Consider the following 60948-nt stretch of genomic DNA (forward strand, 5'->3'; position numbering starts at 1 on the left):
TTTAATTATTTCTCTCAGCTTCCCTCGACTCGGTCCATTGTGTTTTCTTCAGTTCCCACTCTCTTTCAAACCTTTCATTCTGCTCACTGATCATTTCCTTAAAGTCATCTTTCTCCTTGACAACTTTCTCCATTTTCTCCTCCAACCGTCTCTTGTATTTTTCAACCTCCACTCTCAAGTGTGCATTCTCATCCACCAATCGTTTTTCATTTTCCTCCAGTCTCTTAACTCTTTCCTTCAGCCTTGCGGAATTCTCTATCCTGCTCCTCCTCACTCCTCTGAACTTTCAATTCCTTCACCAACTCCTCAAATCTCTTCTCCAACATTACCAGTCTACCTTGCATTGTTGCTCCTGTTGAAGATGGACTCATGTTTTGACTGGCCACTTTCGGTTTTGCTCCCTGGGCCTCATCGGCATATTTTGAATTTGGTAACTTATTTCTTACCGGTCTATCCATTTTATTTCACTCTTCCTGGGAGTATGTGGGTGTGTGTTGGTGTGCAGTGGGGGCCAGGCCTGGTAGCTACGTGTGTGGTGGGATGTGTTGGCGGCTGTTATCGCTGGCCTTTGTGTAGTTCCCGCTCTGTCGTTTGGAGAGCGGAGGTTCCCACACCTCCGATCACTCTTATGTACACACCACCAGGCTACTTTCACTTTGTACACTCGTTCACTCGCTCTGGTCACCCTTTAGTACCAATGACGGTTCTCACTCCAAGCACATTGCTTAGCGTGTGGAGTGTTAGTTAGATGCCACTCTGAGCAGGAGGCACATCCACTCTCCATGGAGCGCGGAGTGTGTGTGTGTGTGTGTATGTGTGTGTGTGTGTGTGTGTGTGTGTGTGTGTGTGTGTGTGTGTGTGTGTGTGTGTGTGTGTGTGTGTGTGTGTGTGTGTGTGTGTGTGTGTGTGTGTGTGTGTGTGTGTGTGTGTGTGTGTGTGTGTGCGTTGAATAAAACTTAAATAATTAGGGAAGATATACAAGACATTCATGTGAAATCAATAAAATTATATTGGGAAAAAATAAGATACTCCACTCCACAGGAAATAGAGTGTATTTTATATCACTTTTATATAAACACCTTTGTCCTCTATTCTCAAACTGTGTTGTTTGTCCCATTGTTCCATGACACCACAACCACTCTCACATCCCATGAGTAACAGATTGGAAAGAAAGAAAGAAAACTGAATATATTATCTACTCTAAACCTTGGAAGTTTAGAAGTCTAATTGGATAGATCGGGTTTAGTACTTGATAATGTCTTACTGAGATGCCAACCTTAGAAAGAAAATAAATAGAATAAATAAATATTATTATAATTATAATAAAAAACAAGCAAAAAATCTGAAAGAAATAAAATCAATGGATATCTCTCTCTAACAGTTATGAATTGAGGCACAATTTTTCAAGTAGACTGTGTAGGAAAATTAGGCTTTCTGAAACTGACAAGAGAAGCACATATCCATTGATGTTATAACTTACAGGTGGTGAATAGATTCTTTACACAAATAAGTTGATGTTCCAAATCAACCATGAAAGGTTGTCCCTCCCATCTACACTGCATACCTCTGTAGGGATGTCAAGGACAGTATAAAAATATCATTTACACTGTATAAAAAGTCTACAACGACTGTACACTATCTACATAATCCTACTCCTTTGCTGGACACTTTGATGTCTGGGGGCTTCCATAAGTATGTCAGCTGCATCTTTGCTTTGAGCAAGTGACTGACTCTCTCAACAAAGAAATCCTCTACTTGCATATGTCATAATTATTGAAAATTGCAACACTATTTCTTAATATTTGTAAAGAATAATTTCCTTACCACAATGATAGAATAACACATTTATTTGATACATGGAAATTTGTTTACTGAATTTGCTGAAGTGCAATCTTGTGATTTGTTAAAACTGAACTCCACAAAAATTTCAAGATTTTTCATGACAGTTTTGCTAAAATGTGATGACACCACCACAAAAATTGCTTTCATTAAAAACAGAAAATATAGTCATCAAATTAAATCACTTAGTAATTTTATCTTTACAAGAAAACACTTCCAGTCTCTGAACAGCTCTATCGAGAGGGGAAGGAAAAGAAGAGAGGGGAAAAAAAAAAAAAAAAAAAAAAAAAAAAAAAAAAAAAAAATAATAATGAACTGAAACATTAGAAAATCAGGAGCCCCAACAAGAAATTTTATGGAAATATAATCTAGTCTGTTATAAATCCTTGGGAGAAGTCTACCTCTTTCACCCTGAGTGACAATGAAACTAAAAAGACCAACTAACAACTTATGATTCTAGGCCACCAGACTTCTTCATATTCATCAGATAGCAGTGCTGTACTGTTACATACTTCATCACCAGAGGAGGAAAGGTAGTTTTAGCAAAGAAAATTGGAAACAAAAAGCTAAGATCAATCTGTACAAAAGAAACAATGTTGAACTTTCCCAAACTAAAATTATACCTGATCTCACAAATTAAGTAGAATGTAAGATAAATACGAAATTACTTAAAATGACAATTTAAAAATTTCTGCATGTGATTCAGTTATGTAACTAGTCCAACATTTCTGGTTGTTAAGGAACATCACTGAGGAATAAATTTAACAAATTATATATATATATATATATATATATATATATATATATATATATATATATATATATATATATATATATATATATATAATTTTTTTTTTTAATGGCTGACAAGTAGATGCATCACACATCTTTGGCATTCTTCAGATTGTGAGTTTAACTATGGAAACAATTAACAAAATTGACAGGAAGATAATACTGGTTGGCAACAAAATACTACTTGCACAGAATGCTGCATCCACATATTTGAGCAAAAATGTACAATGCATAAAACTTACAAATCTAAACCCTAGAGTTTGAAAGACGAGATCAAAGAGTGGTGTGTGTGTAGGTAATTGTACTCAACTCAAGCTTGCAGATCTTGTGGAGACACAAGTCTGTGGTATGGGCAAGAGACAACTCTCCTCGTAAAAATAGATATGCTCTATTCGGGAGGGGGAAGATTTACAAAAACTACAAATGGAATAGATAAGAGACTATCACATATCATGGTATAACAGTGGTTGTGGCAGCCATGACACCTGACTTTATTGGGAAGCAGTGAACAACACGGGTAGTGGTAGAGCTGGGACGAGGTCTGGTCTGAGAAAGGAAAAATATTCTCCCTAGCAGCCTGCCTTGGTCCTTCCCAAGCCCCCTCCAACATCCCCTCCTTGCACTTACAGTATGAATAATTATCACTCAGAAAAGCACAACTGCCCTCAGTGTGGAAAGTGTGCTAAGGGAAGTGTGAATGAGATCCTTGGTTAACGGCAGAATCTTAGTTCAGATCCCGGTCTTCCAAGAACCGGTATTCAAAAGTGAAATTTTCCTTTTTTCTCTGGCCCCAATTTTCATAGTCAAAGTAGATGTACGTGCCCTGCAATGGAAAAATTAATCAATGGCATGTTACTTTTATAGTGAGTGCAAGTTAATAAAAAAAAAATAATAATAAACATTTAAAGAAATAAAGTAAACAACAAAAATTCAAATGATTGCATTTCATATGTACATGTAGCTAATAAAGAAAAAACTAAAGAGGTTGCCAATGAAACACCTATTACAACATTCTCTTTATAATATAAATATAAATCATGTATATCTTTCAATAATGAGGTTCCTGTCTTGCCTCAGATGAAGAAAGAAAAAAAAAAAGTTGCTGACAAAAAAATAAATAAATAAAAAAAAAATAAATAAATAAAAAAAAAAAATAAATAAATAAATAAAATAAAATAGAATAGAATAAAAAATCTAAAGTTATCTTAAATTCAGTAATATGAGAAATATGATGTCTTTTTGAAAAAGCAAAGCTTCAACAATTCCTGGTGAATACTGAAAGTCAAGGACTATTCAAGAACTACTGTCCTTATACTTAGCAAATAAACCAGAATCACCTTTATCCAGTGGTATGAAGCATTATCATGCATGTAAGCATAGGTCATGTTCAACAAAGCTCAAAGATGCCTCTTTAGTATTTTAGTTCAATTATCAAAGAGCATGTTTGTCTTTAGGAGGTAATTAATATACCACCTGGATCTTCCTTTCCACTCTATCTAAAATTAATAGATGTAAATACTTAATATTGTCCACAATGTAGTGTGTCCTAGGTATTGGATAATACTAAGTATTGCACACTGTTTTAACACATGCATGTAAATTTCTGTACGTGTTTTAAATTTTGATGACAACTTTGGATTATGCAGTTTTTTATATAGATTAAGCAGACAAAAAAATAAAAGAACTATACAAAGTTTGCCATATTTTCTTTCAGAAATGTATCTATTTATTATCTACCTTCTTATTTTATGTACTAAACTTTAATTAAAAGCAGATTCAGTTAATGAAAATGAACACATGAATTAAGTACGAAAATTTGAATATGCTGTGGCACAAAACTTGTACCCTCACATGCATTCAGTAATACAGAGTGCTAAACATTTCCACCTCCAAATTTCACACCTTTTACTAATGCACACAGTACCATTCAACCTTCTGCTATTGTGCCTAACTGGTGCATCTTTCACTGCGTGATAGCCAATATCACAATAGCCAAAGTGAAAAAACCTATGGTAATAATTCAAATTGACACTAAGACTTCAAAGCAGTCATTTTTTTATCACTTTTTGCCCAGTTTTTATACCATATAATAGTATAAAATGAAGAAATAATACAGTATAAAAATCTTAATCAAGAATCATTATAGCAACATACATTTTAAAGCATTTTATTTAGCATATTTAATGCCATAAAGGACACAATGGTATATAAGATGCACACCCATTTCAACAAGTCAAATTCAAGAAATAAAAAGTTTTTAGTAAGTTTAAGCATATACTGTTGAAAGCAATCTAGTAGCACGTTACACAAGCAGAAAACATTGATCTTTCCTTGCGCTCTTCAGTGGTCTTGCTGTTGCCAGACACTTATAATTTCTTTCCATAAAAAGTGGACTAAAAGTCCTTGCTGCTGCTCTATTGCTATGATCCTTGGCATAATCTAGCACTTGTAGTTTGTAGGATACTGTATTGCTCAATCTTTTCCTCCTGCTGCTATAACGATGAGGGTCTTGATGTGTTTTGTTGTAATCATGAACTTGCTGTTACTCCTAACTGCTAGATGACATTGAGTCAGAGCACCGATCAACTAATATTTGTAAACATACCTCACAGGTTAGATTGCTTTAATTTTTACAATAATTCATTTTTAAAGTGATAATACTGTTAATAATAATAATAATAATAATAATAATAATAATAATAATAATACCAGCAATAAAATAATGATGCATGCAATTAGGATAGGTAAAAGTACTGGAAAAAGGTGTGTCCTATATGGCGTCAAATACAGTACCTCATTGTGGACGATTAGGAGCTAAGGTGGATGGGTAGATTGGGGAAACATGTGAAGAACTATTTCTCAATAAAAGTACATAGAGAATCTCAACTATCATGACTTCATAGCCAAGGAATATTTGAATGACAGGCATAAGATAGCAGTAATTTTGTGCACGATATAGACATGTGCAGCTTTCTAAGTATGCACGATATAGACATGTGCAGCTTTCTAAGTATGCATGATAGCAATGAAATGTGATAGCAGAAGGCGCGATAACAGTGTTAAGTGCACATAAAGAACTCTGAACCTGGAGATGCATTCAAAAGGCCCAATATTTATCTATCTTTCCTTTAAAAATACTGGAACAAATGAAAGAACATCTTCAGACTCTACATTAGACATCATTTCAGTTTAAATACCTTAAATTTCAAAGATATTATGCCCCCCAAAAAAATATATCTATCATACCATTTACCTTAAAAAAAAAAAAAAATCATACGTATTTATTTTTTAATGCAAGAGGGGGAAGCCAGCCAAAGGCAACAAAACATTAAAAGAAGGGACACTTGGAATGCCAGATTAAAATAGAATTAGCCAAAAAATCAGGGACAAATGTCTTGATATCAAGAGTATCATAATTGAATACATACTACTTGAAGAAGCAAAGGATATGGGAAATTTTGTAATAACTTTTATTCCCACTGCACAAAAAAAAAAAAAAAAAAAAAAAAAAAAAAAAGTACTATCTCCAAGTTTGTGCCAGTATGATAGAGTTCTTGAAACCAGGAATTAGTGGTGCCATATATAACAGCTTGTAACATACACTTTCCCTTTAAAACTCAATTGAAAAATCACCACAAGTCTCTCTACATGAAGGTGTATTATGTATTTAAAAAGCATTATCTTAAAAAGTCAAACTTTGAATTTCACTCAGATACTGAGACTTGTCTCAGTTGAGATATTTCATCATGAAATGGCTAACTGATACATCATAAAAACATGTCAAAAAAAATCTTGAATATAAGAAACAACAAAAGTATTACTGACCTGTCTCAGTTGAGATATTTCATCATGAAATGGCTAACTTTGATACATCATAAAAACATGTAAAAAAAATCTTGAATATAAGAAAAAACAAAAGTATTACTGACCTGTTCATATTCATCTGTGATAGCCTTTGGTTCTTCATGCCGCTGGAACCACATCATATATTTGGTATGAAATCTCCAAGATTGTTTTTTAAGTGCCTTAGCAGCCAGATACTGGGCTTTGGTACCTTCCATGTAGTAAAAGATAAAGAATAGAGTTTCTGTGGATAGCCTCTGGAAGAAGTCAACTGTATCTGACATTGGTGGTGAGACCTGAAAGAAAAAAAAAAATATTGTGAGCAACTATTACTACATATGAGCTCAAAGCAACACATAAAAAGCCATCATGTTTATTTTCATTGTAATAAATGTAAGATGCAGATTATGTGATGTCATTTATCTACCACTATACTCTATTGAATCTCATATACTGTTAGTATTCTTAACATGATAAGAACTAAAACAAACTTTTCATCAAACAACAATGCCACCGACTTGGCAAACTGCCGCTGTTTTATAAACATACTATTTTCTTTTAGTTCATGTCTAATACAGACTGATTCTTAAGAGATACAGCTTGCAAAATACACTAGAATTTGAATAATTCAATCAGGCTGAGGGATAGCAATTATATCATATGAACTTGAGATTAAGTTCAGTAATGCTGGGATAAGTCTGTTTTTATGATGATGATCTAAAATATATCTTTGAAAAGGCAATATATATTCTTTCAAAGCTTGATGAATACATCATATATCAAAATCAAATGCACTAACAATTACACCAATTCAATTCTAACATAAACTAACCTAATTCAATTCCTTAAGTTTGTAAAATTTATGCCCCATTCAGAAGTAAATGATGCAGAGCCTAATGAGAGACTGTGATAATCTGTGGTAGCATATCCTGGAAGCACATTTTGTGACTGGGTTAGAATGGTTTTCTCCTGCATCTCATAAAAGATCATGAGACTGAGAATTCCATTCTCTGTATTTTTTTCCATACAATGAGACACATGTAACATAAGGCCTTGTCTAAGTAATCTACTAATGATATCAGCCTGCTGCAGTGAGACACTCAGCATGCAGCATGTTTGACCAATATCCTCTCTGACCAGAGGAAAAAAAATGTTCTTTTTGATCTGCTTGCAACAGCCAAATTGTCATATGACAGTCATTTTTTTCTAATAGTATATTTGTTAATGGTACACACTTTACTATGCAACATAGGATAAATTAGATTGTTTGAAACTGCTTCACTATACTATTAAAGGGACTGACTGAGATAAAAATCCTAAAATACTGAAAAATGCAGATTCTTGCCATCCTTAGACCTGATACTTCACAATACATCCATAATATTCCATCACCTATGTTTAAATACTGGTAAGTGCCCTCCCTGTTCACACTTGGCCACTGAATCAAGGTCACTGTAGGTGGAAGATGGCCGTAGAAGAAGAAGAGAGAAAAAAAAAAAAAAAAAAAAGTGGAAGTTTTCTTTAGAGTGAAATATGGTAGTTTTCTCTCACAGACTGGTGAGGAAGATTTCAGTGTGAGTTGTACATAAACTTAGCTTTCACTCACTTCAAGCTTTTTTGTTATCTTTCATTGTGATAGCTAAGAGAAAGGCTTATCTCACACAAAGGAGCAAGGTATTCACAAAAGCACACCAAATATTGGAAGCAGAGAACAAGAGGGCGAGCATATAAAGCCACATGCCACATTAGCCACTCTGTCCTTCTCACCACCTCACCTCCCACTCCAAATGCAAATTTTCCCTGATATACGTTTGGGTTATGTTCCTGAAAATGCAATCATACAGCGAATGATCATCTAGTGAACTTAAGACTAATAAGAAAATAAGGGAGCCAGATCCAAAGAGGCAGATTAGAGAGGAGTGCTAAAGAGGTGACATTGGGCCATGCTCACCCAGCAGCCAATCAGCGGATAGTCTGGTGTGACATTTACCCAGCAACCATTCAGCTGGCTGGCAAAGTAATGACAAGAAGGTCCCCTTTATACTGCTTTTGTAACAGATTGCTCTGTGATGCTATTTTCTGCATATAGCAATGGATCTACATCAATGTATACCACAACACTACTGAAAAATAGTGCAAGAATGTCTGGCAATCATTCTAGTGAGGGAAGTAAAGTTTTATCAGAAAAACTCAAATGTTAACCACTAACTCATACTTGTTATAAGCTGTGTGTGTGTATTCACCTAGTTGTATTCACTAGTTGTAATTTTACAGGGCCTGGGTATCATACTCGTGTGGCCCCGTCTCCATATCTACACACATCCAACTTTCCTTTAAATCTATGCACACTCCTCGCTGACACTACCTCCTCACTCAAACTATTCCACACCTCCACACATCTCTGTGGGAAACTATATTTCTTCACATCCTTCAAGCATATTCCCTCGGCTATCTTTTTTGCTATGCGATCTCCTAGTTCTATTGAAATTTTCCTCTCTCAACATCATTTGCTCGTTATCCACTTCATCCAAACCGTTCAACAGTTTATAAACCTGTATTAAATCTCCTCTTTCTCTTCTTTGTTCCAAGGTAAGCAAATTCAATTCTTTTAATCTCTCCTCATAGGTCATTTCTGCCAATTCCGGAACCATTTTTGTTGCCATTCTCTGCAATCTCTCCAACTTCCTTATATGCTTCTTTTTATAAGGGGACCAAACCACCCCAGCATATTCCAATCTTGGTCTAATTACTGTAGTAATTAATTTCTTCATCATATCTTTATCCATATAATGAAAGGCTAATCCAATATTTCTAATCAAATTATATGTTTCTCCAAACATCTTGTCAATATGAGCCTCAAACTGCCCATGGTCTTGTATTATCACTCCCAAATCCTTTTCCTTTTCCACCTTTTTCAACACTACTCCTTCACTGTCTTCCACTCTTCCCCATCTCCATTACATGACTTTTGCTCAGATTAAATTCCATCTCCCATCTCTTGCTCCACTCCCAAAACCTATCCAGATCTGCCTGTAAAATTTCACAATCTTCTTCACTCTTCACACACCTACACAACTTCGCATCATCTGCAAACAAATTAATATAACTGTTTACTCCCTCTGGCATATCATTAATATAGACAAGGAAAAGTATTGGTGCCAGCACTGAACCTTGTGAGACTCCACTCTCCACCACCAACCAGTCCGACTTTGCATCCCTTATTACCGTTCTCATCTCCTCCATCTCAAGTAGTTTTCCATCCACTTTAACACTTTTCCTTCAGTCCTCCATAAATCTCTAATTTCCATAGCAGTCTCATGTGAGGTACCTTGTCAAAAGCTTTTTTAAATCCAAATATACACAGTCCATCCATCCCTCTCTCTCTTGTATTTTGTCAACCACTCTTGAATAAAAGCTCAGTAGATTTGTTACACATGACCTCCCTTTCCTAAAGCCAAATTGATGATCCGATAATAACTTATGATCCTCCAGGAACCGTATCCAATATTTCTTTATCACCCTCTCACAAATCTTACCGACCACACTTGTTAAAGACACAGGTCTATAGTTAAGAGGCTCTTCCTTACTGCCTCCCTTATAAATGGGCACCACTTCAGCTCTTTTCCACTCTACCGGTACTTCCCGGTTTCTAATGAGCACCTTATAATATCATATAATGGATCTATCAATTCTTCTCTACATTCCTTCAATAATTTGCCTGAAACTTCATCTGGTCCCATCGCTTTATCATCTTTAAGTTCCTCCAACATTTTATATAACTCCTTTTAGGTATCTTAATGTCATCCATGTGCACATTTCCTTCTACATTCTGAGGCTTTACAAACATTGTTTCTTTAGTAAATACTTGTTGAAACCTATTATTTAGCAATTCTGCAATATTCTTAGGGTCATCTACTATCCCTTGCTCTCCTTTTAACCTTTCAATGGACTCTCTCTTTTTAAGTTTACCATTTATGAACCTGTAAAACAATTTTGGATGTTCCTTACTCTTGTCTACAATATCTTTTTCAAATTTTCTTTCTTCCTCCCTCCTTACCCTCACATACTCATTTCTCGCCACTCTATAATTCTCCTTATTTAGTATATTCCTGCTCTTTTTCTATCTTTTCCAAGCCACATCTCTCTTTTCCTTAGCCTTAACACAAGTTGCATTAAACCAATCCTTTCTTCCTTCCTCTCTCGGTTTATACTTTGGTACAAATTTCATAACTCCTTTATAATATTTCATAAATATCTCATATTTTTTTTGCACTTCTCTGATTTGTAACATCTCCCAATCTAATGTTCTAAAATAATTTTTCAAACTTTCTGTGTCCATCTTTCTATAATTCAATCTACCACTCCTGTATGTCTCATCTCTCCTTCGCTGTGTAATTGCTATCTGCATTTCCCTAACCACATGATCACTCTTCCCCAATGGACATATGTATTGTATATCCCCACATAGGTACACTTCTCGTGTTAACACCAAATCCAGTCTAGCTGGTTCATCATCTCCTCTATATCTAGTATTTTCTTTCACCCTCTGTTCCATCATATTTTCCATCATTAGATTAAGAAATCTCTCTCCCCATGCTTCCTCTCCAACACCACTTACTAGATTTTCCCAATCCACCTCCTTACAATTAAAATCTCCTACTAGTATCACCTTTCTTTTTCCAGTTAATACACTTTCCAAACTCTGTAAAGTATCCTTGATCATATTGTCGTATTCCCTTAATGTCCAAGAATTTGTTTTAGGAGGTACATAGGTCACCATGATTATTAATTCTTTTCCATCACTTTTTAACTTTATGCTTATCACTTCTGTGTTGTTCTTCCCATACCAAACCTTATCCACATTTATCTCCTTCTTCGTCATAATCATAACTCCTCCTCCACCTTTACCCTCTCTATCCTTTCTCCATATATTATATTTATTATCCAAATTTACCTTTGTTTTTTCATGTAATTTTGTCTCAGTCAAACACACTATATCAGGCTTCTCCACCATCACATAGTCTTGCAATTCTAATCTACTTGACAGTATCCCATCTATATTAGTATACATTACGGTCCACCCACTGCTCCCTCTAGGGGTTCCTCCGCATTCCTTCTTTCCACATACCATTTTCTGACTCTCTCTCCAAAAAAACTTTTCTTTTTCCTCTTCAGACCGTTCATCATTTTTCCTTCTCGCCTCTTCCAACAATTCCTTATATCTTCTCTCTTCCTCATTTCTATTTTTTCTTACGTACACCTCTTTACAACCTTCTATCTCTCTTAATTTTGATGTTCTATATAAAATGTCCTCCGCAGATTGTTGTGACTTCAGTACTACTTTAATCGGTTTCCTTACTCCCTCCTTACACAGACCCAGTCTATGGATCTCTTCCACTTCTTCTTGTAGGTCTTTTTTTTCATCATCATTTAGATTTTTAAACAGATCTCTTACCGTTTTTAATTCTTCTTTAATTCTCTTAGGCTTATATGTTATATTTTGTTCTTTCATCCAAAATATTAACACACTCTTCTTCTTTTCTGCTATTTCTCTTATCAATGTTTCCTTATTCTTCATAACATTAACCAGTTCCTTAGACCTTTCTTTTTTGTCTTCATTCAACTGATCTTTAATTATTTCTTGTAATCCAACCATCTCAGCTTCCATTGTGTTTTCTTCAGTTCCCACTCCCTTTTAAACCTCTCACTTTGCTCACTGATCATTTCCTTAAAGTCATCTTTCTCCTTGACAACTTTCTCCATTTTCTCCTCCAACCGTCTCTTATATTTTTCAACCTCCACTCTCAAGTGTGCATTCTCATCCACCAATCGTTTTTCATTTTCCTCCAATCTCTTAACTCTTTCCTTCAAAGCCTTGCGGAATTCTCTATCCTGCTCCTCCTCACTCCTCTGAACTTTTAATTCCTTCACCAACTCCTCAAATTTCTTCTCTAACATTACCAATCTATCTTGCATTGTTGCCCCTGTTGAAGATGGACTCATATTTTGAATGGCTACTTTTGGTTTTGCTCCCTGGGCCTCATCGGCATATTCTGAATTTGATAACTTATTTCTTACGGGTCTATCCATTTCATTTCACTCTTCCTGGGAGCATGTAGGTGTGTGGTGGTGTGCACTGGCGGTCAGGCCTGGTAGCTTTGTGTGTGTGGTGGGATGCGTTGGCGGCTTTTTATGGCTGGCCTTTGTGTGGTTTCTCCGCTGTTGCTTGGAGTGCGGAGGTTCCAACACCTCCGATCACTCTTATGTACATGCCACCAGGCTACGTTCACTCTGTACACTCGTTCACTCGCTTTGGTTGCCCTTTTGTACTAGTGACGGTTCTCACTCCAAGCACATTGTTTAGTGTGTGGAGTGTTAGGTAGACGGCACTCTGAGCAAGGAGGCATGTCCGCTCTCCACGGAGCGTGGAGTGTGTGTGTGTGTGTGTGTGTGTGTGTGTGTGTGTGTGTGTGTGTGTGTGTGTGTGTGTGTGTGTATAAAATGCTCAATAGAAAATGGAGCAGTACCAGTAGAATGGAAAAGAGCTGAGGTGGTTCCCATATATAAGAGCGGAAGGAAGGAAGAACCTTTAAATTACAGACCGGTATCACTAACTAGATGTAAGATGTGTGAAAGAGTAATAAACAAACAATGGATCGAGTTCCTTGAAGACAACAAATTATTATCAAATAGCCAATTTGGTTTTAGAAAAGGTCAGTCATGTGTAACAAATTTACTGAGTTTCTACTCTAGAATAATTGACAGAGTACAAGAGAGAGAGGGATGGGTTGATTGTATTTATTTGGATTTAGAAAAGGCATTTGATAAAGTGCCATATGCAAGATTACTGTGGAAGTTAGAGGAGAAGGGTGGCTTAAAAGGAAGCACATTGAGATGGATGGAAAATTATTTGAGGAGGAGAGAAATAAGGATGGTAGTTCAAGATATGAAGTCCAAGTGGAAAGCAGTAGAAAGTGGAATGCCACAGGGTCAGTATTGGCACTAATACTTTTTCTCATATACATAAACAACATGCCAGAGGAAGTGAACATCTACATAAATCTGTTTGTGGACGATGCGAAACTGTGCAGAATTACAATGCAAGAAGAGGATTGTGAAATAATGCAAGAAGACCTAAATAAGATCTGGAAATGGAGTAAAAAGTGGGAGATGGAATTCAATGTGGACAAAAGCCATGTCATAGAAATGGGAAAGAGTGAAAGACGACCAGTGGAAATCTATAAGATGGGAGATGAAGTAGAACTAGAGAAAGTAAAAAAGGAAAAGAACTTAGGAGTGACGATGGAAGAAAACAATCAAACAGTAAGCCATATTGATAGAATTTTCAGAGACATAATTTGCTAAGGAATATTGGATTAGCATTTCACTACATAGACAAAGAAATGATGAAGAAATCAATAAGTACTACAATAAGACCCAGATTGGAATATGCAAGGGTTGTGTGGACCCACATAAAAAGAAACACATAAGGAAGTTGGAGAGACTACAAAAAATGGCTACAAGAATGGTTCCAGAATTTGAAAGGATGACATATGAAGAGAGACTAAAGGCTATGGATCTACCAAGCCTGGAACAGAGAAGGGAGAGAGAGGATCTGATACAAGTTTATAAATTGATTAACAGAATGGGTCAAGTGGATAATGAGAAACTGATCCTGAGAGAAGAATATGACATTCGAAGCACAAGATTGCATAGTAAAAAAACTGAGGAAGGGAAGATGTCTGAGAGATGTTAAAAAATATAGTTTCCCGCAAAGATGTGTTGAGACTTGGAACAGTTTGAGTGAAAAAATGGTGTCAGCAACGAATGTGCATAGTTTTAAAGAAAAATTGGATAAGTGTAGATATGGAGACAGGGCCACACAAGCGTAAAGCCCAGGCCCTGTAAAACTACAACTAGGTAAATACACACAGTATGTATATTTGAATATAATCAAACAAATCCCAGTACTTATTTGTGATATCAACATAACTTCACCTGTGGGTAGTATAGAGGTGTCTGGCAGGGTTGGCGCGGCAAGTGTAATCTCAGTCTTTCCGAATCGGACGGGTGAGGCATATGGAAAAAGGCCGCTTGTAACATCTTAAACTGTAACTCATGTTCCACTGTCAGCTGTGCTGGTCCAAGAGGAGCAACTCCTAATAGGGGAGGAATATGGGCTTCTGAGGTTCCTGTGTTCTTCGTTGAACAGGTGGTGCTGGTAGTATTATTGTTGCTATTTGTATTGTTGGTGGTGGTGGTAGTGCTGCTACTCACAACACAATTATTGGTATCCAACACTGTAAGTGAAAGAATAAAAAATCAAATTGAAATTACATTATAGTATAAAGCTGTAAATTAACACTCGAGCCACATGACTACAAATTTAAAGATGCAGAGAACTTATATAAGCCAGAAAGTCAGTATTATTCCCAATACTACTGTATATTACAATGACTAACCATTGTGGGTAATAAACAAAGAAAATTTAATAAGAAAAAAACACAGCAATTAAATATTTGCAATTATGGCACCATTGCAAAGTGATTGGGGGATGTCTGATTATCTTTGCATGCAGTGGCAGTCAAAGCATACTACATTCTTCCCTATACAACTGCTCTAGCATTCAAGCAACTTGTTCAAATGAATGGGGAAAATTCAAAATACACTTAACCCTCGGCTATCACGCCCAATTGGGGCTGAAATAGCAGCACCATAGCCAAAAACGCGATAGCCGAATTGATCTTGGCAGGAAGGCAGTTTTGGCCAATGAGCGCTCATATATCCCATGATGTCATGGCTGGGCACAAGATAGCAAGCATCTGAGGTCGCAATAATGAAATTCTAACAGCTTTTCATGGGTGCGTGATAGTAATAAAACACGATAACTGGTCGCGATAGCCGAGGGTTGACTGTACAGTGGTGCCTTGCGATAACAGACCTCGTAGTAACGGATTTCATTAAATAATGGACTGGTCAGATACTACTAATTTTTTTTTAACCACCTTAATGGCAGTTCTTCCCCATCCCCCACCTTATGAATCCAAAGTTCTAGCGTGGCAACAGGGATGAATACACATGACACAATAAACAAGCCAAAAAATGTCTGTGTTTATCTACTCCTGCATGTTAGATATCATTGTAACTTATTTTGTTCATCTATGATTTACAAAACTTGTAATAAGGTGGAACATGGCAAATGCTTGCCTGGGGGGATCACTGAAGTGAAACTCATGGTGAATTGGGGTCCCAGGCTGGTTGGACTAGCAGCATGCCAAAGTGAATTGCTAGTTATGCATTTGTTTGAATGTTGTTGGGCAAGCAAGGATAATGACACTGCAGCACAGAGAGAGAGAGAGAGAGAGAGAGAGAGAGAGAGAGAGAGAGAGAGAGAGAGAGAGAGAGAGAGAGAGAGAGAGAGAGAGAGAGAGAGAGAGAGAGAGAGAGAGAGAGAGAGAGAGAGAGAGAGAGAGAGAGAGAGAGAGAGAGAGAGAGAGAGAGAGAGAGAGTGTACATTGATGAAAGTGCAGCAGATGACAAAAACAAACTTCCCACTCACTTGATTTTTTCTTAATTTACTGGTCTTTAATTTCATTCCTTTCTTCTTTTAACTGAGGGTAATTTAGTATGAAATGGGCTCCATGACATATGAACAAAATGTGCACTTAGCACAGTTGGTTGGTGGAAAGTAAACAATGTCAGCAACACAACTGCCTGATCTCTCTCTCTCTCTCTCTCTCAGGTACTTCTTGCAGGAAGTACTTGTTCACATTGGAGATTACTGTCTTAGATTGGCTATGAGGGTGGCCATATGGCAAACTTAGAGCAGGGCAGTACTATATAGCGAGACTGCATAAGATGGAAGCCAGCAAGGTATTGGCAATCAGCAGGGTCGCACTTCCTTGCTAAGATGCTACATTTAGGATTGGGAACACTTCTCTATAGAGAACATGCCTAAATTTTTACCTCAGCGGTGATGTGGAACAAAAGTTAGAATTTCAAAAAATACATCTATTTATATAAAATCAGAGGGAGAGAAAGACAGACAGAAGGTAAGGTGGTGGAGTTTGGTTAGAGAAAGAAGGAAGCTTGTCATCTATGGAGAGGTGGCAATAGTGTGGAAGTAGTGTACTCAGACCCTGACAACCCCTAGTCTTCCTTCCCTCCTGTCACCTCAGCAGGGTATTTCAGGTATTCATTAAATGCTTGTTAAGGATGTCACTGGACCACACTGTTATCAGCCATTACACCAAATGGGAAGCTATTTTTGGGAAGACATTTTTAATACCATACACTTCTTAAATAATAACAAACTATCAAAATATTTTTCTTACATCATTAACCCCTTCCCAGTGGCAGGGCAGACAAGTGTACTACCAAATAAAAATTGTCTATATATACTCTACTGACTTTCATCCATAGGTCTATATATAGTTTTCCAGCACTACAGATTGACATCTATGTATAGACTCTGCTGTAAAACTGAACAAACAATTGAATCTATATATGTGTTATTTGTGTTTGATTGGTGATAATATATGTCAATATATATTTATATGAATGTTTGGAGTTATACCCAGGACTTGTGACCTGGATGTAATTTTCTTATACATTTCTTCATATTTCTCACATACTTGTTTAGTGCCTATTCATTTCTAGGCAGTGCTGTTGTTATGTGGTACAGTTCTTTCTCCTTGACATGAGAGGCTAATAATAAAAAAGTAGAAAAATGCAAAAATTTCCAGTATTAGCTTATGTGCATAGCACATCCACCAACAACAAAGCACAATTGGTGACTGGCCTTGAGAGGCCATGTTTGGGTATTTGAAATGCCAAATGATTCATTGATGATTTATTTTATGGATTTTGTTACTTGCAAGGAATTGTCTATATAAAAACCATGCTACAACTTCGTGCAGTAAAATAAGAACAAGCGTCTATATATAGACGATTCGACAAAAGTTCCATTTTCTAAATGTCTATGTATAGATCCTCTGCTGGGAAGGGGTAAAGAGAATAAATTACTAAAAAAGGGAAAGGCGGTATTTAACAGTCTTGCAGACAAACCACTCTCAGTAATGGACAATTCACAGTAACAGACAACTCCTCACCCCTTTAGTGTCCATTATCGTGAGGCACCCACTGTACTGGCATATTCACCAAACTCCAAACTAGTAACTCTGATGGTTATGTAACTACTCCAAATGATATTTCAAGTACTGCTCCTTGTTTATAAGATTATACACAATGTAGGAACCATGTGTCTTGCTGAGATACTGAATATTCATTTGAGGAATTAGATATACAAAACAACCACAAACCTGATGGTGGTATTGACGTGGAATTGACTTCATTGACTTTCTTCTGCGCTATCACCTTCAACGATACTGCAGTTTCTGCTGAATTCTGAAAGATAACGTTAAAAAAGATTTATAGAATATACATAACAGAAATTAGAAGAAAGATCTTATATGTTATTCTGACAATAAAAAGATTATTCTTAATAACAGATCCAACTGTGTTCATTAAATTCAAACTGTCAGTGACAGCATGAATAATAATAATAATAATAATAATAATAATAATAATAATAATAATAATAATAATAATTATAATAATAATAATAATAACAATAAAAAAAAGGCCACATTTCACTATATTTTGTTAATCTAAGAGTTGTAATAATAAAAATAATAAAAATAGTAATAATAATAATAATAATAAAATTATTATTAACAATAACATTTGTATTATTAATATAATTACCATTAATAATATTCATCATAAACAATCTATTTATCTAAACATCAAACCAACAATTCCACATAGGGTGACAGAGAAAGCATGATATACTTGTACACACATCATGAACATCCTTAGCCCCATCAGCCTCCGGAAACAAAAGGAATAACCTCCTAGTTAAAACCCAAGTGGGCACTAGGAGCTTAAGCATAGCACATAATGAGATTAATCCCAATGTACTTCAATCATTAGGCCACAGCAGATGCAGGATACTTCCTATAGTGTCCTGCATCCTAACTATGATTTGACTATTTTATCCTGAGCATTTGGGTATTATGCTTTCCAGGGGTTTCCCTGTTTCTGGCTCTACCTAACTTGTACCAACACATACCTAATGTCAGGTGTTCTCTACTTCAAAATTAAATGTAATTGCAGTACATTTACACTGTAACCCTCTAAAAAACTAAGTTAATGTAGTATGTTTATTTTTTTAGTAAATCCTCCCCCAAACACTGCAATATTTGGCAGCATTTCCTGCCAGTGTCATCATGTCTCTGAGTGACTCAGTAAGGTCACACTGTTGATGTGACTGTTAGTTCATCGATTATGTCTTCTAACATGGTACACAAGAGAGAGAGAGAGAGAGAGAGAGAGAGAGAGAGAGAGAGAGAGAGAGAGAGAGAGAGAGAGAGAGAGAGAGAGAGAGAGAGAGAGAGAGAGAGAGAGAGAGAGAGAGAGAGAGAGAGAGAGAGAATGGTGTATGGGGAGCAAAGTTATCACCAAAATTTTTAGATTTGTCCAGTGCAAAGTCTGGCAGTGCCATAGGCCAAGAAATCCCTGAAAAAGGACATCATCTTAACACAGAAAAAATGGTCAAGCCAAACATCCATACACCAATGGCCACTACCAGATGTGCCCACATCCCCCTCTCAAGGGTCGACAACACCACATAATTCTCATGCATTTACCATTGTTGCTCTCCATTCAACTCAATTACACACAATCATCCTTGTTTGTTGCATAGTCATTTTTCTTTTATTCAGTGTTTTCTACAAATGGTTCATCCATTCCAAGTAAGGCCTTCCTCTTAAATATTCCACCATGCATATCTGATCTCATTACTCTTTTTACTAGTTTTCTGCTCCCCATCCTCTTCATATACCCTGCTATTTACAAATTAAAAATACTAAATTGTCTACATATACTGTAATTCTAGAGTAACTTTACCATAGTTGGTGTGTGGCCGGGATGTGACGCTGGTGTGGATGGAGTAGGTGCCCCAGAAGGTAGTGCAGGTGTGGTAGTCGCACTTCCTGACAGGCTGCCCTGAGGGGACGTGACACTGACACTACTGCTCACCCCACTGCTGGGCCCATTACTGCTGCTGCTGTTACTGCTGCTACTATTTCCACTACCGGTACTACTGGATACTGAGTTGCCACTGCTGTTGTTGCTGCTATTACTGCAACTGCTGCTGCTGCTGCTGCTGCTGCTACTGCTGCTACTGCTGCTGCTGCTGTTGCTGTTGCTAGTTCCAACAGTATTATTAACAATACCACTGTTCATCACGCCACTTGATTCAGGTGAATGTCTTCCTGCAAAAATAAAGAACATTCACTATTTTGTGCCATAAGACTTATAAAACATGAAATATTAGAAAACTGATGGACAAAGACATTGGTGGCTGGCAATGTTGGAGTTAACCAAACAGTCTAGACTGGTGCCATACACAGTAAAATATATAGGAATTTCTCTTCAGTTCAAACATACATACAGACATGCACAGACATGTACACACACACGACACTGTTAACCCCTTCAGTACTGGGACATATTTTCACCTTGAGATTTGTGTACGATTAGACCATTTTGATGACATTAGGAAGGGTGTCTGGAGGTCAGAGGAGAAATGGCCACAGTCTTCACTATTTTAATCCCAAAATAAATTTGTGAAGGTGTATCAAATCAGCCAATAGTCCCCAGAAGAAATTTGAAAACACGTCCTGGTACTGAAGGGGTTAAGGACGGACGGTATGTTAGTGCTCTGCGCTGCTGCTGCTGACACTGATCCCATCATCCCACTACTTGTTGTTGGGTTTAAAAGGGCTTGGGCGGGTGGAATGGCGCTCGTTTCCAGGAAAAAACTTTGTAGGGCAGGATGAGTAAGGAAAGGAGTGCCACTGAGGATTTTAAACCAAGAAGCAGGTATGAGGCCAGGGGAGAAATGTAAGAGCATGAATATGTTGAGGAGGGAGAGGGGGCATTTGGAAGATTTGGTACAGCAGCCACTGCCCTCCATAAGAGAATGTTAATGCTAGAAAGGAAATTGGATAAGTGGATAAAGGAGAGTAAGGGAATAAAAGAGACCGAAGAAGAGGATAGAGAGTTTCAGAAGAACCTGAAAGAAAGGATAAGAAGAGTGGAAGAAAATGAAGCAAGACTAATAGAAGAAAATGAGGAACTTAAAAAGAAATTGGCCATGTATATGAAACAGTTGGAGGAAGGACTCGGTAAAGTCAAGAAAGAAAAGGAGAATCTGAAAGATCTGGTAAACAAGGAAGAGGAGAGAGTAGAGAATGTGATTAAGAAAGAAGTGCATGCATGGAGAGTCCAAGATCAGAAAGACAAGGATAATTTTCAAGTGATACAGGAACAACTAAAAGAAAGAGACAAGAATATGGCAAAAAAAAATGGTAGGAGTCCTTAAGGAAAAAGAAAATCTAGTAAGGGAAATTGCAGAAAAGAAAAAGTGTAATCATATTTGGACTGAAAGAAAAAAATGTAAAATATAGACCAAAAAGGGAAATAGAGGAAGTGAAATCAGTCAAAGGCCTATTAAAGAATCTAAATGATGACGATAGACAGAACTTAGAGGAGGAGGAGGTAGAAGAAATCCACAGAATGGGACCATATCACGAAGGAACAGTGAGACCAATTAAGTTACAACTAAACTCACAAGCAGCCACAGAAGAAATATTATATAGAACAACAAAACTTAGAGAAAGAGAAGGTTGCAAGAATATATATATATATATATATATATATATATATATATATATATATATATATATATATATATATATATATAAAGAAAAATTGAAATGAGGAAGAAAGGAAGAGACACAACGAATTGGTGGCAGAAGCAAGGGAAAAAAATAATGAAAGGTCAGAGGAGGAGAAGAAGGCATTTTTTTGGAGAATTCTAGGAGACAGGATAAGGAAATGGTATATAAAAGAGAAGGAAGAGAAAAAAGTGGAGCAAGTTTAACTAAAGGTGATAAGAGCAAGAGATTAAAAATGATGTATACGAACATAGATGGGGTTTTATCAAGTAAATTAGAATTACAAGACTATATAAAGAAAGAAGATCCAGATACTGTGTGCCTGGCTGAAACAAAATTAAGTGAGGCAATAAAAATAGACATAGATAATAGGTATAATGTATGGAGGAGAGACAGAGTGGGTAAAGGAGGAGTCATGATAATGATAAGGAAAGAGATGATGGTAAACCAAGTGGAGTGTGGGGAAGGAAAAGCAAAGTACTGTATGTTAAGATGCATATTAATAAAAAAGTTAATAATCATTGGAGCATATGTGCCACCAAAAACAAATTCATGGACCAATCAAGAATATAAAGACGTGATAGATGACACAATAAGGAGCCTGACAAGAGTCATAAAAGAAAAGAGTAAGGTGATACTAGTAGGAGATTTCAACTGTAAGGAGGTGGACTGGGAAAATTATGAAAGTGGTATGGGAGAAGAAGCCTGGGGAGAAAGAATTCTAAAACTAATGATAGATAATATGATGGACCACAGAGTAAAGGAAAACATAAGATTTAGAGGAAACGACGAGCCAGCGAGATTGGATCTAGTTTTAACAAGGGAATACAACTGAGCGATGATATAAGATATAAGTGCCCACTGGGAAAGAGTGACCATGTAATATTAGAAATGGATATAGAGGAAGGAAGATAGAGACGAATCATACAAAGGAGACCGATTAAATTACAGAAAGGCTGATATAGAGAGCCTCAAGAACTATTTTAGAAACGTTAACTGGGAGATGGAGAATTCAGAAAGGGTGCACGAGAAATATAACATATTTTTGGAAATATATAAATCAGGAGTCAGGGAATATGTCCCGAAATATAGACCTAAAGAAGGAAAGAAAGATTGGTTTAATGCACGGTGTGCTAGGGCAAAGGAGAAAAGAGATGGAGCATGGAAAAGGCAGAAGAGAAATAGAAATCCAGGAAATAAGGAAAACTTCAAGATAGCGAAAAATGAATATGTTAGGTGATGAAGGAAGAGGAAAGAAACTATGCAAAAGGACATTGTCGGAAAATGTAAGGAACAAGTGAAATTGTTCTACAGATTCATAAATGGAAAAACAAGGCAAAAAGAGACATTAGAAAGGTTAAAAGGGGAATACGGGATGGTGGAAGACCCAAAAAGTATGGCAGAACTGTTAAATAGTAAATTTCAGGAGGTCTTTACTAAGGAATCCAAATTTGAAAGGCCACAGGGTAATAGAGAGACCATCTATATGAAAGAGATTAAAGTAACCAAGCTTGAAATAAAAGAGATGATGAAGGAACTGGATGAAGAGAAGGCAATGGGACCAGATGAAGTCTCAGGCAGAATACTGAAAGAATGTAGGGAAGAACTAGCAAGTCCTATACACATCATCATAAAATGCTCAATAGAAAATGGAACAGTACCAGTAGAATGGAAAAGAGCTGAGGTGGTTCCCATATATAAGAGCGGTAGGAAGGAAGAACCTTTAAATTACAGACCAGTATCACTAACTAGTGTAATATGAAAGATGTGTGAAAGAGTGATAAAGAAACGATGGATCGAGTTCCTTGAAGACAACAAATTGTTATCAAATAGCCAATTTGGTTTTAGAAAAGGTCGGTTGTGAGCAACAAATTTACTGATTTTCTACTATAGAATAGTTGAAGGAGTACAAGAGATAGAGGGATGGAATGACTGTATTTATTTGGATTTAAAAAAGGCGTATGATAAAGTGCACATGCAAGATTACTGTGGAAGTTAGAGGAGAGAGGTGGCATAAAGGGAAGCACATTGAGATGGATGGAAAATTATTTCAGGGGGAGAGAAATAAGAATGGTAGTTAAAGATATGAAGTCCAACTGGAGAGCAGTAGAAAGCGGAGTGCCAGTAGAAAGCAGAGTGCCACAGGGGTCAGTACTGGCGCCAATACTTTTTCTCATATAAATAAATGACATGCCAGAGGGAGTGAACAGCTACATAAATCTGTTTGCGGACGATGCGACACTGTGCAGACTTATAAAGTAAAAAGAGGATTGTGAAATACTGCAGGAAGACCAAAATAAGATCTGGAAATGGAGTAAGAAGTGGGAGATGGAATTCAATGTGGACAAAAGCCATGTCATGGAAATGGGAAAGAGTGAAAGACAACTAGTGGGAATCTATAAGATGGGAGATGGAGTAGAACTGAAGAAAGTAAAAAAGGAAAAGGACTTGAGAGTGATGGAAGAAAACAATCAACCGGTAAGCCATATTGATAGAATTTTCAGAGAGACACATAATTTGCTAAGGAATATTGGAATAGCATTTCACTACATGGACAAAGAAATGATGAAGAAATTGATAAGTACTATAATAAGACCCAGACTGGAATATCCTGGAGTTGTGTGGACACCCCATAAAAAGAAACAGATAAGGAAATTGGAGAGACTACAAAAAATGGCTACAAGAATGGTTCCAGAACTTGAAGGGATGACATATGAGAAGAGACTAAAGGCTATGGATCTACCAACACTGGAACAGAGAAGGAGGAGGGGATCTCATACAAGTTTATAAATTGATGAATGGAATGGATCAAGTGGATAATGAGAAACTGATGCTGACAGAAGAATAAAACATTTGAAGCACAAGATCGCATAGTAAAAAATTGAGGAAGAGAAGATGTCTGAGAGATGTAAAAATATATAGTTTCCCGCAAAGATGTGTTGAGACTTGGAACAGTTTGAGTGAAGAAGTGGTGTCAGCAACGAGTGTACATAGTTTTAAAGAGAAGTTGGATAAGTGTAGATATGGAGACAGGGCCACACGAGCATAAAGCCTAGGCCCTGTAAAACTACAACTAGGTAAATACACTAACACAAACACATTGTCATGGTAACCCCATGCCAGCGAATAAATTCTCAGAAAAGGGCCAGCAGACGACACCTCGCGCAAGGCTATGTTCACATGTATTTCGCGGAAGAATACAAATCACTTGGAGAAGCTAGTTCTGGAAGCAGGAAGAGTTATTCTTCCAGCTGACAGTACAAAGATATGTAATTACATATTGTCTACAATATGTGACTGCTGAGAAAATGGCTAGAGTCATTATAGAGCTGTAATAATGAGAAACAGCGGATTGGAAATTAGCAACTCTGAGTCTGGTGAGGAAACCAGAGAGCAACACAAGGGTTGCCAATCTCAACCTCAGTGCGATATTCAAATTTCCCCTACGATTATTGCTCCTTTCATGTGCACATCATCAAATTGCGCATATCTGTAGGCGCTTTCTGTGTGTAGACATGTCTATGTAGAGTTAGAAAGGTGAGAAAGAGAAATAAGAAGAATTAGAGGAAAAGCTATTGTTAAATTACCAAATGGGGTCAAGCTAGGGCACGTGACCTCGCTGACAGCCCTAGTCTGCAGTGGGTCTTGCGCAGGTCAGTCTAGTGGGTGACGCGGTGAGAGGTGGGTGTGCTGCCCACCTCCGTATATTGCACGCAGCTACGATTCTATCATCTTATCAGAGGGAAACAGCCTCTTAAGATAGATACAATTGGCCGAGCGACGTGCAGAAGTGGAAGAAATACTGATCTCCCAAATAAAAGAAGGATTATTTTAACTTTGTGCTCGGATGTGCTGGAGGCCGTGCCGAGCCACATGTATCCTCTGTTTCAGGCTTTGTGTGTGTTAAGGAAGTGGCTGGGAGCCACGAGCTATATCATTTGTTTCAGGCTGTGGTGCAAAGACAGAGATTTCAGTGCTCCAGACCACGATCATGGTCCTGTCTACAATAGTGGTCCCATATTTGACGAGTCACAGAATTAAACAGCGCGCCTCCTTGCTGCTGCTAGTTGCCAGATGACATTCTCCCATCCTCTCTCAACTCATGGGATGTGCCATCAGTTGCGTGGTAAGAAAAATATAGTTACAATGGCAGTAGAGTATCAGATGCCCCTTTTTTCACAATTATTATTATTTTACGACATCTCTAGTGGTTATTTGTGCATTTATTTACAGAAATAACAAGAGTAATGATCAAATCTTGTTGTTAGAGAGCAGATAAGCCAGATATTATTCGTTTATTGGTAGTATATTGCGTATTTCGTATATTACCATATATGGGCATGTGTATCTCGCTCATGATAGTATGTACATCAAGAAAACACTCTGAAAACGTACTTTATATTATTTGTGTGGGCATGATGTATGCACAGGTGTGAAAAATAATTACCCTAGCACATTCTGGAGCGGTTTTGAGCAACTGCAGTTCAAATCAGGTGGAAAATTCTGTGTAATTTTGTGAAAACACCTGCACAAGTTGCGGCAGAAAATAACCACCCGCTATGATAGCAATACTCAACAGCGCACAACATACCACCAGAAAGCCAACTTCCTATCATTCCAGGGTGAGTAAAGACCTAAATTTTTTATAGTAGATGCATAACACACTATCATGCATGAGAATATTGATTCTTTTCAATTTTGCAAACCTCGATTTTTCGGCCAAATTTGTGTCTTACAGACATGGCCCAAAAACCTATTTGTGCCCTGAAAGGGTTAAGAGCTGAGATGAGGAACTTTCTAGAAACAGTTGTGTTGTGCATTGTGCCTTTGTCTCCACATGGCGGAGTGATCCTGGAGGCCCTGGGGTCCACGTGGGTGGTCGCTGCCTTTGTACAAGGTAGTGTTTAGTGTTCGTGTTCACGAGCTCACGCATGGCAGAGTATTGTACCACAGAGTGGTGGTAAGTCTTTTCCCTTAGTTACCCTAGGAATAATTAGTGTGCGCCTGTGTGTGTGTATGTGACCACATGGCGTGTAAGGTATTACTGTAATTTAACCTGTAAGAGGTCAACCATGTACATGTACGTGGAGTCTTTGCTTACTATCTGTGGTCAATCACGTACAAATACGTTCGCCCCTTTCTCGGTTTCCATGCGTTTGAAATTCCCTCCAACTTCAATATTTATGTTCTTTGAAGTGTTTAGCATATATCAGCACAGTTTCCCGCCATTTTGACATGGGTTAGTCATCCCCCTCTCCCACCCCTCCCTGCCGCCTTAGCATGACCCCCACCAAAAAAAAGGCGCGACATTTGGTATTACTGTCACGAATGTGACGTAGCTCTATGCATTGAGCCTTGTTTTGAAGAATATCACACCCTGCTGCAATACTAAAAAGCTTAGATACTGAAAGAAAAAATAATAAACAATATTTTGTGGTAAACTAAGCAAATTATTTTTTACATTATATTTACAGTATTTACAAATATTTTATTGTATTTTTCATTTCATAAAACATGGGTTAATTTATGAATATGTAACCATTATACACATGTCTTGTAGGAGAAAAATATCGATAAAACGATTAAAAAAGCCTCATACTGAAGTTGTACGTCTGGCAGCATCACTGAGCGAGGTAAGTTTAAAGCTCCAGCTGGACATAAAAAAATGGTAATTTTGAACTTTAACTCTTATTTTTACTTTTCTATGCCCATTTTGAGTTATATGGAATAAAAAAAGAAAGTGGAATTTTTGGTGACCTGGATGAGTATTCGGAGGTAAATCAGTGCTGACCTCTTACGGGTTAACTAATAAAGGGAAAAGCGTAGAAACTGTGTTTTGCTTCTGTGATCACCTGTCTGTGTTGGGTCCGGAGAGATGTTCCCTCAAAATAAATTTTGACATTGTGAGGACTGCGGGTGCGAGTTGGTTAAGAGGTTCAGATATGTATATTTGCCACAAGAACTCGATTCAAGCGATTTCTCTGAGTATATTCTGATTACACCTCAATATCCAATCTCTCTTCCACCACCCCGCCCTTCCACACACATGAAAAAAAAAGTCTATGAAGCTTACAAGTAAATCACATTAATCAATTCTATTTATAGGAACCAAGTTAATACATGAGTCTTAACTAATTGTCAAAAAAGCATTGATTTTAGCACCTCCAAAGTAAACTATGAACATTAGTTGTTCAACAAATTTTTTATCAGCAGTAATTTTCTATCAGGAGTTAAAATCTCAGCACAATGAAAACAAAGGAAAAATTTCTCCTGCTTAATGACAATAGATCTATTGCCTTTACTTTTTTTTATTATGTAAGAGGGGAAAGCTGAAGAAGAAAAAAAAAAAAAAAAAAAAAAAAAAAGTTACCAGCCCCCTTGCGGGTCAGATACTTAAACAAGACACAGAAAAATGTCTTGAAACCTCCTTCTCAAATGTAGTCAAGTCATAGGAAGTTGGAAATACAATAGCATGCACAGAGTTCCAGAGTTTCACCAATTAGATCATTTGATTAAACCACATGATGGCAAAATTCCCACAAAGGTCTCACACTTCTGCATCCATAACAGCTCTCTACTTGATCCTCTTATATCTTATTCATGATCTTTCCTTTCACTCTATATCTCCTATATTTGATCAAATTATCTTCCACTATTTACATATCTTACTATTTATACTATATATCAAACTTTTATTTTCTATGATATCACTCTTAGAACCTATTTACCTATTTCAAAATTATTTACTAATTCACCAAAAAAATTTGTCAATTTTCTGGCCCACTTCTTTGTACATACTTAGGCATAATCCTTTATATTCAATTCATACTCTTTACATCTTCTATACAAAACTATTCACATGAATAGTTTTGAACATTTTCTATTTAGAAATCAACTTGCCTGTACTATTATGTTGTGAAGTTGAGGTGACAAGATGGTTGGAAATGCCTGAGCTTGTGCTGCTGTTGTTTGGAGTGGATTGAGAAGTGGAACCTGAAAAATGCACATCATGTTCAAAACTATACACAAACAACTTGAAGGCAAACGATGTCAGAGCATTGATTGAAAAAGGATGTTATAACTGAACTGTATATAACGACAGAGCTGAGGATCTTTGGGATTGATGAATGCAAAAGGCAAGTTTCCTAAGATTGTTAGAGTAAAAATGGAGCAACTAATAACTACTAGAACTGAATGTGTCATTGATCATGAAAATACAAGTCAATAAAGGCAAGAAAGTTATTTTTATCTATAGCTCAAATAAGGAGTGGAGAATATCAAAAGGGAAGAAAATTAAGCTAGTTGTGTCTGTCTCCCGGTATCTATATGACACTTTCCTCAAATCAGTGCAATCTGAGGGATAGATATATCCTTCTGTCAATAACTTGCTAAGTGATAAAAGAAAGAATATTATGAAAATAAATAAGGGGCTGCATAGTGCAATAGCTGTACCAACTACCATTTATCTATGTAAAAATAATATCTCTAAAAGACTTCAGTATTTAAGTTAATTAACTGAATGGAAAAACAAAAACTACCTGATACAGGTTTAGTTGGGGTGGATGGAGGTGGTGTTGGCTTGGATGATGAGTTGGAATTAACGGCAACAATGGTGGCAGCAGTAGTAGAACTGCTGCTGTTGGTATTACTGCTGTTACTCATAGTGCTGTTACTGGAGATGTTGTTGGTGGTTGGTCTTACTACCAAAGGTTTAACTGGTTGGCTTGCCTGTCAAAAAGATGGTACAATTAGTCACATATTCTCCCATTCTTTACCTCCACTACATCAGTCCCTGAGACAAATTTGAATAAACAGATGAATGGACATCCATGCTGAAAGGCTACTAACTAAAGTGTCTAAAGCTATAAGTGACTAACATTTTATAGTAATAGGATAGCCACTTTATATTTCAATAATGCATATGCAGAAAAGGATGACTAATTTGATTCTGGAACTGAGAGGATTACTGTTTAATTAAAGATAGGTAAACAGCAAGGTGAATGAGTTGAAGAGGCTTAGTAATCATGTGGTCAATACCAACAAGCTACATCATTATATGAGGTTAGATGATTATATGGACAGGGAAGACAAATTGCAATAGAAGTCTTATATATTTTTGTATGCTGCAACACTTCTTAACTTGAATCTTGAAAAATCTATGAACAAACTTCAACACATGCAAAATGCACCTAGGATAAGACAAATAACCATCACACTGAAACACAGCTGAATGCACCACATAAAATCTTCTTTTATTTAGTAAATAATTAAAAAAAAAAAAAAAAAAAAAAAAAAAATCTGATACTTCATTCCTTTTGTGAACATTTCCCCAAGGAGATAACCAATGTAGGTAAGCCTCCAACTCTCTCCATACAAACATTTCCTTCTTGCTTGCTGAAGCATTTGACCCATGCAAAATTTTTTTCCCTATGTTCTCCTGTACCCTAACCTTCCATCATCCAAATTACCTATTGCCAGTAATAGCATTCATCACATAACAATTTCCATGGTAGAAATATCTACATTACCCTTAGTGATAACAAAATAAAATTAAAAATAATATATAACAAATGAAGAACCATGCATAGAAGGGGGTTCACACGCCACACTTGGCCAAACTAGGTTTATTGCATATAACACTATTTTCATCCTTCTACCCAGTGGTAGTGGATGTGACTATCTTGCACTGTTCAAAGTAAGGTAAAAAGGTAAAACAAATATAATATTCATGCAAATTTTATGCACTACTTTCACTTCTCTACTCTATCAAGACATCTTTGATTGCTCTGTTCTCTGTGTTTTTTGAAGAACTATTGTAGTACAATTTCTAGAACAATATTTTTCCCTTAGCACTCTCCATCTTAGTGTAAATATTTCTTACTAACAAGTTCTCTGACAACCTAGTGATTTAGATAAAAAAAAAAAAAAAAAAAAAAAAAAAAAAAATATATATATATATATATATATATATATATATATATATATATATATATATATATATATATATATATATATATATATATATAAAATAAAATTAGAAACTGTTTGAAACAAAATATATTAATTTGATATTTGAGAAAAAATAGACTAATTTCTTCTTCGCAACAAAACAAAGATTACTCAATATGCTTAAAAACTGACAAAGATATAGCCTTCTGAATGAAGGATAAAAAAAAAAAAAAAAAAAAAAAAAAAACATATGGTGATTGTTTTGGGAAGATTGTCCCATCGCATGCGAAGAGGCGGGTATCATTCAGGAAATCGTGATTTTACTGCGCTAAACATTTGAATCTCTCCCCCTCATTATTGGTCCTGGGGCAAGTGGAGGTATCTGGCATCTTTTCTAGCTCGCCTCCTCGAGCCTTAAGACATGTTCCCACACAATAGGTCATCTTTTCCCATTTGGAGGCGACATCTGGCAACCCCTGTGACCCAGAGGGAGGAAATGGTATTCTGAGTGATGTTATGTCAATGTTACTCGGTAGTGACATCGAGGATAGTGATGAAAATGAAGGCAGTGATTTTTTTATTGAGACAGAAGAAAGTGAAGACTCCAGTAATGATTCTGATAGTGAACTGGGAGATAGAGACCAATCCTCACAGTGACGTTCATAAACCTCACGTACTCCCCTCAAGCAATGCGCTGGTGTGTGTCACCCATGGTTGCCTCTACAGGACTGTGCTTGTCGGCTGAGTCATGTGACTCCCATTGCTAATAAGAGTTGCCAGAGTCCAATTATTATAGAAATCTACAATACAGTACGTCCTCATTATACGGTACATATGCGAACCCATTATAACATGTAATAATAGGGGATGTGTTCCAGCACATCGTCACCCCTACGGACATGAAAATACATGAAAATAGTCATATAAAATAATGTAAAGTACTGCGCAAAAGAAATAAACAGAAAATATTTTAATTTACCTTTCACTCGCCATGTATTCTATCAGATGATGTCCCTTCCGAGGTTAAGGGACAATAGGGATTTCAGCCCTTACTCATCTTCCGCTGAGTGGGCAGACGAGGCTCTGATGTGCAGATCCATTACATTCTTCCCAGCTTTTTTTATAGCTTCACGATTCTTTAACACAGTCCAGACTGTCGGCTGGGCCCAAGTTTCGACTTAAGGCAGACGTACCTTCTCCCTGCTCTTTCCTCTTCAAAATATCTAATTTTACCTCCAATGTCAGACTACTCCTCTTTTGCTTTGCCTTTTCAACTCCAGCAGTGTCTGCAGAATGTTTTGGGGCCATTATGGGTGTCACTGTGCATTGTGATAATAATATCAACAAAAAACACACCATAAGGATTTCACTTGTGTTCAGTGGGAAACACGGGAAGAGACTGATTGTTGTAGTGGCATGGTGGTGCTACGGTACGGTGTAAACAAAACATGGGCGGATACCGTATCTGTGAATTTTTCTTACTATGAATAGAATCAAGGGTAGTAATTATCAAACACTATAACTGTGAATTTACCAGATAACGAAGTACCATATAAGGAGGACTTACTGTACTTGTAATATGTGGCTTCCTTTTCTTTTCCTGTTTTGCATATCATTTCATATTTCTAAGTCTTCATTTTCAAAACGGAAGTGCAAAAGTTCCTACTTCTACATCAAATTAAAATGCCCTAAAGGAAGGAGAGAGAGAGAGAGAGAGAGAGAGAGAGAGAGAGAGAGAGAGAGAGAGAGAGAGAGAGAGAGAGAGAGAGAGAGAGAGAGAGAGAGAGAGAGAGAGAGCACGCACGCTGTGTTATCGGAGCTTGGGAGGGTATTTCTTACCGCCGGGCTCTGACACAGCTTCGGGGAGAATTTTTTATATACAATAACTTTGCTCTCAGAAGTCATAACATGTTGAAAACTACATCATTGTACTAAGAATAACAAAGAGAAATATGCTTTTATAAGGAAAAAATCTTTAAGCATTTTCGACGTGTTATTTTCCCCCGCTATAACAGATGGAAAGTAAGTCAGCTCCCCAGATTTTAAGGGTTAAAGTTTAAATATCCCACAGCTGCCATTAAAAACCACACCAGCCTGGTAATCTTGGTCACAATACTTTCTCCTTCCTCTTCACCAGTACCTCGTGTTTACTGTCATGCTTTTGGAGGTGAGAGGTAGTGATACTATTGGTGTGAATCCAAAAATGTTATATATGTAGCTTGCCTATGTAGTGAAGATTCTCATAAGATTACAGCTTCCCAAAGTAAATTTGCCTGTAAACGTTTTTATACTTGTACCAAGTGCTTTACTATTGAATGGAGAACGATGTGGCAATCTGATACATCATTTTAGGGAAATCCAGAGGCCGTAGGTAGGTATAAAGTGTTCATCACTAATGAGCAATACACACACCCTCTACTCAGTGAGATCCACAGACCACCAACACTACACGACAAACATTCTGGCGATCAAAGCAACTGAGTTAGGGCTATTAAATGCTACCAGAAAATAATAATTCAGTTCCATACGGTGACACATCCTTAAGAACAAACTTACTGAATTTATGGATCTGGATTCTTCATTTTTACTACTCCTTTTCTTGTCATGAGGGGTGGTTGGAGCATCATGGTCATTGGGATGGTTGGTGGCTGGGGACGGCGCTGGAGAAGACCCACATGCAGAAGATGGTGTTGACCCATCTGTACTGTCATGGCTACCTCCCAATACATGCTGTAGAAAAGGGACAATACTCAAGACTGGCTAAAATCTTTAATGTACCACTCCTAGTGTGAAATATGCTAATTATATGTTAAGATTCTTAATTCAGATCCAAACTTCAAATAAATGATGTAGACTACTTATTTACAAATGTTATTCCAATATAAATTTCTTACAACATTGGTAGCAAGAATCTCAATTCAATTTGTTGTTAATTTCACTATCTATGCACAATATACAAAGGATGCTTTAGTATTACATGCAATAACCACTCACAATCTAAGTTAAGGATGAGACATGTAAGGGGTATTACACTGCAATATAGCACACTTAACTATTAACACTACATATTTATGGGATTATAGGTTCATCTGACATAGCCACAAAAAATTTAATTGAAATTAATCATTATGGGGATAAGAGAAGCCTCTACACAGACAAGTTTCTGGATAATGTAAGATCCAGAGCACAATTGTTCAAATTATGATCAATGTGGATGAAATCAAGCTCAGAATTTATCTTCTAGCTTTTATGCATACACAAATCTTGTCATATAATCATACACTCTGAAACTACACAAAATTACACATGCACTTACATTCCCATCTTAGTTTGAGTACCAAGTCAAGACTTTTCAGTGACTCATGACACATAAGCTAATGTAATGCCCATTCACTGACAACTAGATGGGTGAAGAAATACCTAACAAAAACCTGAGAGAGAGAGAGAGAGAGAAAAAAGTATATCTGAGAGATGAAGTCCCTTCCATTCTCAATAACTGAAGACTATAAGAGAATATAAGATATTTGGGAACTAAAAATTCTTGTTATACCTAGCTACAGATTAAAGATAAAAAAAGGAAAACATTTATAATTAATGTGTAACCTCTACTGATTAATGTAATTATTATTAAACTGATATGGTATTGTTTCTAAGATCAACAAAATTTTGAAAAATGTTTTATAATTTATTTTCAGAAAAATGCCAACATTATCCTTACATAATGATGTTTGTATGCATTTCTCTTGGCAGTTTGTTGTAGTTTAATGAAGGAGCTCAACTATAATGCTGCCTTCAATGAACAGGGATGTACCATTCTTAATGTCAATTGCTGACAAAACAAATGCATTGAAATGAAAGACAGCTCCATCTCCTCCTATAGAGGGAGTCAGAAGCTGTCTTGGTATTGCTTGAAGATAATTTGGTTACTAAAATTAAGTTGCTCACCTCTTAATAAGATCACATAATACCTTCATCTTGGGAAAAAACAACAGGGATTTGGATGAGAAAACCTTAAAAAAAATATTAATAATAACTTATGAGGATTTTCATAAAGGAGTGAGATACTGACACTCTTAACACAATGTTACTGAGATCTAGCTTGCTAATATCCCTTACAGAAAAGACACCAATATTTGGTCTCCATTCATATGAAATCCTGTTAATTCTCATATAAAAATTTAACTAGTATTACTGATTGCTCTTTTGTTCAACACTTTGTATATTGCACCATTTTCAGTAAGTCTACCTGATTTCATGTCATCTAAGATCACATTTTAAAGAGAAACATGCCCTCAAAGAAATATGAAGACATAACATCATGCCCTGTCTCAAAGTTGAAATAGAAATATAGTTAGAGGAGATGGTTCCCAGCTTCCTTGTGTTGCGCTTTCTTAAGTCACCTTTTATAAGGAAGAAATAGTGATAGTATTCTTCTAACCAAGCTGTGGTGTGGCCAGGCCAAGTCTTTCCTACTATAGAGGAAAAATATAAATGTGGAAATTCTATACCATAGGTAATAACTGGCCATTTGCATTTTACAGTAATTATGGAAACTATGACAACATAATAGCAACATAACAACATATCAAATCTTCAAGAAGTGCAATCAGGCAGTGCATCAAAAGCTATATATGGCCAGTAGGAACTAAGCTGCTTATCCCTCCAGTTATGCATCTCACCATACACTGTCATCTCCCTGGTCATGCATTTGTCCAAGCAGTAATGTTTGGTTCTTTCACAAGTTTGTATTAATAAGATATGGTTACTTGTTTTGACAAGAAATCTAAAACATGGTTAAAGCAACAAAAACGAAGGTTCAAAAAGACACAAAACCATGAGCATACACAAGGACAAAATAGGGAGGATTTGGCCACACACCAATACTACCGAAACAATAACTTACTCCCAGTGAGATCTAATAGCACTAGTTCAGGAGGTGCTGTGAACCTTCCATTAAAGCTAGTTGTGATCTTGTTGAATGTTTCCCTTTGTGTCTCACAACTCAAGGGGGTAGTCACAGCCTACCCTCTAAAGACAGCTCTCCTTCTTCACACAAAACTACATGCACTTACCACACATACACCCTTCACTCCAAATAAAAAAAAAAAAAAAAAAATGGGACCCAAAATAAAAACGCCTCAGAGTCCCCTCTGGGAGGGACCAAAATGTCCCCAGGTCGGACACCTCTCCTGTTGAAGACCACAAATGCCTTGACACCTCCCTCAACTTTTTCTACATTAACTTCTGCAACATTCGCAGTCTTAGATCTAATTTTCAATCTGTGGAACACCACCTCTCCTCTACTAAACCTCATCTTCTTTTCCTCACCGAAACACAGCTGTCTGAGGCAACTGACAGTAGTCCCTTCTCTGTTCCCTCCTACTTTCTCTATTCTCATTTTCATTCCAAAGCTGGATGTTGCGTCTATGTACGCAACGACTTAACTTGCTCTCGTGCCCACGCTCTTGAGTCTTCGAATTTTCCACCATCTGGCTACGACTTAACAGTCACTCTCAAACTAAATTCATCTGTGCTGTTTATCTCTCCCTAACTCTTCTGACTATAGTAATTTCTTCGACTACTTAACTTCTAAAGTGGAGCACATTCTGTCCCTCTACCCTTTCGCTGAGATTTCCATTCTTGGAGATTTCAATGTTCACCACCAGCTTTGGCTTTCCTCTCCCTTCACTGACCACCCTGGTGAACTAGCCTTCAACTTTGCTATCCTCCATGACCTAGAGCAACTGGTGCAACACCCTACTCGTATTCCTGACCGTCTTGGAGACACGCCCAACATTCTTGATCTCTTCCTCACCTCTAACCCTTCTGCTTATGCTGTCACCCTTTCATCTCCGTTGGGCTCCTCCGATCACAATCTCATTTCTGTATCTTGTCCTATTTTTCCAATCCCTCCACAGGATCCCCCAAAGCGAAGGTGCCTCTGGCGTTTGCCTCTGCCAGTTGGGGGACCTGAGGAGGTATTATGCTGATTTTCCCTGGAATGATTATTGCTTCCGTGTCAGAGACCCATCTCTTTGTGCTGAACACATAACAGAGGTGTTAGTATCTGGCATGGAGGCGTACATTCCTCATTCTTTTTCTCAACCTAAACCTTCTAAACCTTGGTTTAACTCAGCCTGTTCTCGTGCTATACATGATAGAGAGGTTGCCCACAAAAGGTACTTGAGCCTTCCATCTCCTGCACTTTATATCTCTGCCCGGAATAATGCCAAGTCTGTTCTTCAACTTGCCAAACACTCTTTCATAAATAGGAAATGTCAAAATCTTTCAAACTCAAACTCTCCTCGTGACTTCTGGCATCTAGCCAAAAACATCTCAAATAACTTCACTTCTTCATCTTTCCCTCCTTTATTTCATCCTGATGGCACCACTGCCATCTCTTCTGTCTCTAAAGCTGAACTCTTTTCTCAAACCTTTGCTCACAACTCCACCTTGGACGATTCTGGGCTTGTCCCTCCCTCTCCTCCTCCCTCTGACTATTTCATGTCTACAATCAAAATTCTTCGTAATGATGTTTTCCATGCCCTTGCTGGCCTAAACCCTCGGAAGGCTTATGGACCTGATGGGGTCCCTCCTATTGTTCTCAAAAACTGTGCTTCTGTGCTTGCACCTTGCCTGGCCAAACTCTTCCAACTTTGTCTATCGACTTCTACCTTTCCTTCCTGCTGGAAGTTCTCCTACATTCAGCCTGTTCCTAAAAAGGGTGACCGTTCTAATCCCTCAAACTACCGTCCTATAGCTTTAATCTCTTGCTTGTCTAAAGTATTTTAATCTATCCTGAATAGGAAGATTCTCAAACATCTGTCACTTCACAATCTTCTGTCTGATTGCCAGTATGGCTTCTGTCAAGGTCGCTCTACTGGTGATCTTCTGGCTTTCCTTACTAAGTCTGGTCATCCTCTTTTAGAGATTTCGGTGAAACTTTTGCTGCTGCGTTAGACATATCAAAAGCTTTGATTTCAAAACTGTCCTCCTACGGCTTCTATCCTTCTCTCCGCAACTTTATCTCAAGTTTCCTTTCCGACCGCTCTATTGCTGCTGTGGTAGATGGCTACTGTTCTTCTCCTAAACCTATTAATAGTAGTGTTCCTCAGGGTTCTGTCCTGTCACCCAATCTCTTTCTATTATTCATTAATGACCTTCTTAATCAAACTTCTTGCCCTATCCACTCCTACGCTGATGATACCACGTTCTTTCAGAGACGTCCAACCTTTCAGGAAGTCAACAGATCACGCGGGGACGCCACGGAATGCCTGACTTCCGATCTTTCTAAGATTTCCGATTGGGGCAGAGAAAATCTAGTAGTTTTCAATGCCTCAAAAACTCAATTCCTCCATCTATCAACTCGACACAACCTTCCAGACAACTATCCCCTCTTCTTCAATGACACTCAACTGTCTCCCTCTTCCACAATGAATATCCTCGGTCTGTCCTTTGCTCATAATCTTAACTGGAAACTTCACATCTCATCTCTTGCTAAAACAGCTTCTATGAAATTAGGTGTTCTGAGGCGTCTCCGACAGTTTTCTCGCCCTCAACTGCTTACTCTGTATAAGGGCCTTATCCGTCCCTGTATGGAGTACTCTTCGCATGTTTGGGGGTTCCAGTCACACAGCTTTGCTTGATAGGGTGGAATCGAAAGCTCTTCGTCTCATCAACTCCCCTCCTCTGACTAACTGTCTTCAGTCTCTTTCTCACCGCCAAAATGTTGCATCCCTTTCTATATTTTATCGCTATTTTCATGGTAACTGTTCTACTGATCTTGCTAACTGCATGCCTCCCCTCCTCCTGCGGCCACGCTGCACAAGGCTTTCTTCTTCCTCTCATCCCTATTCTGTCCAACTCTCTAATGCAAGAGTTAACCAGTACACTCAATCATTCATCCTTTTCACTGGTAAACTCTGAAACTCCCTCCCTGCATCTGTATTTCCGAATTCCTACAACTTGTCTTCTTTTAAGAGGGAGGTATCGAGGCATTTGCTCCCCTAATTCTGGCTGACGGTTTTGGCACTTTTTGAACTCTTTGGAGAGCCAGCGCTCAAGTGGGCCTTTTTCTAACTTTCTTTTTTTTGCCCTTGGCTGGCCCTCTTCCCTACTAAAAAAAAATAAATAGATAAATAAAAAAAAAAAATAAAATAAAATAAAATAAAAAAATAAATAAATAAAATAAAAATGTATAACCCATTATTCCAGAGTATACATAAGATTAGAAACTTATTTTTCTGAACAAGGCAAATTCTATTTCAATGACAAAGAAGATCAGCAACTTATAATGAACATTGTGCTAGTTATCTAAAATTAAAAAATTATACTTTCATAATTGATAAATAGTTCACTGAAATCTTTTAGTGCTTCAAAAATTTTTTGTATTCTTTTTTTTTTCACTCACTATCTTTGTATTTATCTATTACTACTATTGTCATTCCTTGTAAGGTTTGGTGCCAATACATATAATAAAATTAGACTTTCTTTACAGACACAAACCGATCTCTAATTTCATGACGCTTATTTTCATTAAATTTATGACGAAGTGATTGACCACTATTGCATTTTCCACAAACATACAATTTCATCATCCATGCAGTGTATCGATGAAAGTTATCCTAAGCCTACATGCTTTAGGGTCTAAGTGATACTTTGCATTTTCTTTTTTTTGTCTGCATTCATATGAAATATACCAACAAAATTTAGGATAATGTCAGTGTTACCAGTCTTAGAAAAAAAAAAGGATATGAAGGAAGCAGATCAAGGAAGGAAGCAATTGAACTTTTCAAACTCTCACTACACACTACAGTGCTTTAATATATAACCAGTGATAATTCACAGAAACTGGCACATCATGATTTCAAGCCGCAAACTAAGTACAGTAAGGTCTCAGTTTACGTCAGAGTTACGTTCCTGAAACATGACGTAAGTTGATTTGTATGTAACTCGAGTTTCCGTACATTTCAAAGCATATTATCGAGTTTTCAACCAATCATTGTTTATGGTCATTCAAGTAAGTTAAAGGTTATATTGTTACATCATTTACAACTATGTATGAATATGAAACACAAGCTTGTTTTTGTTGTTGATTAGGGCCGCGAACGCGAAGGACTGTAGGTTGCCGAGAGGGGTGGACGCCTGAGGCCGCCAGGAGAGTGGGCAGGTCGAATGTTGTGACGTCCAGGGTGGACAGCTGGGAGCGTAGTGCAGTGTGGTGGGAGTAGAAGTGTGGGCAGCAGAGCAGGAAATGCAATAGTAAAGGGCAATAGGGGTCAGCAGACAGGCGCAGACAGTGCAAGTGAGCTGCGAGTGTCGTGTGGCCCAGGCAAAGGCTCCAGAGTTGTTATTGTTGTGATGGGTGCGTGAGCCCTCAAGGTCGTCGACCTCCCCGTTGTCATGGTAACGGGCTTCCCATTTTCTTCTTCACTCCCTCACACACAGCTGCTGCCTCCCTTCTCATGTCTTTTAATTAAGTCCTCTTTTTCTTGTAGCGTAATGGTTTTCCTTTTCTTAGCATCACTGCTGTCACTAAGGAGTTCCTCTTTGGTGCCACTGAGCAAGATACTAAGAACTTGAGTCAGTAAACGTAGAAGTAGGATGACACTCTTGCCAGGGGCGACGGTGTGGTGGAACTAAGGCAGGGTGTTATTGTATACAAGCGTGAGGCGGGCGGTGTGACGGGTAACCACTAGTGACGCCTGGCGGCCAACAATAACAATAAATCCCACGCTTTACGATTTATACATTTTCAATTTTTTTAATCTTAAATTGCCTTATAGTGGACTGACGTAACTACAAGTTTGACGTAACTCGAGACCGACGTAACCTGGGACTTTATTGTATTACTCGTGATTATGGTTCTTAAATAGCTCACTCTTGTTTCTGTAACTAGAGACTATGTTACCAAGGACATAAGAAAGCCAATTCCTTTTCAAGCATTGTCTGGATATTACAATAAATGAATGACTTAAAGCATACACAAATTTTAGGTTTTGAGATAAAACTTTCAAACATTTTAAAGGCTTTCAAAAGAGATTTACAACCCATGCAATGATTCAATTCTTTATATTTACTGATGTTATTTTCATGCTTGCTTCCTGCTCCTCTGAAATTGCTACCTGCATGCTTTTCTGATCCCATATGTCTACAGGAAAAAGATTATTCTTCATATTTTCATCTATCCTGTCCACTTTATCTAACAATAAAATGGTATCTGTATACTTTCGTCCCTACAAATAATGATCCCTGAAACATTGTCCTGCTACTCTCTTCAAACTTCCTATAACTGAAATTCTAGAGCTCATGAAAACAGCTTCAAGGCATTTCATCAAACAAATTTATTTAATCCTTCTTGGGACTCAATTTTTGGAGAAACATATATATTAGTAAGTTTGTCTCACTTATATTTAGTTTTATAACCTTTAGCCAGTGTTGTCTTGCAGGAGGAGGAGGAGGAGGAGGAGGAGGAGGAGGAGGAGGAGGAGGAGGAGGAGGAGGAGGAGGAGGAGGAGGAGGAGGAGGAGGAGGAGGAGGAGGAGGAGGAGGAGGAGGAGGAGGAGGAGGAGGAGGAGGAGGAGGAGGAGGAGGAAGAGAAGGAAGAGGAAGAGAAGGAAGAGGAAGAGGAAGAGGAAGAGGAAGAGGAGGATGGGGAAAGAGAAGAGGAACTACAAAAATAGGAAGAGAATGTACAAAAATTGGAGGAGGAGGAGGAGGAGGAGGAGGAGGAGGAGGAGGAGGAGGAGGAGGAGGAGGAGGAAGAGGAAGAGGAAGAGGAAGAGAAAGAGGAAGAGGAAGAGGAAAGGAAGAAGAAGAAGAAGAAGAAGAAGAAGAAGAAGAAGAAGAAGAAGAAGAAGAAGAAGAAGAAGAAAATGAAAAAATACAAGAAAAGAATAAAAGGAAGGAGGAGGAGGAGGAGGAGGAGGAGGAGGAGGAGGAGGAGGAGGAGGAGGAAGGAGGAGGAGGAGGAGGAGGAGGAGGAAGAAGAAGATGAAGAAAATAAAAAGAAAATACAAGAAAAGAATAAAGAGGAAGAAGAGAAGGCAGAGAAGAAGGAACAAGCATAACTATTATGTTACTGCACACTACTTACCTTGCCTACCGTTATTTCTGGAGTAGGGTAGTCAAGATCCTCCATGTCTATGTCGTCGTACAAGCCAAGGTTCTCGTTGAAGTCTGGGTCTTGCGATGACTCAATGTAGTATTCAACATCTTCTTTGATCATCTTAATCTGCAAAGAGTTACAAAGAAGATACAGTCATCATCATACTGGAAAGGCTTCACCATGAAATGTCCTCTTCCAGCTAATGGGAAATCACCAAGCAGCACTATCTCAAACACACTCCTTACAAGATGTCTTTATCATAATGGACATTCAGACTTCGAACGTAATTAATTCCAGAAGGCTGTTCGATACCTTGAATTGTTTGAAGTCCAAAACTGTTTTTCCAATAGGAAACAATGTAAATCGTTTTAATCTGTTCCAAGACCCCAGATTTTTACCTCAATAAATAAGAATTGAACTATGTATTATCTACCTTTTGGTACACATGGCACACATAGATGATGATGTGGGCAGGGCAAGGGAGGCTTGGCAGTCCATACATACTAATACAGATGGTTATTTCTGGATGATCTTTGCCTTTGAGGCTACATCCTAATACAACCTCAATGAAAACTTTGTTTTGTTTCACGTCTGTTACACCTTGTCACTACAGTAATTAAGAAATGTTTTTGTTAATTACGAGATCAAAGTACTCATATAAAATATTACTCAACCATCCTACCTGGTTATGTGACTCTGGTCAAACGAAAAACTGGTCAAATGTCCTGACCCTATCTGGGAATAAGAGCAAAGCGACAACACAGAACCAAAACAAAGTGGGAACTGATGTTTACCTTCTCCAAACGGCACTAGTGTCACCCGGATTTGCCGGATTTAGTCCCCTTCGGGTTTTTTCCACGTCCAAACTTTGTTTGAACTCTGAGGATACAAATTATCAAAATTTTTGTTCCAAGTCCAAGGGTTCACCATATCTAATTTTTTGTTGAAACTTCTAAAAACTCTGCCAACTCTTTTGCACATCTCAACATGCTCATTTAAGAGTGAGGTTTCAAGATACTTATCCCATTCTTTTGGCTAATTCTCTCAGATTTGCCTGGGGACTGGCATCTAAGTGGGCCTTTTTGTTTAATCATTTTGTTGCCATTGGTCAGATTTCTCCTCTTACATAAAAAAAGTAAACAATTACTCTTCACCATCTTCTCAGCATAGTCAAACTATTTCAGCCAGTCTCTTCATTACCAATATAAAAAATTTAACTATCTCTTTCCTCAACACAATACATACTATGAAGAGATGTGTCAGCCAATAATAAAAGGCAAAATAGACCTGAATAATATAAGAAATAAAAGAAATAAAAAATAACTAGCTATGTCTCCAGTTTAAGGAAATTGCAATGTCGATATAAATATGAAAAACAGAAGTATAATGACAAAATCAAGTACAATATACAATCTATATGCACAATGCAAATTTCAATAAATAAAATTTAAAAAACAATACAAAATGAAAGGAGATGCAAACTCCATGGTTACAAGTGATCAGTGGCTCCTTCAGTGTGTGTGTGTATTTACCTAGTTGTATTTATTTACCTAATTGTAGTTTTACAGGGCCTGGGATTTACGCACATGTGGCCCCATCTCCATATCTACACTTATCAAATTTTTCTTTAAAGCTATGCACACTCTTTGCTGACACCACTTCCTCACTCAAACTGTTCCAAGTCTCAACACATCTTTGCGGGAAACTATATTTTTTAACATCTCCCAGACATCTTCCCTTCCTCAGTTTCTTACTATGCGATCTTGTGCTTCTAACATCATATTCTTCTCTCAGGATCTGTTTCTCATTATCCACTTGATCCATTCCGTTAATCAATTTATAAACTTGTATCAGATCCCTTCTCTCCCTTCTCTGTTCCAGGGTTGGTAGATCCATAGCATTTGGTCTCTCCTCATATGTCATCCCTTCAAATTCTGGAACCATTCTTGTAGCCATTTTTTGTAGTCTCTCCAACTTCCTTATGTGTTTCTTTTTATGGGGTGTCCACACAACTCCTGCATATTCAAATCTGGGTCTTATTATAGTACTTATCAATTTCTTCATCATTTCCTTGTCCATATAGTGAAATGCTACTCCAATATTCCTTAGCAAATTATACGTCTCTCTGAAAATTCTATCAATATGGCTTACCGGTTGATTATTTTCTTCCATTGTCACTCCCAAGTCCTTTTCCTTTTTTACTTTTTCTAGTTCTACTCCATCTCCCATCTTATAGATTCCCACTGGTCGTCTTTCACTTTTTCCCATTTCCATGACATGGCTTTTGTCCACATTGAATTGCACCTCCATTTTTGCTCCATTTCCAGATCTTGTTTAAGTCTTCCTGTAGTGTGTGTGTGTGTGTGTGTGTGTGTGTGTATATATATATATATATATATATATATATATATATATATATATATATATATATATATATATATATATATATATATATATATATATATATATATATATATATATATATATATATATATATATATATATACAGTCAACCCTCGGCTATCGCGACTTCAGCTATTGCGTTTTATTGCTATCGCGCACCCATGAAAAGCTGCTAATATTTCATAATCGTGACCTCAGTTGCCTGCTATCGCGCGGCCCGCCATGATGTAATGGAATATCTGAGCGCTCATTGGCCAAAACCGCCTTCCTGCCAAGATCAATTCGACTATCGCGTTTTCGGCTATAGCGCGGCTATTTCGGCCCCAAATGGGCATGATAGCCGAGGGTTAAGTGTATGTATGTATGTATATATATATATATATATATATATATATATATATATATATATATATATATATATATATATATATACACACACACACACACACAGTAAGGTCTCGGTTTACGTCAGAGTTACGTTCCTGAAACATGACGTAAGTTGATTTTGTATGTAACTCGAGTTTTCGTACATTTCAAAGCATATTATCGAGTTTTCAACCAATCATTGTTTATGGTCATTCAGGTAAGTTAAAGGTTATATTGTTATATTATTCACAACTATGTAGGAATATGAAACATAAGCTTGTTTTTGTTGTTGATTAGGGCCACGAACGCGAAGGACTGCAGGTTGCCGAGACTCGAGAGGGGTGGATGCCTGAGGCCGCCAGGAGGGTGGGCAGGTCGAATGTTGTGACGCCCAGGGTGGACAGCTGGGAGCGTAGTGCAGTGCGGTGGGAGTAGAAGTGTGAGCAGCGGAGCAGGAAATGCAATAGGAAAGGGCAATAGGGATCAGCAGACAGGCGAAGACAGTGCAAGTGAGCTGCGAGTGTCGTGTGGCCCAGGTGAAGGCTCCGGAGTTGTTATTGTTGTGATGGGTGCGCGAGCTCTCAAGGTCGTCAACCTCCCTGTTGTCATGGTAACGGGCTTTCCATTTTCTTCTTCACTCCCTCACACACAGATGCTGCCTCCCTTCTCATGTCTTTTAATTATGTCCTCCTTTTCTTGTAGTGTAATGGTTTTCCCTTTCTTAGCATCACTGCTGTCACTAAGAAGTTTTCTCTTTGGTGCCATTGAGCAAGATACTAAAAACTTGAGTCAGTAAACGCAGAAGTAGGATAACACTTGCCAGGGGCGACGGTTTGGTGGAACTGAAGCAGGGTGTTATTGTATTCAAGCGTGAGGCGGGCGGTGTGGCGGGTAACCACTAGTGACGCCTGGCGGCCAACAATAACAATAAATCCCGCACTTTACGATTTATAAATTTTCAATATTTTTAATCTTAAATTGCCTTATAGTGGACTGACGTAACTATGAGTTTGACGTAACTCGAGACCAACATAACCCAGGACTTTACTGTATATATATATATATATATATATTTTTTTTTTTTTTTTTTTTTTTTTTCCCCTTCTTTTCTTTTTTCCCCTGAATGTGTAAATCCTTAAGTCACACCAGTTGAAAAATTCATAAGATTGTTAATAATGCACAGTACACCAACTTATCACTGTTCTTGAAATCCTCAAACTGTTCTATCAATATGGCAATAATTGCAGCAACAAGAAAGGAGAACCTATAAACACACATCAAATGTGACAATCATCCATCATAAACATTAATACAAATCCCTCATAGTATCATTGATTTAAAGCCAATATTACTTAGTTTTCCTTTAAATTACAAATAGTACATTTTACAAATTCTTAAGATAATGTACAATGTACTATATATAAAAACTATTTACAGTTTAAAGCCAAATAAACAATATGAATATTGATTTTTATTTCCTGATCAATCATCCCAATAACTGAAAATACTGGTCTCAAGACATTAATACAGAGCACCAATAGTTCCTAATAATTACAGGTAAGCCTTCAGTATACTGAACTGTACTAATGCTTCAAAGGCATCTCTAACAAAACTAAATAAGTGATCTACATCAAACATGATGAACAATCTGCAGATTTTGTCAAAATAATGGAGTAAGTTCATACATCAAATTCATAAAATACATCAAGAAAATGGCCACCACTAACCTGGTCACAGTCTATGGATTGGTTGTCAAGCATTCTCATTAAGATTTCCAATTTCTTAATGTGATACTGATGTCTATCAATATACTCCTTGAGGTCTTCTATTCTGTCAGACTTGTCTTTGTCCATTTTCTTCTTCTTTTGAGTTGCCAATAATGACTCAATTTCAGACTCAAATTGGTCCATCTGTGGAAATAAAGATTCATAAGCATCAAAACATTGGATCTATTACCATATGCTGCAATCCAATATAAATACTACATCCCCAATCTATAAACACATCACAATATATACAGCACAAACTGAACAGTGAAAATTTACAAACCTGGATGTTTAAGGTATCTATTGAGGAACTAAGCCAACTATTCACTTCTTCCCTCTCCCGCTGGGCTGGGTCTTTGTTTTGTGCTGCCCCGAGACCCTCCTTACTATACGCTTTGGTCTTGGTTTCTCTTTCTACCACTTTAAATCTTTCCATTTGCTGAAAAATTAAATAAAATGGTTAGACAAAAAAGTAAGCACCTTTCAAATACTACATACAGAAAACATGTGACAAAAAAACATTAAAAATAAAATAAAAAAAAATCATATACAATATATGTATATCCTTACTGTATACATTGTATGCATAATTGAAGAGTAAAGTTTCACTTCCACAAAAACTCTTATCATGGAAAGAAAATAAAAGTAACAATCTTCAATGCTCTTTCTTAGATGTGAGACTAACAGCAATCAGATAAAAAAACATATACATATCAATCACCTCAAGTAAACTCAAATTTCAAACAGCCAGAACTTTTTGTCTTATCCATTCTTACACAGATGAGTCTATCCTGCCTTTTTCAGTATTATTTACCTGATATCCAACTCAGCACGATCTAAACAATTCACATGGAGAGTCAGAGAATGCTTGGCTTCTAATATTTCAATTATTTCAAAGGAAAGGAGCACACCTTGTGTTCTTCAATGCCTCAAAACTTCAGTTTCTTCATGCCAACTTGACATAACCTTCTGGATAGCTATCCCTCTTTTTCAGTGACACTCAATTATCACCACTATCCTTATAAATACACTGAGCATAGTGTTCTTCACTAAAAATAACAACTGGAAATTTCTCATCACTTCTCACAAAAACAGCTTTCATGAAGTTAAGTGTTACCGCTGCCAATACTTTTTTTCTCCTCTCAGCAGCTTATAATATACATACAGTAAAACCTCGCTTGACAAACGTCTCTAAGGACGAACAATTCGGGAGACGACCAAAAAATTTGTCAATATATCGACCCAGGGGACGAACGTGGTTAAACGGCTCACCGGCAGGCGAGCTGTTTGTGTGATAGCCAACCCGGCTATCACACAACAAGAAAACAAAACAAGCACAAAAGAAAATAGAAACAGGAACATATGAAAAATATTACATAACATAATCTCTGTGCCACCACGATTTTCTCCTGTTTTTCCTGGGCATAGTGATGTTACCAGCGCACTCTACTGTAGCTTCCTTGGCGTTATCCTCTCTGCTATAATGGGGCCCCACATAGTGGTACTGACTTGTGACGCTACACATCTGTTGTGTAGCTCTAGCACACTGCGCACATCCAAAGTCCTCTCTCATGACTGTCTTCTCGGATCTTGTCTGTCTTCCTCCCCATCCTCCTCTCCTCCATTCCATCACGCCATCAACGTCCAGTCTCTCAAGTAAATAACCTTTTCTTTTTTATTAATTTTATTATCATTTTGATAGCATTTAGGTAAGTAAAACAATTTAGGCTTTCTATAATTATTTCGTTCATGTCATGCATACATTAAAGGTCTATTTTGAATGGGTTTTATGGACAAAAGTATGATTTTTTGGGGGTCTGGAACGGATTAATGGTATTTCAATACATTCTAATAGGAAAAATTGATTCAGGGGATGAACAAATCGGGTGACGAACAGGATTTAGGAACGAATTATGGTCGTGAGCTGAGGTTTTACTGTATCTCTTATCCATCCTTGTGTGGCTTACTGGTTCCACACAAGGGAAATTCAACACACACACAGTTTTCAAGAACAGATTGGAATTAAATGCTTTTTATCTCATTGATTCTTTCCCTCTTGATTCCTAAACTCACTGTTGTAATGTTACATCTGTTACCTCAAGTATATTCTACTATCATTTTCATGATTATTGCTTTTTCTGAAGTTGTTAACTACAACTTCTTCCTTCCTCATTCTTTCCTTTTATTATTATCCCTATTCTGGACACTGTTATTATGCAACAGTTAACCAGTAACTCAATCTGTTTAGCCCTTTTACATGGTGTCTGAAGCTCTTCATATTTCTACATCTTCTACTCTCTACAACTTGAAATATTTCAAGAGTATCAACACATCTCAGAAACTAAATCAGCTGACTTTCTTGCTTTTCCTTCTGTTTCATTTTTAGGAACAATACCTTTTCACCATACATTATTGATTTTTTGCCTTTTTGTGCTCCTAGTCTGTCCCACAAACATTAAAAATTAGCAAACAACGAACAAAAATAAAGAATAAATAAATAGGCTGTCACTGTCTGCACAGCATCTCAATGAGTTACTAACAAGGATTAACTGCACTGTACAGTATAATTTTCTTTATGGTGAAATTATAATTTCATAGAGTAAAGATAGGTTCACACATGCCAATTTGTGACTGAAATTGCAAGTCACTAGAATTATCAACTGAGCCCATCTACAGTAGTCAGAAAACACCAAACATAGCGACTGGAGAGTATCGACAAGTTGGTGCCTTGGCAGGAAGTGAATGTAAACAAAGAGCTACCCACTAAGATGGCTTCCTCCAATGATGATGCTTAAGCTGTAATTACTCTTCTTTTGGCATACTGGAAGAGTCAACAGAAAAGAAAATGCCTGTGATTATGTCCCTGGCTAGGTAGAAGGAAAGAAATGAGTGTCTACCACACACTACTCTTAAAAGGACTATGCACAATTGTGATCAAATCAAATCCTGACAAGTCTTCAATCCTCACCTCCAACAACACCCTGCATTGAGGGAAACAGTTCTTGGAGAGTGGCAGCTATTTCGTCACATGATGATTTGCGCAAGTTTTTTTTTTTTTTTTTTCTCCTGTATTTCTTTTCCCTCACCAATTCTAACATCATCTCTACATTGACACCATTCTTAAAGTTTACTCCATGGCATTGCAAAGTAAATAAAGTCACAAATCGACTGAACAAGACCAACATGTTGGTCTTGTTTTGCGACTGGTTTCTCCAGTCACTAGGTACTGATATTCAGTTGGAAATTCTACTGACTTGCAATTTCAGTTGCAAACTGGCAAATGTGAATCCACCATAAGGAAATTAACATTTCTGAGAAGGATTAATAAGACATAATGAAAGACAATGTCCATTTCTCTATCAACCAACTTTTGGTACTGTGAATTATGTAAGAGAGAGAGAGAGAGAGAGAGAGAGAGAGAGAGAGAGAGAGAGAGAGAGAGAGAGAGAGAGAGAGAGACTTCGGGGACACATGCATAAAATAAAACTATCACTCAAAAAATTCAGAAAGGTATGAGTTGAAGAAATATCAAATAAATGCAAACACCATAAGAGGTGCTCTATGTCTGTTTTCTTCTTCTTATAGACTGAACTATTTAACCCTTAAACTGCACAATTATGATTTCAGGACAGCTGCAGCGTGCGCAAAAAATGGCAAAAAATCAACTTGCTTGAAAACTATCTTTGATCTTATGAAACTCAAAGGAGACAAGCAGAGCACTGAAAAGTGAAACAAAAAATGAAAAAAATACATTGTGTGGCAGTGATGGCTGGCTGAAGTTCTTTGGGAAGCGGGGGCCAGTGACAGGGGAGCCAGATCATATTGCACTTCCCAATCATGTTTGATTTTTCTCCCTTTATCCAAAACTATTTATAGTTTGCAGCATGGTGTTATTCAGTATTGTTTCAGTGTGTGATACTCAGTGAAACAAGGTACAGCACACATTGGTACTTGACATTCTTCAGCGTGCTCGTGACCTGAGAGGCAGGAGGGTATTTACGTCATCTCTTGGGCTTTCTCACAACACCAGAAGTTGATTACTGTAAATAATCTACATCATCAGGGCCTAGTGCAAGCTTTCTTTTTACTATCTCCTTCTTTTTATGACATCTGCCTTCCCCATGGCCATGAATGTGGGAGCCAGGAGGCTGGCCAGCATCGGAAGATGATGATGAATTACCGTCTTCCATGACTGCCTAAGGCTGATTGAGATAATAATGCCTATATGAAGCGAGAGGGATGATGTTGCCACATGATGTTCATTGGATTTTACGGTGGCTGTGCAGGAACTTTTGAAATACAGCTTAGAAAACCTGTCATCTAAGATGTCTGGCGCAGTTGGTCAAATAGCATCTTAAGATGTCTGGCGCAGTTTATGGATTGAAAGAGAAGTATCAAGACACCAATAGCACTGAATTGGTCCATTTTCACCAGTTTCTTACAACAATCAATATGGTCAGACAATACAGCATGGTGAAATCTATCAGCTGTAAGATCTTGAACAAAGAAGCCATAAATTTTGCATTATTAGTCTACAATGAAGATTATTTTCATTCCATTCTATATTCTTTCACAGAAAACATTTAAAAATGTATAAACTGCAATGTTTCTGAGGTTAGAATGGATTAATTATTCACATTAATTTGAGATTTATTTATTTATTTATTTTTTTTTTTTTGCAGAGGGGATTGTGAACATTTCAGTTCAGTTCAATCATGGAACAAATCAAATTTGTAAAGTGAGGTTCCATTGTGCACTGCACATTTGGATTTGCAAAAAATATCACGTGAGATAAAACACCAAATCTAAATTTGAATCTTTTACCTGATATTTTCAAGAAATTCATCCACATTATCCAACACTTTTCAGGAAATTCATCAATGTAAAAAATAAGATAGTGTATGCATGCTCCCTCCCATAAATGCTCCTTCATCCTCACTATCCTGCCAGCTTTGAATCTTTCTGTTATAATATTAGTTGTATATAGTAATTGAAATTCTATGGCTAAACATTTTCACATTATTTAATTACTATTCTGGATTTGCAATATAGTATAAGAATAAAATTACTTTCATGCACATGTAAAATTCTGCACTAAAGAGACTTTTTCTGTAGCCAACCACTCTCGGTGAGCTCTTAAAAAATAGGTGTGGATGGACTGGATTGGACTTGGAAAATGTCTATACAAAACATTCTCATTGGAGTTTATAAATGAACAAGCCAAAAGTAATTTACTCAGCATCTGTTCCTGGGAATCAACTTGTCATATTTGTTGTGATTTAGGCCTCTTACATGTAAAGCTATTGCGCTGCATGATTGGTTCTTGTCCTAAATCTCCTCTTTCCAGAAAACACTGCTATCTGTTAATAAAGGGGAGCCAGGTTTCAAGACATTTGTCCCTGTCTTCTGGCTAATTCTTTTCAAATCTTTAAGGGAACTTGCAGTTAAAGTGGGCCCTTATATATATATATATATATATATATATATATATATATATATATATATATATATATATATATTGTTGTCCTTGGCTAGTTCCCCTCTGAAAAAAAAAAAAGGTAGTCACATGACACACAAGTCTTGAGTCTACGTTCTACCGGAAGCTGGCAATTTCTCTAAGGTCAAGTGATCAAAGTTCACACACATCATCATGATTCCTGTCTTCAGTCATGAATGCAGCCAGCAACACCAGGAGAGGCCATCAACTTTTGAAAGCCATCTTCAATTGCTACAGTCAACCATCTGAGCTTTCAAAAAATAAGACTATGTGCCAACCATTTATGTCTCTAGGAACTAGCTGGTATAAGAAACAATAAATAAAATAGAATAGTATAAGATAAATCTAATGGATCCTGGATATGTAAAACATTTTCAATTCAACTTTTCCTGAGAGATTATGCAGTTCTCATGGCTTACATGTACCTTTCAATGGCTTTGCAGACTATGGAACAGAACCTACAAAGATCACAACAATAATTACTGCTGTGAAATTAAATCATTGAGACTGAGAACAATTGGCAAAACACCTATATGCAAACTGGTCTTACAGATTTTAAGGCATCTGAAAAATAATTGAATTGTTCTGAGTTTCAACTCACATTGTATCTGTTACACATCATTAAACTTTATGATTTCTTTCGCTTCAGGAAAAACAACCTCAAAGCACATACACTCAACAATGTAAAACAAGATTCACCATTTTGATTTACTGTTGTTGAGGAGATATTGAAAATTACTGAATTGTATTTATCACAATATGGAAGTTGCAGATGTACAGCTACCTCACCAGATCACATAGGTTAGTCTTAAAATCAATGGTGATTGAAAGTCCCTAGCCAATATCTCATTCATACTTGTTATGGTCCTGCATCACCATAGCAGATAAAAGTACATTATATATATGTCAAGTTTCTTCACCATCTTCCAACTTTATGCTATTGCTTATATTGCTTTTGTTACAATATTCATGAATTATCATTACTGTGTGCAGCTTTCAGAGAAAAAAAAAAAAAATGCACTCTAACTTCAGTGAACTTCTGAAACCATAATATACTTTCTTTTCCCTACTTTCCAATAGTTGTGAATCAATCAACCTATCCATAAACCAGCCAGCAATCCATCACAGGCCCAGACAAGGGCAACATGTTTTCACACTCCTAGCCCTCATCAGCCACCAGTGGAAAGGCAAGTCTCATCACTGTATCCTGTGTGGTAGAGGGTAAGAATACTGCCACTCTATCCCTTACATTACACAAAATAGAGTGTAAAAGGATGGGGAAGGGGGCTAGGAACCCCATTCTTTGTATTGTCCTACAAACATACAAATATGAGTAACTTACTTTATTCACAATCTAGTTTGTTCACTTATTATAATCACCTATGTTCGACTAAATGATGAAAAAAAAAAAAAGATAATTCCTAGCTTTTAGAAGAAAAGAAAGACAAAATTATAATAGACAAATGAAGGCACATGAAAGTAAGAAAGATCAGCTGCAGCTGCTGCATTAACTACTAGAGAAAATACAGCAGGAAAATATTATTGGGAACATTTAAAAATAAATAAAAAAAATAATAATAATAATAAATAAAAAAAAAGACCAAAAATATATAAACTTTTGAGTACATTTTAACCTTATCATGGAAATTAGATCTACAATGATTTTCAAGCTAGATAAATAAAGATGAGAATAGCACACTTGAAAACTTATGATCATACTACTTGAGTTTGTGATGATCAAATGTGATAAGGCAATACGTACCTTTCTTTACTGGTAAATGCAGTGCCTATCTTTCAACGGTTACTGCTGTAATATACATAACTTTTCCTTGTACTGTTATGATGCTTAATATTATATTACAGCATGACAAGGAGCCATTAAATGGCAAGACAATACAAAAAGACCTTTTGGGTGACAGGAAATAAGTTTTAATACTTTTGTTCTTTCTTTAATATGAATAGTATATAGTGCAACATCAACAGCAATTACAGCAGAGGGTAGAAATTTTCTTTTTCTTTGTTTTGTGTTCACTATAGATGGCCAACAGCAAGGTAATGAGGCATTATATTATGTGGTTCTCTGAAAAAAGTTTATTTTTAATGTACAAAATTTCACTAAACCTCAAATCTATCTCCATATCTACTATATGCCAACAATTTTTTCTATGATAGATGCTCCATACTCAAATCACTTTCATTTCAGGTCCATCACAAATGTTAATATTTATTGCTTGAAGGATTGTACTTTATCATACTACCTCTTTTTTCAGACAAGATAAGGTAGTCTCTCTCTCCCTCTCTCTCTCTCTCTCTCTCTTGAATAATGCCCAACATGGACATAAAAGTCCATCCAGACTACTAAACTATGAAGACTTATGAAAATAATAGTTTGTGTTCTAAAAATATTTTTTTTGTTTTTAACTTTCACTTGTTAAAATCAAGGATGCCCGTATAATGTAGTTAAAAGGATCTTGGTCTTCATCCTTTCATGTGAGGCAGTGGCGTAGTGGACAAGGTGGTGAGTGTGGGATCAGGCAAACATCCACGCATAGGTTTGAGTCCCACCACATACCACTTTGAAGCTATGCCATTTGTCGAGTGGTTTAAAGTTACCTACATGTCACCATGATGCCCAGTTTCTAGATGGTTACACCAAAGATAGGTGATATGGACCCTAATATGGGTACCACTATAAATAAAATTGCCTGTGCCACTAATGGGCACAAGCTGAACAGCACTTCCCACATATACTCTTCAAGTATGCCTACAGGGGCAATTGGCATAATATATATATATATATATATATATATATATATATATATATATATATATATATATATATATATATATATATATATATATATATATATATATATATATATATATATATATATATATATATATATATATATATATATATATATATATATATATATATATATATATATATATATATATATATATATATATATATATATATATATATATATATATATATATATATATATATATATATATATATATATATTTCGAGTAGACCATTTTGAATGCATGTACTATTGAAGTCAACAGCGAGGTCTGCATTATTCTTTTTGTACAGCGTATTTTGTGTTTTTCGCACAAGGGTGCGTCGTCCAGTTTTAGTTGGTAGAGTAGTGTGCCATATATATATATATATATATATATATATATATATATATATATATATATATATATATATATATATATATATATAGTTCTTCCAACTATCAACTGTTTGGAAACTTGACTTCCTGCCTACCCAAAGCTTACACACTTCTATGAGAGAGAGAGAGAGAGAGAGAGAGAGAGAGAGAGAGAGAGAGAGAGAGAGAGAGAGAGAGCATAGTCTAGTGTAGTAATAGAAAACTGAAAATCAGCCATTCTACCTTTATGTCTACTTTTTGGACCGCAGCTGAGAGCAACATTGAAGTGGTATTTTTCACTCTTTTTCCTTCAACACTTCTTTAACTTCTACTCTATCCACCATACATAGCATTCTTTCCCTACTTTCCTATTCCCATCCCACCATCCCAGGTACTTTTTACCTCAACAATATCTGTCAGCTGGCATCACATAGATAATAATAATAATAATAATAATAATAATAATAATAATAATAATAATAGAGAAATAAAAAATCCTTCAAAATTCTTTCATCATTGGATCTTCTGAATTTTCTAAACCTCTACCTATCAATCACTCTAATTTATATGGTATGAGTTTCTAATACTGCAAATCTCTCAGAACTCTTGCAACCATAACATCTATCATTAAATTTCTACCCAGAGCTATAAAACCAATTTAACTATTTTAATACTCTTCATCTTCAAATGAACATATTATAGTCACAATGGACCATCTTGTATTGAAAAGTGTTGTCAGAAATTGTACTCCACTAGACACTCACCATTCTTTTTTTTTTTTTTTATCTAAGTACTACTCATTTGTTTACCACAAACTACTATTGCATCTTTCACTTTTGCATTCATGTTGCCCATCACAATCACTTTTACTTCTTTCTCAAAATCTTTTACACATTCAAGTTAATAAGAATCTATCAATTTCTCTCTTCCCTTTCTATGTTTTAATACTCACTGATGGGCATACTCAAATTAATTAACTTTTAAAATTCTAAGTTTCATCCATTCTATTCTTAAAGCTCCTCAGCCATGGCCAGTCACACATCTGCAAGCTGTCAAACATCAGTACTGCATAGCCTTCCTTACTTCTACCCTTTAAACTTTCATCTGCCTCTTACAATCCCACCAACTATGCATCTTTTTGCATACAACAAATTTCCCTTTTCTGAATTCATGATGCATCTTCATTACTCAGATGGAATTTATTCACTTTAAACATCTCTCACTCTGACAACTTTGAATAATTGATCTTTTCTTTAATCATCTTTCAACATGATTTCACTAAAGAATAGAGCTCTCATATTTTCTTTCTGCCACACTCTTGTCGTTATAAAATCTTCCCTGTTCAAGGACTAGCAAAAAGTAATGAAAACAAACCCAGCACACCTTTGGGAAAAAGAAGCCCAAGACTGTCAGACAAGTCTCAAATACTGTGAATATTAAAAACACAATCTTTATCACTTCTACTTCCCACTTTACTAATAATGTGTGAGTATGGGTATAAACTGGTATATAACTTATAGAGGAGACACAATAACTTGATTCCATGACAGTTACGATTAAGTATCTTATAGCCTCATGCTAAAGATATTGAATTCTGCTTCTTTATATAATATTCTTAATCAATATTAATAATTAAAGGATTTTGTAATATTATTGGTGTTTATCACAAGACTTAAATAAATACTTGCACAACACTTAAGATACTACAGCACAAACCTAAATAATTGCAATTAATATATTACTTCTGTGGGATTAAACAGCACCACTTTTGTTGCAGCAACACCAGGGGAAACACACATCAGATGTGGAGAATATACTCTACAGCACGGGTTCACAACCTTTTTCTCATTAAAAACTCCCTGAGTTATATGACTATCTACATGGATCCCTAGTAATCTGACATGGAACAGAATGTTCATTTAGTGATTGACACTAACTCAATATGCAATGGTATAGTGCAAAGGATACTACTAGATCAGCCATCTAAGTACTCTTAGAAACCTTTTTGTGAATCCCTAGGGGTTCATGAACCCCAAGTTGAGAACCTCTGCTCTACAGAGTGAAATGCATAAATACCTGATGATATGCTTCCTTATTCACCTTAGATTTTTAATGAGTTGTGCTTCTGGACCATCCTATAAGTTATTAACATGGAAAAGAAGAAACTGAGAAGTAAGTATTCTCACTCACCGTTTCTATTAGCTTGCGATTTTCAAGGAGTTGTGATTTGTCCTTAATTTCACCTGAGGCTAGCCAGGACTTGATTTGATCCCGTAATCTCTGAAGCTTCTTGATCTCTTTCTTGAGGTCCGCTTCATATTTTTCTTTTTGGTTGCTATTGGTGGCATTGTGAACCTTCTGCCAAATGTCCTCAAACTGTTCCACACCCTCCGCCACTTTTTTCAGGCACCGATCGATTTCACCTGCAAAAGATCATCATAGCGTTTAGATTTTTTCCCCCCACAGAATAACCACCATTACACTTTCATTAGAATTAAATTTCCTTTAAAAAATTCAAGGATAGAACATGGCTATCAATGCCTATAAACTAACACATTTCATGTTGCATTATGAATATTTCAGTAAACATATTGAGAAACACTTTGATGATATAGAAAATAAATCACAATGCAGAAAAACATTTGAAATATTAGATACAAATACATAATACCTAAATAAAACAAAAGAGCAAATAGAATTCTAAAAAGAAAAAAAGTCAATAAAATAGAAAATTATGAGATTAAGGATGATGCAGAAACATGACTAATTTCTGCTGCATTAAGTTCAGTGTCTTGCTAGATGAATCATTCTGCACGGTCTGCCATCATTCAATAGTACCTCATTGATGAACCTCACAGATTCACCAAATATAACTATAATACATATGTATCACACCAATATCTATCAAACCCATTATGTCCTTGCAATGATCTAGAACATGAAAACATGCATAAATTTGTGGAGGAAAAAAATATATAAATAAATAAATATTTGCTAAACCTTGCAAGCAATATGAAAGTCTGACTCTACACATACATGTTTTGTTGTTGGACAGTGTGATGTCAAGATGGCCACTCAATAACAATTCCACGTTGATCATCTCAAAAGTATTCTTCAAAGTGTATATTTTGTCCAATGTGGTGAAGGTCAAAAAAATTTCCAAGAGGTAGAGTATTAAGTATGAAGGTTAAAGAGCTCATAACCATATTCAGTTTAGGAGGTACAGGTAAGTTTTCATGATCAAATAAAGATATATAAGACTCAAAACCACAATAAGAATTATCATTATTATTAAAAAAATATTCAATGTTGGAAAATTACTATCTACATTAATACCTTGTACCATATATACATTGAGAAAGTTTTGTTTCACTGCATATACATTTCACAACAGGTGAAAACAATGATAATGACAAAGCTGTTGCTGCTGCTTGACATTAATATTCATTGATTTTTCTCTATAACTGTAAAAAGATACACAACTCGTCACTTTTATCCCTTGCTTAATATATTTCTATATTTCTTAACAAGTTGACAGGCACATCTGTGCTGTCCTTGTGCAGTTCCAGTGTCTCCCCAAACAGCCAAGAATACTAAAGTGTGCTATAAAGGATAGCCAGCCAGGTGAGTCAACCTGGTGATGAGGATGGGGAGATTTGGTAGTGTCAGTTTTACCAGTAAGTGGAATCCCATGACCAATAACTTTGCTTGTATGCTTACTTTTCATTCTGGAATATTACTTTGGCTGCTTACTTCCTATATACTAGCTATTCAGCTTGGAGCAACCACCAGTCACTGTTTGAAGTGACTTTGTCAGTCATTCAGTCGAAGACAAGGTTTCACAAACAGATATGCTTAATTTTGAAATCTAACAAACTAAATAGTTGTTTTATATAACAGGTTTTCATTTAAGAATGCACCTAGATGTTAGTTAGCAAATTAAATTGGTTGATCAAAAATGGAAAGTATTTCTGAAACCAAATTTTGGCAAGGGAGAAAAACACGGCTGGAGTCAAAAGATTCACAACCAAATGCTTGAAGTGAAAAATGTAAACCACATCAATTTTGCTTTAGTCAAAGGAAATTGAAAATTAAAGCTCATCATTGATGATATATAAGTATATGTATGTATGCGTGTATGTGTCTGTCTGTATGTATATATGTATACATATATATATAGTACACATATGCAATAATACTGGAAAGGTTTGTCATCATTTAAATCTTTTATATATATATATATATATATATATATATATATATATATATATATATATATATATATATATATATATATATATATATATATCTCTCTCTCTCTCTCTCTCTCTCTCTCTCTCTCTATATATATATATATATATATATATATATATATATATATATATATATATATATATATATATATATATATATATATATATATATATATATATATATATATATATATATATATATATATATATATATATATATATATATATATATATATATATATATATATATATATATATATATATATATATATATATATATATATATATATATATATATATATATATATATATATATATATATATATATATATATATATATATATATATATATTCCACAAAGAATTGCACAATTTACAGGAAAACTTTCCAGAATACTATTGCAATGACATACAGGTAGTGGATGTCAACTTACATTTTATAACTACACTATTGAAGGTAATGACTGACCAATGTTTAGCATTAAGGCTGCACAGGGTGTGGATAGGCCTACACACAACTTTGGTACCGTTTTTGAAAGTCACTAGGAACAAGGACATAAAAGACTATAACTACGTTAGTAATTAAATATGGGTTTCATTTTCACATGCACCTTGGTTACTTAATGATATACTTCCTAAAATTACCTGTCAGCTGATCAAGGCAGCTAAAGCAATACACAAGCTTGTGTACTTCACTGTTACTTCTACAACAGAGAGAACCTTCACATAGGGTCTGTCACCCTGAGTCAAAGAAGCTGAGCATGTAGTTGTGGTGAGGGTCAATGTGGTAAAAAGATTCATGTTTGACTCCACCTGAAGCTTGTTTACGTGACTACTCTTTCTTCTCCCATGGAAAATTCGTGTTCTTCCCCACCGCCGCAGCTTACAGATCAACCTAGTGTATCACAAGGCTGCAGAGGCAGCAGTAATGACAGAAGTAGGCGCTGCAGTAATGCAGAGAGGGTAATGTTTGGTGCAAAGTTGAAGCACCAAGGGTTGCTCAGCTGGACGCCACCCTCGCTACTCTACTCTCCTGTGTGTAAATAATGGAGTTGGTGCCTCAAATTTAGCGTTGTTCCTGTTCATTAACGCTCCACCATCCGTGCTATGCCATACAGCCTACTATGGGTGAACATGGGCATCGTATTTTCTCACATGGTGGTGATATTCTATGTTAAGTCGCGGTGTTTACACTTTGTAAACAGCCTTCCCTTTCCTACATCGCTAACTAAATGCTTTATTTTGAGAAAAGCCCTTTACCTTGTAATTTTCTAGATGCTGCCATTGCTATGAGGAGTGTTTGCTGGGACTTGTGTTCATAATGGTAGGCCAGAAGCCTCACAACACACACAATAAAATGGAAGAAAGTCTCTATTATTGTTATTGACACTGGCTACACAATATGGCGACCATCTCAAGCTTCCTCGACTCTCACTCTCTCACCGAACATTTACTACTCTCAAAAACTACAATACTATATACTCTATCCGATGGTTTAAATAATTACCCACCATATCAAAAAAATAAATAAATCAAATAGTTTTCAAATTTAACATTAGGTGGATAAAAAAATAACGGGGAGATAAATATGAAAGCTAACAAAGGAAATATTGGAACTGTCCCATTTTCAGTTGGTGGGAAGACACCGGACGGGAAGGATGTCATGAGGAGTGTTTCGCCGTCTCTTTAATCTAGTATTGTTACATCGTTATCAGTGTCGAATGAATGCCTTTCATTTCATATTTCTAAAATGTTCCTGTCTTAATTTTTCATCATTTAAAAGTAATTCATAAAACAAGTAGTAATAATATATAGCATCTCGTATATAAGCATGTTTTGACGTTTCTCTCATATATATATATATATATATATATATATATATATATATATATATATATATATATGGATTATAAAAGGAAGTGATCTTTTCAACTTTTACAAATGCTTACAAATGATAGAGGAAACAAAATTAATAAAGATCAGGAAAACATGTAAATGACAAAAGAAAAAGAAAAAATTGTTATTAATATTTACGATACGATCCTGACTCATCATCATCATCATCATCAGTGCTGTGAGTCTACGCAGGACAAAGGCCTCTGCACTCACCTGGCGAACTGTTGTACGCTTATTCCAGTTAGTAGGTTGTATACATACAAAACTCGG

At 36.5% G+C, this 60948-nt stretch overlaps 1 protein-coding gene across 2 annotated transcripts; it reads right to left on the bottom strand.

Annotated features, from left to right (window-relative positions):
• Positions 1-1034: 1034 nt before the first annotated feature.
• On the bottom strand, positions 1035-60221 carry LOC123517706 (CCR4-NOT transcription complex subunit 3-like). 2 transcript variants are annotated; one of them, XM_045278065.1, is made up of 13 exons: positions 60043-60221; positions 56721-56953; positions 46153-46308; positions 45831-46013; positions 41332-41460; positions 32784-32957; positions 28817-29006; positions 28179-28271; positions 19444-19811; positions 17796-17880; positions 14473-14774; positions 6561-6770; positions 1035-3454 (listed from the first exon to the last, which is right to left on the bottom strand). In XM_045278065.1, exons 1-13 carry the CDS (start codon positions 60065-60067, stop codon positions 3356-3358), a joined length of 2247 nt encoding a protein of 748 aa, XP_045134000.1. In that variant the 5' UTR covers positions 60068-60221; the 3' UTR covers positions 1035-3355. The 2 variants fall into 2 exon arrangements, with proteins under 2 accessions (XP_045134000.1, XP_045133999.1); XM_045278064.1 differs by having other exon boundaries at positions 41323-41460.
• Positions 60222-60948: the final 727 nt, after the last annotated feature.

The sequence above is a fragment of the Portunus trituberculatus genome, chromosome 42 (assembly GCF_017591435.1).
Source record: "Portunus trituberculatus isolate SZX2019 chromosome 42, ASM1759143v1, whole genome shotgun sequence".
Lineage (NCBI taxonomy): Eukaryota > Metazoa > Arthropoda > Malacostraca > Decapoda > Portunidae > Portunus > Portunus trituberculatus.

Bases quoted from the DNA above. Each gene is read 5' to 3' on its own strand.
- LOC123517706 (XM_045278064.1), bottom strand. From the start codon at position 60,067: ATGGCAGCATCTAGAAAATTACAAG. The intron at 56,954-60,042 runs GTAAAGGGCTTT...GATCTTTTGCAG, and splicing joins AGCATCTAGAAAATTACAAG to GTGAAATCGATCGGTGCCTG. The intron at 17,881-19,443 runs GTAAAGTTACTC...GTTATCTTTCAG, and splicing joins CCGGCCACACACCAACTATG to AATTCAGCAGAAACTGCAGT.